This window comes from Quercus lobata, chromosome 7 (genome assembly GCF_001633185.2).
Source record: "Quercus lobata isolate SW786 chromosome 7, ValleyOak3.0 Primary Assembly, whole genome shotgun sequence".
NCBI lineage: Eukaryota > Viridiplantae > Streptophyta > Magnoliopsida > Fagales > Fagaceae > Quercus > Quercus lobata.
Genome location: NC_044910.1, coordinates 33,642,222 through 33,714,310, shown reverse-complemented (window position 1 = coordinate 33,714,310; position 72,089 = coordinate 33,642,222). Strand labels below are relative to the sequence as shown.

The following is a 72,089-nucleotide window of genomic DNA, read 5'->3' as shown; positions in this document are numbered from 1 at the left end:
TCAAAATCCAATTTTTTTGAACTTTTTATTAATGATAATAATAATGTTAAGTTGATTTCATTTCTTTATCTAATTTGATTTCAAGAGAGAGAAGCTAAATAGAAACACAATGATTTTCTCTTATTAATAAGAACAAAGTAAGAGAGAGAGAGTTTGTTTTATGAAAAAAAGAAGAGAGTTTGTTGTAGTGAAAAAACTAAGCTAAGGTGTATAGTGCCTCACGTGTCTGGCACACTACTTACTAACTAGAATAGATTATATAAGGCTACATGTCGTATAAATAATAAGACTACAAAACACTTGTCGTTTATGCTCTTCATTCCTGTTAAAGTCTTTGAGCTTGTACAAGTTTGATACTCTAAGACTTTGTTTGGTTTTCTCTTTTCGCTTCTCTCTTTGCAAAACCAAACTAAATTTTCAATACTCATTTTTACTTTAAACTATAAAAATGAATTGAATTTTCGTTTGATTGCTCCAAAGTACTCCATGCCATAGTTTTCAATATCGTCTATAACGTGTATAAAAAGTTCCGTATCGTAAAGATGTATTGTAAGTGCTCATAAAATATTCGATACATAGATGCATATAATATGAATTGTATCGTATCATACGATACATAAACATATGGTTTAAAATGAGTTTTTTTAGTTAAACTGTGTGGTTTTATTTTATTTAAACAATTTGTTTGACTTTTTTTAATACAAAATTATTAGAAAACTTAATTGAATCTAATAAAATAACATGATTATGAATTTTTTTTTTCCTCAATGTGTATTTGATAACTACCTTAAACATATTTCCCTATTTAAATTGCTATTTATTTATTTAAATATATATTATTTACACAAATTTTGTTCAATGTTTTTATATATTTAATAAAATAGAGAATTAGGAGCTCATGAGATGTAAAAGAATTATCAAATACTCATAATAAAATTACAAGTAGCTTATATACCTTAAATTTGATTATCTACAATTGATTTGTTTGGTTGATTGATTCCTGGTAGCTTATATACCTTAAATTTTGGTTTTTTTACAATTGATTTGTTTGGTTAATAAATTCATTTTCAAGAGAGATTTAGCCTTTTCACCATTTTCAGTTTCAAGAAAGGTTTTGTCAAGCAAAGTTCACATTTTGCATATTTTCAAGTTTTTCTTTCTCTCTCACAAACCGTCACGTACTATAATGTAGGATGTGATAATGTTACTTTTGATCGTACGAAGATTATGTTAGATTTTCAATTTTCAAAGGATTTCGACCTCTCTCAAACAAAGTTGGCTGTTGGATCATTTTTAAAGTTGATTTTTTTTTGGATTTTGCCTCGTAATTACCACTTTTGTTTCATAAAAGTATATAGATTTTTTTTTGAGTTTTTATTTTTATTTTTATTTGTGTTTTAACGGGATTTTTGGTTCCAAAATTTATTGTGCGCACGTGTCAAAATGCTTTGCTTAATATGAAATTTTGATTTTGAAGATTTTTTAAAAATAAATCCCAAGACCACATTAGGTCCACAAATGTGGGGATTTTACTCCCACGCTTACGCAAACCCAATTCTATTTTTGCATTTTTGACGAAAGTGTGATGACATAATGAATGTCATGTACGAGAATATTTTGATGCATATGAGAGTGTTTAACTACTATGAGAAATTTTTATTGGTATTATGGTACTTTTAAGTCGGTACTCAAGAATCAAGATACCACCTCACTATAGAATGTTTGTGTGTGTAAATATTAAAATTCCTATACTTCACTAAAAAAAATTATTTCTTTTGAATATCAACCCTTAAAATTGCTAACCAACCTAGTTACTTAGTAATATATAAATAATTATATGTGGCAGCAAACCAAAGGTCCAAAACCTTTTTTTTTTTTGGCTAACTTTTCGTAGTTAAGTTTTTTGTAAAGTTCATGTTTTAACTGGTTTTACTTAGTGATAAATTTCTATGTATTTTTTATTCACTTTTAATATATTTTTCTAGTCTTAATTATATTTGGGATAGAAAGTACTTGAGTCTCTTACTAATGTGAAAATTGCATTCTAGGACAACTCGCGACCTCAGCGACCTACACAACCCACAAGTAACATATGGCAGAAAAACTAGATTAGAGTGCGGATTAAGCAAGTCGCAACCATTTCACGACTAGCCAGGTCGCAACGAGGTCGCGAACTGCACGATCAGTGTACTATATTTTCTGATTTTTTTCTATCCCTCGTGATTTTGCCAACACACATTCTGTGTTAAAGATTATCGGATGGATATATATAACCCACTATTATATGGTCTTTCTATGTAGTACAAATTTCTTAAAAATAAAAAAATAAAAAAAGCTCAAGAATAAATAGTAAATCTTAGCCTTCTTTATTTTCCTTTTTTTTTTTTGAATTTATATATATAATGCTTTATTAAATAGTATTTTTAAATAAAGTTAAAATGTACACATATATCTAAAAAAGCGCACACAATCACGATTAATTCGTGTGTAAACCAATGAATTATTGATGTATGTATTTTATTTTTTGAAAAATATGCCTCCACCAAGTGAATTATGTCACATGGATTGTGACGAATCTCTTCATATAAAGACCTATTTTCACAAATAATATATTTGCAATTTGCTAGGTAATGGGACATTGGAAATTCTATTTCCATCATCTAACAAAAAATCTTCTTTCACCATAGGAATTGGCAAACACGTTTTGGGATTTGCTAGCTACTAAGCTAGTTCATATGGACTTAATTACAACATTCAATTTGGTGGTAAAGAATGGACTACTATTAGAACAAAAATATGGTCCATTCATGTGTCATAAGTTGCTTCTTTATTATTATTATTATTATTCAAAACAAAAATTGAAAAAAAAATGTTCATTTTGATAGTAAGTAATATCATTTCAAGGTCACTTTTTTTTCTTTTTCTTTTTTTTCTTTTTTTTTTTTGCGCTTTTTGACAAAGCACAAAACACATCTAGGCATACCTTTTTTTAGTATTTTTTTTTTTTTTTTTTATTGAATGAATAAAATTAGTTGTTTGATCTTAAAAGAAAAGATTTGAAGCATTATACACACATTGTACGTGATTCTCAACCAATTGGTTAGACACTCAAATGCCACCCCAAAATAGCATTATTCATAGGACCCAACAACCTTCTTCTAGTCTCACATTAGCATTTTAACCATGGCTACATTTATAGCCCAATTTCATATGGAATTTCAAATTCTAATGAAATTACATTTATCTTTGTTGTAATTATTTATTACTTCATATTTTTCATTATTGTTATTGGGTTACTTTAATGATATCTTTTTTACAATAGGTTATCACTAAAAACTTTTGTTGTAATATATTGGAAAATATAATTAATATCAATTTATTACTATAATTTTTTTTTTGTTTTAAATTATTGCAACAAAATTTTCTAATGCAGTAATGTATTAAGTCTTCTATTGCAATAAAAAATTATAATGCCCTCTTTCTCTATATATGTATATATAATTGTAAAATAAGGCCTAATTGCAATCTATTGCAATTAGTTTTGTTAATTATTATGCAATCTCATAACAATAGGTTATTGTTTCACAAATATTATTGCAATAGATTACAAATTACTAGTAAAAATAATCGAGTCAATTTGTTGCAATTATATTTTTGTTGTAATTATTTATTGCTTTTTGTTTGCTATTGTAATTGATTACAAAATAATTGTTATCGAGTTATTGCAATAATATTTTTGTTGCAATAAGCTATCACTTCAAAATTTTTGTTGTAATATATTTTATAATATATGAAAAAATTTGTGGATTGTTCTTTCTACTAACTCTAATATGGAAATTTTTTATACATCTAATTCAATCTTTTCAAATGCATTGTTGGTAACTGCTACTTGCTTCACAGTGATTCATCCTAATGAAGAAGAGTTCATGATGAGTAAGTTGAATGAGGGGATTTGTTTATGTGCAACAATATGAGTATCTAAAGAGTTCTTAAAATCAAGAATAAACTCTACAAAGGTCATTGTGGATTTAGGACGGATTCAGAAGATGACTTTGTTACACATATAGTAATGCTCACAAGAGATGGGACTACACATGACACTGGAGAAAAGTGTTGTCTTTTTAACAACTGCTGGGGAGTGACGGGGAGATGGTGGATTTAGAAAAATAATACAAGAATAGATGGCATACAATCCAAGAACCTATTGTAAAAAACTTAATCTACTAATTACTGTAGTTGAGTGTGGACCTATTAAGTTAACGACAGTCAAGAGATGGCAAATAGATATTTTTTGAAGTGTAAGTGCTGGTTATTATGCAAAAATTTTGCCTACTTTAATGATTTGGCTTGACCGAAATTTCATGTTTTTTGTATCTTCAACAATTTTGGACTTAAAACCTTGTGTTAGAATTCCATTCTATCTCCCTTGTGCGTGTCTGTCATTTAAAAAAATAAACATAATTACAACTATTACAGTTCTCTTTGACACGCAGTATTTTGCCAATTCTAGAACCTCATACACTAGTTTATTTTAAGTCAAAAATCATATACTATATAATAAAATTTGGGTATTAGACATCGTGGTTGTGCCAAGTGGCTTCACCATACTACATAATTTTTTTTAGATTTTTAGATTTTAAAAAGAAAACATTTATTAAAAAAAAAAGTCTATTGCATCTTAAATTGCATCAATGTAGTTGTAGTGTAGTCTAATTCTTCTTCTTTTTTTATTTTTTATTTTTTTATTTTTATTTTTTTTATTACTACACTAAAAAAAAAGGTCTAATGCATCTTAAATTCTATTTTTTAATTACTACATTAAAAGAAAAGGTCTAATGCAATAAGCTATCACTTCAAAAATTTTGTTGTAATATATTTTATAATATATGAAAAAATTTGTGGATTGTTCTTTGTACGAACTCTAATATGAAAATTTTGTATACATCTAATTTAATCTTTCAGGATGCATTGTTGGTAACTGTTACTAGCTTCACAATGATTCATCCTAATGAAGAAGCTTTCATGATGAGTAAGTTGAATGGAGGGATTTGTTTATGTGCAACAATATGAGTATCTAAAGAGTTCTTAAAATCAAGAATAAACTCTACAAAGGTCATTTTGGATTTAGGAGGGATTCAGAAGATGACTTTGTTACACATACAGTAATGCTCACAAGAGATGGGACTACACACGACACTGGAGAAAAGTGTTGGCTTTTTAACAACTGTTGGGGAGTGATGGGGAGATGGTGGATTTAGAAAAATAATACGAGAATAGATGGCATATAATCCTAGAACCTATCGTAAAGAACTTAATCTACTAATTACTGTAATTGAGTGTGGACCTATTAAGTTAACGACGGTCAAGAGATGGCAAATAAATATTTTTTGAAGTGTTAGTGTTGGTTATTGTGCAAAATTTTTGCATACTTATTTGATTTGGCTTGACCAAAATTTCATGTTTTATGTATCTTCAACAATTATGGACTTAAAACCTTGTGTTAGAATTCCATTCTATCTCCCTTGTGCATGTTTGTCATCTAAAAAAATAAACATAATTGCAATTATTACTGTTCTCTTTGACACGTAGTATTTTGCCAATTCTAGAACCTCACACACTAGTTTATTTTAAGTAAAAAATCATATACTATATAATAAAATTTGTGTATTAGACGTCGTGGTTGCGCCATGTGGCTTCACCATACTACAAATTTTTTTTTTTTTATAGATTTTTAGATTTTAAAATGAAAACATTTATTTAAAAAAAAAAAAAAGTCTATTGCATCTTAAATTGCATCAACGTAGTTGTAGTGTAGTCTAATTCTTCTTCTTCTTTTTTTATTTATTTTTTATTACTACACTAAGAAAAAGGTCTAATGCATCTTTAAAAAAAAAAAAAAAAAAAATCTCAATTGTTCTTATCAACTTTCCTTCAATTGGTTTATCACTTATTTTCTTCTATTGATTTATCACGTAGATAAAGTTATGTCGATAACAACTTCTTTGTGTGTGTGTGTGTTTTTTTTTTTTTTTTTTTTTAAATTTTTTAATTTTTAATTTCTATATTGATAATTAAGTTTTTTTAAAAAAAAAATTCTATCCTATTTCCTTACAACCATCAATCACGTTTGTTTTCTGTTTAATTGTTACGCTCATATGGGTTTAAATGGCAGAAATTGTAATTCTACTCAAATAACCCAAATTTGATGGACAACTCAAGCCAATAAATACATCCATTTGTAGATAAATTTCAAATTCTTAGTATATTAAATCTTCTCTCTCTCTCTCTCTGTTTTAAAAAAATAACGTTAATTGTTACAATTTTTTACTAATACATATCTTTTTCATAGCCTACATTGATTAAAAATCTAACTTCCACATAATTGAAAATTCTTTAGTGTGTTCTTATATATTTCTAAGCATTGTTTCTTTTTCTTCTTTTTATGGCTTCTTCTTTCTAGGTTTTTTTTTTTTTTTTTGGGGGGGGGGGGGGGGATAGAAACACTACTTATTGTTCTCATCAAATTTTTCTCTTCCACTTTATCAATAATTCTCATTCTCTTATAATTTATATATTGATAAGAAATCTAACTCTCTTTTTGTTTTGGTTTGTGTTTTTTTTTTTTATTAGTTAGGCAATTCAACATTTGTGAAATCTATAGTAGAATGTTTTATCAAACTTACCATCTATATTACAAGTATGTATTTCTCTTCTTTATTTTTTATTTTATTTTATTTTTTAATGTTTTGCTTGTAAGGACATGGTTTGGAGCCCAAGCCCATAGTGTAAATGGATATTGGTCCAACGAGCCCAGTACAATGAATTTGTAGAGAGTGGGTTAGAAAACTAGGCCCTAATGAGTTGGATAACAGTTAGAATGGATTTAGAAGACAATCAAGCAAGAGCAGGAAGGATTTTTCTAAGTAAATTCGCTCTCGACGCAATCCGAGAAGGTTAGTTCTTATATAAATCAATTGTTCAGGTTACAAATACAATTTTTGATTGCTACTGTGCTTTCTCACTCTATTTTTTGATCAATTTCTTTCAGGGTCCTCCCTCTAATTTATACTATCTTCGTTTTCTTATCTTCGCCTTACACGTGGACAACAGATTGCTCATGTTCATCCTTGTCCCATCAGCACCCTTCTGAAGTCTTCGGGGTAGCTATAGGGTTGAAAAACACTATTCAAATATCATTTCCTCATTAATGCGGCCAGAGGGTTAGTTACAGAGCATTCAATGCAGTGGAAAAACTTTCTCTTAGAAATTTCTGAGCTTCCATCACTCTTGTACATTCATAATTCAAGTCTCTATCAGTGGAATTTTTGGGAAGGTCACTTTGAATAATAGGATATAAATTTGGTATGTGCTTTGTCCACCAACCTTTCCATTTGCAACATACTCATGGGACTCTAAGCTTAACACCCTCACTACTGTTTATTCATCCTCGGACCAACCAACGTCCTCAGCCAAAGCCCAAGGCCCAATATATAATTTTGGACCCTTATCTCTACATTGCTTATGAACCATAAGTAATTTTAAATCCATGAAATCCATTATAAAATCCTCTATAAATTTATTTATTATTGATGAATTATCAAATTTTGTATTTTGTCCTACTACAAGGGGTTCATCTTTTTATTTCTAGATTGTATTTGTGTTGTGTTTATATGTGCGTTATTAAATTAAATTAATTTTTAGAATAGTAAAATACTAAATTTTTTATGTTACTATTTCTTATTTTTATTTTTGTTGTTAATAATATTATATGTGTATGGAAGAGATTATCTAACATTATGAGCATGCAATATTTTTATTTAAATTTCACTATAATTAATTTTCATTTTAGTTTTTACAAATATCAATATTCATGAAAAAAAAAATTCTAAAACATGGCTTGTTATGAATATCAACAATAACATATTACTTCACAAGATTGCTATAACCAAGAAATATTAAATCTACATCATGAAGAGGAATCCACACCTCAATATGATTATGCAACTTTGCTTGAACTAATAATTTTTTTAACAATTGTCTATATCCTTTTTATTCCTTAGGACTCACTATGGATAACAACAACAGTAACAACAAAATTTTAGTCTTAAATTTTTTTGGGTTGATTATGGATACTCATTGAAAAAAAAAAATATTACTCCCTCTATCCCGGTTTGTTTGCCCTCTATTCCATTTTGGGATGTCCCAAAATATTGTCCTATTTCTAAAAATAAAATTCATTAATTTACTAATGTTTCTATTATACCCTTACTTTATTTTCAAAACTATTTGAAAAGAAAACTAACAAATATTTAAAAAATAATCTAATTGGGGCACCTTTTTAGTTGCCTCATTAAAAATAATTAACTCTTTTAAAAATTAAAAAAAAAAAAAGTTGATCTATTTATTAAATGGTAGTTTTGTAAACTTATACATTTTTATAAGGCAGACAAGACAATAAATGATGTTCCCTTAAAAAGTTTGACTTTTCAAACAGGACAAATAAATTGGAATTGGAATGGAGGCAGTATAATAATAAAAATTAACAATAAATATTGCAAAGAGCAAAAATAATAATAATAATAATAATACAGCAATAAGGATTCATATAGTTTTATTTGAGAGCAAATATATCACCACAAATAATTAAACATTCTTCCAAAACATAAATTAAATCAAAACAAGACAAAACAAAAAATAACTTTATCACTTTTTAAGTCCATTATTTCTACCATGCTTTTACTTGAAACCAAAAAAAAATAGTAACTTGTTCCTTTTTGTCCGCCGTTGTCTTCTACTGAGAGCTTTGTGTTGCTGTCAATATTCTTTATGGCTTTTAAGCCTTTGTCTTCTACTAAGAATCCTATATTACTTATTTTATTGATGTGGGCCCAAATCTTTTAACTGAGAGTTAATGAGGGCATGCGTGAATATTTTGAAGGAGCACCCCTGTTAAAAATTTCCAAAAATTAACAGACGTTAACAAGAGCTGGCAATCCTGCTTAGGTAAGCAAGTTATTATGTGCTGGCATGCTCCTATTGGCTGGGAGTACAAGGTCAGCAGGCTGACCTTGTACCCCAGAACTACACAATAATTTCCCGAATGAAAGATATGTAAACATGCAAAACCACTTCTAAATAAGGCAAGAGCAAATGAGTTAATTCAATAAGTTTAATGAGGGAAGACATTCAAGATTTAATGAATCTTTAACTTTAATTAATATTTTCTTTTTTAAAAACTTAAACATTAACTCCAATTAAAGATCCAATTACTTGTTACTCATATGTTTAGATTCTTCCATGTTCACATGATTGTGTAGTCATAGGTCCACATGTATTGGATGTTTAGATGCTTAATCGCCTTTTACATGATCATTGTCTCAATCTTGGAACTTTCTAATTGACATTACTCATAGACGAACTTTAGGACTTAGAAGTGTGCATGTATTCACATAAAGCCTATTAGATAAACTCCATCTGATCATAATCCAACGACAAATAATGAAGGCCAACTATGGCTGGGGGGCTTGGGGTGTCTAACCTCTTCCCATCTTGCAGCCTAATTCGGGACTTAGTTTGATTTGTGGACCTTCATTAAGTAATTTGTGATCATTGTCTTTTACATGATCATTGTCTCGCTCTTGGAACTTTCTAATTCACATTACTCATAGACGAACATTAGGACTTAGAAGTGTGCACATATTCACATAAAGCCTATTAGATAAACTCCATTTGATCATAATCCAACAACAAATAATGAAGGCCAACTATGGCTGGGGGGCTTAGGGTGTCTAACCTCTTCCCATCTTGTAGCCTAATTCGGGCTTAGTTTGATTTGTGGACCTTCGTAAAGTAATTCGTGATTCTTGGACCTAGCTATTACTAGGTGGCGACTCCCTTGCCTCTTTCCAGGGTTGACTTAACAAATTTTGGGGGCTGAGGGCAAAAACCTTAACCAAAGCATTTTATTATATTTAATTATTAATTAAATAATACATTTAAGTGTAAACTACATTTTTAGTCCCTATCATATACACCATTTTTTAATTTGATTCCTAACCTTTCAATTGTGTCAATTTAGTCCCTGACCTTTCAGTATCGTCAATTTAGTTCCTGCTGCTATCTTTTGAATGAAAATTGATGACGTGTCGAATGCCAAAATAAAAAATTAACTTCAGTTGATGTAACAATAAACTAAAATTTTATTTTAGTCGTTTGCCATGTCAGCAATTTTCATCCAAAATATAAGGGCAATGACTAAATTGACACGACACTAAAAGGTTAGGGACCAAATTGAAATATAATGTATGAGATAGGGACTAAATATGTAATTTACCCAACATTTAATTTAAAAAATATATATATTTTTCTTGCCTTTAAGATGCAAACTTACTAAATCACTTAATATTTTTTTTGTGACATACTCGATTTTAAATATGATTATTAATTTTAATTTTTTTTAAAATAACTTATTTAAGCAAATACAACTATAGCAAGTATTTTTGCCTAAAATATACAAACTAAATAACCTACACAAAATAAAATGAACCGGTTTTATCTTATAATTAAAAAAGAAAAGAAAAGAATAGATTAGTAAGGATGGGAAAAGTTAAAACTAATTAAAAATTTTATTATTTATAAAAACTAATTAAATGTTGATGGATTACATTTACAATGTGTTTGGTAAAGGTGTTTTTTTATTGGAGTGTTTGAGTTATGTTACTCAGTTTAGAGTATTGCGTCAAATGAAAAGAGTACAAAGTTCAAGTAACAACACCCTAATAGCAAAACTAGAACACCAATGAACACCAAAACTAACTCATGCAAGGAAAACAATCAGTTAAGCCACAACAAGGGGAAGGAATTAAGAAGAAGAGGATTTAAGAACATCTAAAGAAAATCCCCATAAACAAAACAAAAATTTGTTTTGGACAGAATTAGCAAAATAGCCATTCCCTTCAATTCTCCTTCTAACTTCCCATTTGATCAAGTGAAGGATTTTTTTTTTTCAACATAAATTCTCCCTTGATGAAGCACACCATTTCTTTGCTGCCAAATGTGATATACAGCAGACCATAAGGCTAAGCGGAATACATTGAATCTAAGGCTCTTGCTTTTGGCATGTCTTTCACCCCAAGCCATGATCTCATCCCAACAAAAGCTAGGGTGCTTCACCAAACACCAACTCATGAGAGTCCTCCATAATCTCCTAGAAAAAAGCAATCAAAGAAGAGGTGCTCTATGTTTTAAATTTTACTTCTGCTATCTCCATTAAAGCCTCATTTAAGCATTCTTTCCTAGGTTAACAATCTATTCAACATGACCAGCCATCCAATGAAGGCATGCTTGAGTATGGCTCTTGAATACCATATCGATCTCCACCAACTAACCTTATCTTTTTTCTCTCTAATAGCCTCTAAAGTTTCTACAAAAGAGTAAGAACCAGATTTGGAAGGGTTCCAAATTGGTCTTATCTTCCACAGTAAAATTAATAAGGAACAATTTGATTCAAATCCAATTACCCTCTCGCAACACACTGGACAAAAGAGCATCAGAAGAGCTGGCTGCATCCTACTTCCTACATAAGATACCATCTAGATGCCACCAATCATGCCAAATATGAATATTCCTACCTGAACCCAACATCAAATCTCTAGCAATCTCCCTGAGCTTCAGGATTTTCCTCTACTTGCCTTAGTCCAACCTTATAGTTGCTATCGACTAGTACTACCTACCATATTATTTTGTTAGTAATGTGATAATGTGGCTTAGAATTTAATTTTAAGGGTTCGGTCTCGATATTTGAAGCTCTTGTCTCATAAAATAAGGTATAAACCCAGAAAATAGCACAAACATCAAAAACCTAGAAAGTATCCAAAAAACTAAAAAAACAACAATAGGGAAAAAAATGCCCCAAAAAAAAAAAGAAAAAAAGAAAAGAGTGGAACAAGCCATCAAACCCCACAAAATTTAACAATAAAACCCAAACAACTCAACACCAAATATAGTTGGAACTATGAGTATGAATCAAGAAGACTCACCTGAGATTGAGGCTAGAACAGGTGGGTTTGTTGCCCTGAGGGACCGAGAGGCTTGGAAAGAGAGATGATAGAACGATCGAAGAAGATGATGGAAATGAGATGTTTTGATGTTGGAGGGAAAGTAAGCACAACACAGTAGGCCATGGATTGGGTTTGGGTCGGGTATACCCAAACTCGAGACTAAACTTTTACCCATGAATCCCAATTCTCAATACCCATTAAGTACTCATTACCCATTCATATTCGGATTTTTACCCATGGATATCAAAATCCAATTTTTTTGGACTTTTTATTAATGATAATAATAATGTTAATTTGATTTCATTTCTTTATCTAATCAAAACACTTGTTGTTTATGCTCTTCATTCCTCTTAAAGTCTTTGAGCTTGTACAGGTTTAATACTCTAAGACTTTGTTTGGTTCTCTTTTTTCACTTCTCTCTTTGCAAAACCAAACCAAATCTTCAATACTCATTTTTAGATTTAACTATAAAAGTGAATTGAATTTTCGTTTGATTGCTCCAAAGTACTCCACGCCATAGTTGTCAATATTGTCTGTATTGTGTATAAAAAGTTCCGTATCATAAAGATGTATTGTAAGTGTTCATGAATTATTCGATACATAGATGCATATAATATGAATTGTATCGTATCCTACGATACATAGACATATGGTTTAAAATGAGTTTTTTTTAGTTAAAATGTGTGGTTTTATTCGATTTAAATAAGTTGTTTGACTTTTTTTAACACAAAATTATTAGAAAACTTAATTGAATCTAATAAAATAACATGATCATGAATTTGTTTTCCTCAATGTGTATTTGATAACTACCTTAATCCTATTTCCATATTTAAATTGCTAGCTATTTATTTATTTTTTTAAATATATATTATTTACAAAAATTTTGTTCAATGTTTTTATATATTTAAAAATAGAGAAGTAGGAGCTCATGAGATGTAAAAGAATTATCAAATACTCATAATAAAATTACAAGTAGCTTATATACCTTAAATTTGGTTATCTACAATCGATTTGTTTGGTTGATTGATTCCTTGTAGCTTATATACTTTAAATTTGGTTTTTTTACAATTGATTTGTTTGGTTAATAAATTCATTTTCAAGAGAGATTTAGCCTTTTCACCATTTTCAGTTTCAAGAAAGGTTTTGTCAAGCAAAGTTCACATTTTGCACATTTTCAAGTTTTTCTTTCTCTCTCACAAACTATCACATACTATAATGTAGGAAGTGATAATGTTACTTTTGATCATATGAAGATTATGTTAGATTTTCAAATTTCAAAGGATTTCAACCTCTCTCAAACAAAGTTGGATGTTGGATCACTTTTTTAATTGATTTTTTTTTTTTTTTTGGATTTTTGGCCTCGTAATTACCACTTTTGTTTCATAAAAAGATATAGATTTTCTTTTCTTTTCTTTTCTTTTTTCAGTTTTTTTTTATTATTTTTTTATTTGGGTTTCAACGGGATTTTCGGTTCCAAAATTTATTGTGAGCACGTGTCAAAATGCTTTGCTTAATATGAAATTTAGATTTTGAAGATTTTAAAATAAATCCCAAGACCACATTAGGTCCACAAATGTGGGGATTTTGCTACCACGCTCACCCAAACCCAATTCTATTTTTGCATTTTTGACGAAAGTGTGATGATGTAATGAATGATGTGTATGAGAATATTTTGATGCATATGAGAGTGTTTAACTATTATGAGAATTTTTTATTGGTATTATGGTACTTTTAATTTGGTACTCAAGAATCAAGATACCACCTCACTATTGAATGTTTGTGTGTGTAAACATTAAAATTCCTATACTTCACTAAAAAAAATTATTTCTTTTGAATATCAACCCTTAAAATTGCTAACCAACCTAGTTACTTAGTAATATATATACAATTATATGTGGCAGCACACCAAAGGTCCAAAACCTTTTTTTTTTTTTTTTTTTGGCAAACTTTTCGTAGTTAAGTTTTTTTTGTAAAGTTCATGTTTTAACTAGTTTTACTTAATGATAAATTTGTATGTATTTTTTTTTTCATTTTTAATATATTTTTCTAGTCTTAATTGTATTTGGGATAGAAAGTACTCGAGTCTCTTACTAATGTGAAAGCTGCATTCTAGGACAACTCGCGACCACAGCCCACAAGTAACATATGGCCGAAAAACCAGATTAGAGTGTAGATTAAGTAAGTCACAACCATTTCACAACTAGCCAGGTCGCGACGAGGTCGCGAATTGCACGACTATATTTTTTGATCTTTTTCTATCCCTCGTGATTTTACCAACACACATTCTGTGTTCAAGATTATCGGATGGATATATATAACTCACTATTATATGGTCTTTCTATGTAGTACAAATTTCTTTAAAAAAAATATAAAATAAAAAAAAGTTCAAGAATAAATAGTAAATCTTAGCCTTCTTTATTTTCCAAATTTTTTTTTTGAATTTATATATGTAATGCTTTATTAAATAGTATTTTTAAATAAAGTTAAATATACATATATATCTAAAAAAGCACACACAATCACGACTAATTTGTGGGTAAGCCAATGAATTATTGACCTATGTATTTTATTTTTTGAAAAATATGCCTCCACCAAGTGAATTATGTCGGACATGGATTGTGACAAATCTCTTCATATGAAAGACCTATTTTCACAAATAATATCCAAAGTTCAAAATTAAAGAAAATTTGCAATTTGCTAGGTAATGGGAATTGTCTCTCTCTTGGAGGTAACTTCTTGTCCCAAATTTATGGTGACTTTTAATATTTTCTTTCCACAATATTATTAGTATCAACACCTAATCATTTATCTCATTATGTGCAGCAATCACATGCCTTTTGTCTCATTGGGCAAAAAAAGTAGCCTTTCACAAGACAAACGAGATAACTTCTCTTTTTCTTTTTCTTTTTTAGCAAACTTTTCTTATACTATAAAACTATAAGTTTTCATTTTAATTAATTCCAAAAAAAAAGAAAAAAGAAAAAAAAAAAAAGAGTCATTTCTTACCCTGAAGAAACTCTCAGAAAGCTTTTGTTATTTAACTATATATACCCTAATCTTCGATTCATTCATCCAAAATAGTCTTTTACTCTTTTCTAAGTTCTGAGGCATTGAATTCAAAAAACAAAGAACATGTCAATGATCAACAACGACCATACGTGACCCAGGGGCGGAGCTACTTGTATGAGTGGGGGGCCATGCCCCCCCCCCCCCCCCAAAAAAAAATTAAAAAATACTTTAATACTATATATAAATATTTAACATTTTAATTATTAGCCTACAAAAATGGGACTCGACCCCCCAAATATTTGAGCTAGTCCAATGATGTTCTTAAAAAAGTTTTCCAATTGATCTAGTAGTTATAGAGATTTTTTTTTTTCCTCACAGTTATTTTTTATTGTAAAATGTGTTTTTGTGTCTATTAAAGTCTTGGATCTTTCATATCTTTGAATACTTCATTAGTTCAATTGAAATTTTTTTACTCACTTTGGTAGACAATTTGGTAACTTATATTAAAAATGAAAATTTTAAGGATTCACTATGAAAGATACTAAATTATATGTGTGTATAGATGTATATGTTTATGCGTGTTTATGAAAGTTTGTATAAACTAATAAATTAGTATCATAAGTTGCCCCCCAACAAAAATTTCTAGCTACGCCCCTGCATGTGTCGAACCAACATGTGGGATCGTTGCCAACCATCCCCACAGCTCCTCCTCCAGTTGACAACGTGGAGAACCAAAGCTCAGTTATGGGGGTCGAGAGCTCAACTATCGTACGTCGGTGCAAGAGGGAGGATTTGATAAAGAAATTCTTGTTGGTTTTAAGAGGATTGGCTTTGATCTTCTCTGTGATTGCTCTCATTATCATGGCCATAAACAAACACAGTGAGTTTCGCTTTCACTACGAATACGATAGTTGGGAAGATCATAAGAAATCTATTGAAGATGGTGGTTGGCAAGATTTCGATAAATATGGAGAATATAGGTAGAGTAATTCATGCGATTCTTAATTGGTTTTTGAGGTTTAGTGTCAGTTTGCGAGCACACTAATTTGAAACAGTACGTGTTTGTATATATATATATATAATCTTTTTAATATAGTCTTCTATAAAAATTTAAAATATAATATTTTTAATATTTTATTTTTTTACTACTTAAAATATTAAGAGTACTAATTGAGCTATAAATTTTTTGACAAATTTAATTGTTCTTGAAAAATATAGCATTGATTATACTGCGTTGTTCAATACAATTATATGCATAGTGACTCAGTTGAAAAAATCAAGATTTAACAAATAAAGTGTTGTACCTAAAGTTTTGATTTTCTAAAAATAAGTTTAGTTAAACTGGCACTAAGAATTTGATTCTTTTTAATAAATATTTTTGGTGAATGAGGTTGTGTTGAATTGGACTAGGTACGTATTGGCAATACCAATTTTGTCGACCGTGTACTTGTTTATGAACTTTGAGGACACGAGAATCAAAGGTGCCTTGACTAGCAATGTCATTGCCCACTTGTATGTGAGGGTGCCTTTAGAGTACTCCCAACTCCAAGGTCCCTTGCATAATTAAACATCATCCTTGGTCTAATAGGAAAGGCAACTGTGTTTGTGTGACTATACGTCCCCATTTTAAATGAATTTATTATTATTATTATCAAATTAAGAGTCGATTTAGTTAGGGGTTTTGGGAGATTAAAATAGCGTTTTTAAAATTCAAAACTCTATTTTACAACTACAATTTCTCGTAATTTTTTATAAACGCTCATTTTAAACTCAAAGATAGTTTTCCAATAGTTTATACAAACACACTCTAAGGATTTGTTTGGATACCGTTTATTATTGAAAACTAAAAACTGAAAATACTGTAGCAAAATAATTTTTAAATATACGAATAGTGTTGTGAGACTTAGTTTTAATGAAAATTTTGCTGAATTAGACAACTTGTGGGTCCTGTGAACAGTGCATGGGACCCACTAACAAAGACACAAACCAAACTAACACTAAATAGTTACATGATTTAAAAATTAGATTAAAAAATAAAAACTTAATTGTTCAATTGACTCTTTTCATTTTAAGTGAAATAAGAGAATTTTGTTCCCACTCTCCTTGGCACAAATCATCATATCCATAACATCTCCCTAAAATAAGATTATTTCTATTTCAAATGAAGCCATTTCATGGTTAATGCTAAATATCAAATATAATTTAATTAGCGTTTGTTTATGTTTATCAATATCTTGTTTAAGTTGATCAAAAATGGGGATGTACCCCTTCTCAAAAAAAAAAAAAAAAAAAAAAAAAAAATGGGGATGGACAAGTTGTAATCGGTTTTCAACTAACATATAATAATTATAATTAAGATGCTGACCTAGAGAAAGTCCTAAAAAAAATTAAATACTTGTATTCTAGTAATTAAGATGCTGACCTAGTGAAAGTCCTAAAAAATAAGTGCTTGTATTCTAGTGGTAATATACTATTCAGTAAACTTAAAGTCACAACAAATTCCACAATTGCTTAATTTGATATATAATTATGGGTAAATTACATAGTTGGTCCATATCCTTTACACCAAATGTCAATTTGGTCCCTAATCTTCTAATTGTGTTAATTTGGTCCTTAACTTTTCAGTGTCGTGTCAATTCAGTCCCTGCCATTATCTTTTAAATGAAAAAATCTGATGTGTCAAACTGATTAATAATAAATAAATAAAATTCCTACGCATTATTACCAATTGTGTAGCCACACCAGATTTTATTTGTTTTTTAATTCCTTAAAAAAAAAATATCAACAAATGATGGATTGCACACAAATTTATAATTTTTATTGACACATATTTACTATATAATTTTTTTTTTTTTTTTTGGAGAACTTATAATCTTTTAAACTTCAATAAGTATTAAAGTTGCCTTATTTGATAATAGACATGTTAAAAATATATATACAAAAGAAAGAGAGAATTTAGTATCTCCTATTAAAATTACGGTCAATGACAATCTTCATAGAACAAAATTCATTTTTTACCAACGTCATAGTAAAATTCTTAAAATTTTATTTTTCAAAAAAATTTATCAAATTCCTACCAAAGTTAATAAAAGTTTTTCAAAGAAGCAAATGAAAATTTGAAAGTCAAATTCTTTAAATTTTTATTATCAATATAAATTTTCAAATTGCCTACCAAAGTCAATAAAAAAGTTTCAATGGAATCAATGAAATTTTCAAAGAACCAAAACTTTAACAAATGCAAAAGCTTTTTTTTTTTTTTTTTTTTTTTTTTTTTTTTTTTGGAGAATCAAATACCAAAGTAAAATTTTCAATAATTTTTTTAAAAAAATTACCTTGTTTCTATATCTATTAGATCAATTGGCCAATTACTTTTCAAAGAACACCATGGGCTAACTCAAATATATATTAAAAGATCATTTTTAAAATCATGGAGGGCCACGTGTGTAGCTCCGCCCCTGCATATTTATATGTGTATGACTTCTGAGGGAAAATAAACAAAACTATTTTTATAAGTAATACGAACTCTATGGTAATTACAAAGTAACCCAAGTTACCTTTTGATTTACCACACCGTATATATGTTTTATAGGTCTAGTAAAAAGATAGAACCGACTTGCCAGTGTAATGCTGGTCAATATACAATCGTCAATCGGCATAATTGAAAAATAAGAAAGTTTGAATTTTTTTTTTTTTTTAAATCAAATGATTTAAATTGGGCAGTTTTTGGTAAACGTAATTAAATTCAATTAAACATGAGGTTGTTATCATATTTCGATGCACCATGTGCTAAGTACAGTTGTTGGCCTGTTTTGTCTAATACAAATTCTAATTACTAATTAGAGAAGTTGTCTCTTCAAGGAGTCATTATATATTGATTCTCAAAAGAAAAAGGAGTCATTATATATTATGAATGAACTTTGAAATTTCAAAAAAAAAAAAAAAAAAAAGGTTATGAGTGGAAATTTCGAAAGTGTTGGAAGTGAAATTATGAGCAGGGACGGAGCCAGAATTTGAAGTTAGGGGGGTAGTTTTACTGTTAGTTGCATGCGGTGGCTCTAGCTTCTGGGTCAGTTGCTTAATAGCTAATGAGTTTTTTTTTTTTTTTTTTGTGTTTTTTATGTGTGCATTCAGGAGTGGACAAAATTATTTTGTTTAAAATTTTTTAAAGGATCAAGTTGTTTGTTTTAGATAAAATTAGTTGATTGAGTTTAATTGTTTTTAGCTTTACTATTGGTAATTTTTGTTGTTGAATAATTTTTTTGGGCTTGTTTATTTTGTTTTAGATTTTAGATCTGGCCTTTAAAAGGAGGAAAATGCTAGAATTATAAATTTTTTTTTTTTACAAATTATTAATGTGGTGAGTGGTTATTAGTAAGTAAAAATGTGATGTAAGTGATGAGCCTAAATACAAACTAATAAAAGTTTACTACCACAACAGTTTGTAAAAATGTTATAGCAAACTTTGTGGCTAGAGTAGTACTCCTAAAAGAATCAATGATAATATTAAGAGGGGGCAAAGTGTGATTTTATATAACAAAATTGCTAAAATTGGTGACTATATAAATATTGATTAAAAAAAAAAAATTAGGGGGGCATTGCCCCCCTAGTCCAAGTCTCCCTCCGTCCCTGACTATGAGTGACCCTTGAGATTTTTAAAAAAGATAAGACTATAAAAAAGCACACAAAGCATTTGCTTGGCAATGTTCTTTTTTCTTTTTCTTTCTTTCTTTCTTCTTTTTTTTTTTTTTTTTTTTTTTTTGAGAATGATTTTCTTGGCAACGTTGATGGGCCACAAACAACCGAAAACATATCATTGTACGTACTTAATAACATTTTGTTTACAATTCGAATTAATAAATGAGTCATTTGATTAAGGGAATGGGTTGTATTGTTATTATAATATTAAGATGCTTACTTTCACGTAAAACAAGGAATGAAAGGTTCTCCATAGAAAACACTTCATGCTAATTATAAAGGGTAACTTTCATATGATAAAATAATTTTCCATTATTCCAGTGGTGGAACCAAAGATTTATCTTTGGGAGGCCATATATAAAATTAGAAAAAAAAAATTCTGAGTATATATTAATTACATTTTTTTAATAGTAAACTGAAATTTATTCAACTAAAAAAGAAGTACAAGATACGATCAAGAAACACAAAAAAACATTAGGCATTTTCAAATATTAGGCATGTACACAGTAATGTACATCCAATTTAATTTATATAAATGATAAATAGTAATATATTTTAATAGGTACAAATAATGGTATATGATATATGGATTATTTTAATAACAATTAAATATATGGTAAAGAAAAGTCAAATTATAAAAAGATGGAAGAAAAAGTACCTTGGAAAGTGGCATGGCTACAACCTACCCACTTGCTTTTGTAGAGATTCTAGAGAAGATTTTAACCACGCTGATACACGTGTTTACCTAGTGCTGTCTGCAACTATTATTTACACAGAAGCTTTGTTGCATTGTAAATGACGAAAACTAGAGCCTAGAGGAAAGAAAAAAAGAACAGAAAGAAAAAGAAGGCGGACGGAGCAGTTGAGAGAATGAGAGAGTTGAGACGCCATAGAGAGAGACATTCAAATAGAGAGAGCGAGAGAGTTACCTGTTTCCTATCCTGTGATGAGCAAAACGTTTGCAACTATGTGCTGGTGCAGCGAATCTCAAAAAGATCTTCAATCTTTCTGCTGTTGCTGTGCAAATAAGCCCTTAGGGTGAAAAATTAGATTTTTTTTTTCCTTTTATTTTGTGAGATATTTGTTAAAATAACTGTGTTCATCTTAAGATGCCGAAAAATGTCTAATTATTGCAATTTTTTGACATATATATTCATCACTAATTGGATTGTTTCTATTTCAATGAAAATAATATGTAATTTTGGACTTATCCGGATATTGGGGCCAAAATGTTAAGAGTACTTTAATATTTTCAAATGGGTTAGGATAACTCCAAAATATATAAATATTTATATTCTAAATTCTTTCAGAATTTGGGGGGGTGGGGGGTTGTCAGGGTCCCCTTCATTCCCAATTTGGCCCGACACTGCATTAGTCTCTAACCGATCTCTATTCCTCTTTTGTGTTTGGATTATAATGTTTTCATTTGTTTATTTTACTTATAGTAAAATCTAGATACAATTTTTTTAAATATTGTATTTAAGGTTTCTCAATTAAATTCAACTACATGGCTGTTATTGACTAATACAATCAATGCAAACATGACTTATTTTTCTAAGGATAATTAAATTCAACTATGTTATTGTTTTTTTAACACAAACACATTGTTGAATTTAATTAGAGAACTTAATTGAATGTTTGAAACATAACCTCTAAAGAGTTGTACCCATATTTTATCTTTTTTATTTATTAGGTAAAGATGCAATTATACCTGGAAAAATTTTGTCATGCATTTAGATAAGTAAATCACCAAATTATTTTTGTTTCTTGTGTAAAAATACAATTATATATTGAAAATATGTGATGCTTTAAAAAGTTGTAATACTATCCTTTAGGTTGAATATATCATGAAATCATTTTTTTTTTAGGTTGAATATATCATGAAATCATTCTTTAGGTTGAATATTCATGAATATGATGAAATCATTCTCAAATGAATAAGTTTATTGGCAATCAACCTAAAAATTAATAACAACTTGTGATCTTACATGTATCGTGTAGTCAAATACTATGTATAGCATTACAAACTTGACTTGGGTCCAATGACTCCTGTGGGGGTGACAAATCAGGGAGCTCATACCAATGTATATGTCGGGCCAGGGGCCTAGCTCAAAGAAGAACTCCTCCTCGGCCAAGCAAGGCCAATGACAAAGGGGACGGTCTATCATTGAGAGTGACACTCCGGACCATTCCATGGAAGAAGATAAGTATTAAGAAAGAAAAGGACAAAGGGAGGCCTGAAAATATCTAAGAGAAAGCTGCTACTATTACATTAAGTGCTCTGTAACTAAGTGAACCCTGTTTTTCAGCCTTTACAACCACTTCCAACTACTTTGGGAAGGGGCTGATAGGACAAGTATCATCACTATCAACCTAAATCTACACATGGACGGTGGAAATAGGAGGAAGATAGTATAAAATAGGGGGGAAGGACTGGTAAAAGGGGGGACGAGATATATAAAGAATGAGTCTCCTCGGATAAAATTCAAGGACGTCTCTTCCTGGTAAATTTATGTCATCTTTCTTTCTTTATCATCCATACATGTTGGTTGATCGTCTGATTCACTAAGGTCCAAGTTTCCAACTCATTTTCTACAAATTCATTGTATTGGGCTCATTAAACCAAGACTCCATACAATTTGGGCTTGGGCTCCAAAATTGTGACCCTACAATTGGCGCCGTCTGTGGGGACTTGGTTCTAAGTGAGTTGAACGCTCAACCTACCGAGGCAGTGCAACGATATATCGACCATTGGTGAAGGAGACCATTTTGGCCGTGGCACATGCCATGCAGAAGATTACTCCGTATGGAACTATATTGGGGGCTTTTAATATCAAATATATATCTTGTGCCCCCGTCATGAGGCAGGTTCTCACGGACCAAATGGCCGATACCGCTAAACCTTCGCCAGTTGAAATGATAGAGGCACAGCACGTAGAAGGAAAATTAGTTGGTACGGTCTCGCTGCATGGAATCCTTTGCCCAGAACGGCACATGTTGATAGCATTGCAAATCAAAAGATGATCCAAAGTGGGGCTAGCTATGACATCTCTATAAAGTGCTTAAACAAAACCTAACGCTTGCTTGAGTCCTCGGACCAGATGCTTGGGGGAAATTAACACTATGACATCTCTGTAAAGTGCTTAAATAGAACCTAACACATGCCTGAGTCCTCGGATCAGATGCTTGGGGGAAATTAACACTATGACATCTCTGTAAAGTGCTTAAACAGAACCTAACGTATGCCTGAGTCCTCAGACCAAATGCTTAGGGGAAATTAATACTATGACATCTCTATAAAGTGCTTAAATAGAACCTAACGCATGCCTGAGTCCTTGGACCAGATGCTTAGGGGAATTAACACTATAATATCATCATAAATGTTGAACAGAACCTAGTACACGATGGTCCCCTCGGATCACTTATTTTAAGTTCTACATTCTTTGATGGTTGCACTGTTCGTAGTATAGAGCACACGGTTATTTTCCTGATTAGTCCTACATAGTTAACTTATTTAAAGCTAGCAGTCGGGTGCCACTGTCAATTTTGATAAATTCAGGGTGACAACTTTTCATTACCATCAACAGCATCAATTCTAAGCCCTATTTGAAGAAAAAATACCAACACACCCATTCATGAAACGATTATTGCAAAAAGGGAAAGATTCATAAAGTAAAAATGCAGTTATCTTTTTATTAAATAAAGGGAAAATATATCATATACAAAATGGCTTAGGCAAGCCTGTTTCAAAAGCTAACTAAAAAAAAAAAAAAAGCTCATAGGAATGGTAGGTCCACAATCTTGTTCTAGCAGCAATCGAGCCAGTATGAATGGTACCGGCGATGAGAAAGAAGAAGTAGCGGAGACGCTAGATCCACAATCTTGTTCTAGCAGCAATCGAGCTAGTATGGATGGTACCGACGATGAGAAAGAAGAGGAAGCATGGATGGTATCGGTGATGAGAAAGAAGAAGAGGTGGGAACGCTTGATGGACCCTTCTTCTCCTAGCTACAAGATATTTTTCTATCAAGGCTAAGAAACAGGTAGGACTCAAACTTTGCCGCACCAAAAATCTGATGCGATCTACACTTGCTTCGGGTCTTGACTGAAGGAGGAGTGATTTCCTTCTTGCTCGGTTGAGAGGAAGGAACGTCTTTGGCCTCTGCTTCCCTTGCCTTAACTGCGTTATCCTGGATCTTGGCGGCATTCTTGATTTCCGAGGAGGGCTTGTTTTCCTTGCCCTCACCTTTATCCTTAGCCACCTCATTTCCTAGACTTTGATCACCATCATGGTAAGGTCCCTGGGAATGCCTAAAGGAATAAGAACTTGAGATTCCTGCAGAACTCAAGGATCTGTGAATGAGGAAGAATGATTCCCCCAAAGGTGTCTTATATAGAAGACGAAATCTGGTGGAAATTAATTCGCCCAAGTTTTAAAAAGAGAGTTACGAGTGAAATGAATCCCGCTTAATTTCCAAAGAAGTCTTAAACCGTTGGATCTGCGTCACTTTGTAAAGACCTTAATGAAGGCGCGCCTCGTGTATCGAAACGTCAGGAACATGACTTAGGTAAACTAAAAAATATCTTGCAGTCAGAAATTATGTAAAATGGGTGTGAAAGGGGCTCTTATCATATCGAGATCCTCCTTTCCTCCCAAGAAGAAGAAAAGAAAAATCCTGAGCGGCTGATGTGGGGGTGACAAACCAAGGAGCCCATACCAATGTATATGTCGGGCCAGGAGCCCAGTCCAAAGAAGGACTTCTCCTCGACCAGGCAAGGCCGAGGACAAAGAGGACGGTTTGTCATTGAGAATGACACTCCAGACCATTCCATGGAAGATGATTAAGAAAGAAAAGGACAAAGGGAGGCCTGAAAATATCTAATAGAAAGCTGTTACTATTACATTAAGTGCTCTTAAACTAACTAAACCCTGCTTTTCAGCCTTTACAACCACTTCCAACGACTTTGGAAAGGAGTTGATGGGACAAGTATCATCACTATCAACCTAAATCTATACGTGGACGGTGGAAATGGGAGGAAGATAGTATAAAATAGGGGGGAAGGACTGGTAAAAGGGGGGACGAGATATATGAAGAATGAGTCTCCTCAGATAAAATTCGAGGACGTTTTTTCCTGGTAAATCTATGTCATCTTTCTTTCTTTATCATTCATATCTGTTGGTTGATCATCTGATTCGCTAAGGTCCAAGTTTCCAACTCATTCTCTACAAATTCATTGTATTGGGCTCATTAAACCAAGACTCTATACAATTTAGGCTTGGCTCCAAAATAACTCCAATGCACTAGACCTAGGCATTAGACCCAGCTTTACTCTAAAAAAAGAAAAATGGCCTAAAATTGATGGAAAATGCTAGAACTATAAATTATTGTATAACTTTTGCCACAACTTGTCACATGACAAGTTGTGAATGGTAGATAAAAAAATAAAAAATAAAAAAAAATAAATTCAATAAGGATGTGGTGTAAAACTCATATTTTACTCTTCCAATCTCGACATGTCATATCATCTTATCACATATTTAAGAATAAGCAAGCTGCACACAATCAATTTTAATACCCATATATAATTCCAACCAAATGGAAGTTTATTGAGATATTATTAGCTGTAATAGGATATATTGAATTTTAGGATATGTTTGGTTGAGGTGAAAACAGGGAATATGAAAAATAGGGTGGAAAATGGCATTTTCCACTGTTTAGTTGAAGAGAGAAAACAAAAGAGACATAAAATAGGGGGAAAATTTTTCCCTTTGGGCTCACCTTTTTTTATCCTCCCAATTTGGGAGGAAAATGAAGAGGGAAAAGTGCTGAAAGATGCACTTTACACAAATACCCTCAATTTAAGTTGCATTTTTTTTCTTTCTTCTCTCTTCCCTGGTTTTTTTTTTTCCTAGGCAACCAGTAACGTTACCCCTTTTTTTTGCTTTATTTTTTTTTTTTGGGCAATCACATTGCCAGTTGTCACTTTTTTTTTTCTTTCAATTTTTTAGGGCTTGGATATGATAGTTTATTTTTATTTTTACTAGATGTGATTTTTTTTTTAACATGTTTTTTATTTTTATAAAAAATTTTGGGTGATTGCTCTTTTTTATGTGGTTATTTCTTATTTGTCACTTTTTTTTTTTTTTAATTTGGCATCATTCTTTAATAAGGGTATATGAGTAAATTTATTCAAACTCATTTTTTCCATCCCTCTACTTTTCCACTCCCAACCAAACAAAAATGAGAGAAAATAAAATCTTTTTTATCCTCTCACTTTTCCATCCTCCCACAATTTTCTATCTTCCCACTTTTTCACTCCTTCAACCAAACGGACATTTAAGTAAAATGTTGATGTGACAATATTTTATTGAATTTGTGTAAAACATGGATTTTACATCCTATTTTTACCAAATTTAGACTCGAAAAAAATAGTGGGTCTATATAGATCTAAATTTCTATCATTCAAAGCTCTCCACAAGACGAGTTGTGCAATAAATTGTGGTCTTAGCATGGCTCAAAATTGATCAATTAAGGTTTCTTACTTCCAAAGACAAAATGTCTGAAGATCCTAAAATTCGCCTTGTCCGAAGGTTCTCTTAACTTTTTTTTTTTTTTTTGCTAAAGACCGTATCAACCGAAGTTGGTTACAGGCTTACAGCTATTTCAGTTTCAGTTACCCAGCGGAATTATCCACCACTTTACCTCGTATTCCTCGTCACTACCTCATCCAATCACTCCTCGCCACGTCACAAAACACTTTTTTCCGTTATAATCACCCGCCTTTTTGTCCCAATCAGCATGAGCGAGCAAATTAACCTTATAAAATACAAACTCTGAGTTGTCATTTATATAAATAAGTAAATAAATAAACAATTTTCGTTCCTTTAAATGCTTTCGTTCCGTTAATGTTCTTTGCTGACTTCCAAGGGCATAGACTTCGAGAAACATGTCGAATTTGGATGATCCTAAGTCGAACCACCAACACGTGGAACCGACACGGACTGAGCCCACAGCTCCACCGGTTGCTGACGTGGAGAACCAAGCAAACTCAGCCACCGCACCACCCACTTCGGGGTTCGGGTTTGGTGGTGCCGCGGCGATTGTACAGCGATGGAGGAGAGAAGATTTGATAAAGAAAGCAGCTTTGGCTTTAAGAGTATTGGCTTTGATTTTCTCTTTGCTTGCTTTTCTTATCATGGCCAGTAATAAACACGGTGATTGGAAAAATTTTGATAGATACGACGAATACAGGTAAATTCAAGAGTCAACTATTTGGTTTTATGAAAGTGATTGCTAATTGGGTTTTTGTGGCTAAGAATTTTGGTTTTGGTTATGAAACTCTTTTTTTTTATATAGGTACTTGTTGGCAATAGCGATTTTGTCGACCTTGTACTCATTGGCACAAGCTTTGAGACATGTTCATGAACTTTCGACAGGGAGACATTTGATTCAAGTTCAACAGCGGACCTCTGGATTGTTCGACTTTTTTGGAGATCAGGTTGGTCTTGATTCTTTCTTTTGTTTAACTTTTCAGATCGATCTCGCTGTAAATCCGACTTATTTGGGGGTTTCTGTTTCTGGGTCCAGTTTCTTTTATTTTTCACTTAGCAAAAAACTTTTTTTTTTTTTTTTAATCAATAAAGACTTGGTGTTAGTCTCAAAATTTTGGGGTCGCTATAATTCCTCAATAGACTAAAACGATCGGCCACGTGTGTGACTGTTAGTGGTTCTATAAGAGAAAATTTTCTATTGCACTCCACCTTGATAGACGTGTTTGATTCTTCATTGTTGCGTTAAAGACACCTGCAACATCAACATGTTGCCAAACTTTAAAGTCACAATAGCAAAGGGGAAAAAACAATCGGGAACTAATCAAATACAAATATCTCAAATTTAATGAAATTTTGGATTGGACAAACACAAAGTAATAAGAAAAATGTTTTATCAAGTTTAAGGCTTTAAGCAGGAGATGGAAAATGATGATTTGTGTTCTTAGTTATTAGTTGTCTAATTTGTCTTTCTTGCTTTGGGGTATTTGAGCACATTTGTGTGAACCTCACAATTTTGTCTCAATGAAATCGATACAGTTTAGTCTTTTAATAACATGTGGCACACTTGATTTAAAATTCAAACTAAAAAAGAAGGTTTTGACCTTAATCCATAAGTTGAAGGGATACAAGTTTAATGTCCAGCTATGATTCGATGTTTATAATTAGAATTGAAGATGAGGTTGATTAAACTTTTTTTCACAGATTATGGCATACCTATTGATATCAGCATCATCTGCTGCAATTCCTTTGACCAATAACATGCGAGAGGGTGTAGACAACATATTTACAGACTCTTCTGCAGCAGCCATCAGCATGGGTTTCTTTGCATTCGTTTCACTGGCATTGTTGGCCATGATTTCAGGATACAAAATATCAACTCAGTCTTATATTTGAGATGGATTTTTTTTTTTTTTTTGTGTGTGTGTCCATTGATGATTCTTTATTGTATTTGTTGTTTGCATAATACCTTTGCGTGTAAATTTATGTTTTCAAAGGGAATACTTGGGCATCCATAGCCTTCATCTGTTTGTAAGTGTTTGAATTTGTTCATCATATGCGGTATGAGCTGATTCGTGCATAAAGAGATTTCATTGACTCTGTTTATAAATTATACTTGGTCAGGTTTATGATTTATGGCCTGACTCTAATTAGTTTGTTTATAATCTATAGCTGACCCTAAAATTTTAGAACTAAGGCTTGGTTATTGTTTTTGGCGGTGGTGATGTTTCCTGCCAAAAAAACTCATTTCACTTTTGGCTTGAGTCATGAAATATGCAAAATATTAAACACAAGAAGCCCCCAAAAAAGCCCCACTCCATGCTATATCTTGAAAGCAATTTTCAGACAGTGACTTTCCTGAACAAATCAAACCATGGGAGCTATAGCTTCCTTTGCGGGACAAGTAACTGCCGAAAAAGTTCTGGTTTAAGCACTTAAGAAATCTAAATCACATTTATCTATTGTATAGTCGGTGGGACAATGTGAAGAAAAGAACAATAATGTGGCCCTGGCCCCAAAGCAATATGTTTTCACTTCTATGTTACTCAAGCTGACAATTGGGGCTGGTTTGGCTAAATATTGAGACAATCTTATCTGAAAATGAAAAGATTTGCTAGATTCTTAAAAACAGCAGGGAAAACAAGAAATGTTTAAAAATAAAAGAATTCTTCAAGAGCATAGGATTGGCACTTGTTAGAACTTACATGGGCATTCATTTTGCACCTCATTTATCTGTTCTACTTTTACAAACTGAATCAAATGAGGTATACTTTCTAAGCTTTAAAGCAGCCTCAATCGTATTTAAAGAAAAAAGAAAAAAAGAAGGAAAAGTAACTCTACTTATTTCAATCCCTAATTTTAGACAGCAAAAGCTATAAACTATAAACTATATTCATAAAACAAATATAATTAGTGTGATCTTCTCTCTCTATTCCAAAATTAGCAATCCTAAGATAGGAATGAATCAAGGAATGAGTCAGTCTTCCATTCCTCCTTGGCCCTTGACAATACACCTTCTGAGAGCTGTGTTTGATCCATGTAGTCACGATTTTGATTTCTGTACCCTGAAAATGGTACACCCTCTTGGTTCTGCACCATTTGTAGAGTATATGGTGCTTGAATCCCTGATGTTGTTAGCCTTGTATTCTGAAAAGAATGTGGGTAACTTGTCTGGATAGGATGGGTGGCCATGACTGAGGGCCTTATTGGCATGGCTTCATTGCTGCTACTGTTATTGGTAGCAGCTCTATTCACAGCATAACTGCCATTACCGCGAGCTGCAGGAACATCGTGGTTGTGTTTCCCTTCGTAAGTAGTGATCACAGCCCTTATGTCATGGGATGCTCGCTCAACGTGTTTCCTCACAGGACAAGCAATAGAGGTACATTTGTAGTAGCTCCTAAATAGAAGAGAAAATTGCAGAGTTAGGAGACAAGTTCAAAAGTTCGTTTTAGAAAGACTAAGAAATCTATAAGGTTAAGTACTCTTTAAAATATTTTGTAATTGTCACAAGAGTGAAATACCTTGGATTTGGATTTCCCTTAACTACTTTCTGTCCATATTTTCTCCACCTATACCCATCATCAAGAATATCAATTTCACTTGTTGTTTGAACTACAACTCTAGGTTCCCTCACAGTCCTACTTGCAGAAGCTGAAAACCCCCCATCCTCATTTTCTCCTTTCCTGCAAAAGAGAAATTAAAAGAGTATTAATAAAACCCAATTTACAATTTTTTCTTCAAAAAACACAAGCAAAGCCATCATGCTAGTACTTTATGACTTACCATCTTTTGGCCTCACGCTCATTTTCATCATCATCTCCTCCTGAATTACTCACTGGTGATCTCTGATCAAAGTCATCCTCTCCAATTGAGACCGAAGAATCATCGTGCATTGTGACAGACTCCATATGTCTATTGCCTAGTGTAACAATCGACTGATCTGAAACGCCTGAATTCGTGCACGAAGAAGGTTGAATTGATTGAGAATTTGATCTTCTAATAGACTGAGGCTTAGGATGATTATGGCTTCCTTTGTATACTATTTCAGTAATCTGTCCATCCAAAGACCTCTCAACTTTTTTCTTCGTCGGGCAACTTGGATACGTGCACTTGTAATAACTACGAGGGTTTTCACTTCCCTTCACTTGTTTCTGTCCATATTTTCTCCAGTTGTACCCATCATCTGATTTTCTCTGCTCTCTTATATATTGTGATTGTTGAGTGCATTGATTGTGACCAGATAAGGCAGCAGCACCACTCTGCATTTTTGCTTGGCTTGTAACCATTTCTGAAGTGAAGTTCTTTATTGGTGCAAATTCTGATTTTACTACCGCCTTCTCCAACGAAAATTCATTTTGATTCATGGGTTTTTTAAGATTCCATGCTTCTTCTTGTCTTTTCAAGGATTCTTCCTGTTCAAGTAGAATCATATTTGGTTTTGTTTAGCAAAAAATCAAAAAAGAAAGAATCATATTTAGTTTCAAAGCAAAAGTAATGAAAAAAAAATTCCACCTACAAAAAATTCAAGTATTTGAATAATTTAGTGTTATAGTTGACACCTAGCATACTCACTGGATGTGAGTAGTCTTAATGGTTGCCATGCATAATGCCTCCAAGGAGTTTGTAGCAGGATAAATAACTTAACTCTTTATGTCTCTTCAGCAATATGGTATATATACATACACACACACACACACACAACTTTTGGAAACTATCTGTTACTATTTTTGGAAAGTATACAATTTTTGTTTTTTAAAAACATCTCAAACAAATAATCAGTGCAGTGGTATAGGTTTTAAATTTGTATTGAATTACTGAGGGAACCCAACAACTCGAGCTGTTACTTCTTAGCCAAAACTTCTTTGCCTTAAGGCCTAGAAGTTGCCTTCAAAAGCACCTTTGGTAATGTCTTATGTCTTTATCTTTTAAGGAATATTTTTTTTTTATCACAGCTGGCACGTTTGTTGACTATCACAGAAAAAACTTATCGCCTCAACAAACGAATTACTATACGCATTAAACATACTTTCTCTGCCGACGTCTACGGATTCTTCACAAAAAAATATCTATTAGGATATTGTAACAATCTAAAAAATTGTCTCAATAGCCCTATGAGGGCAAAGAAAGCCCTATCCACTTTTTTTTATTGCACATAGGCATATGATATGACATTCAACATGGCCTCCTACTTTGGCATGTGGCAAGACCACAAAAAGTCTACTCTCGTTGGCCCTATTATTAAATTTTTTTTTTTTAATTACAAAACTTAAAACATACTATCAAGAACTTGTAGTATTGTCTGCTCTTCTTTATAATAAGTTCTTTTTTAATTTAAAAATAAAATAAAATAAAATAAAAAACTTGAATTGCGACTTTAATTAGTTTGTTAAAGATCCATGATCGAATTTAAAATTTTAGAACAAAAAGCATGAGAGTTTTTGAAAACTAAAGAGAGAGAAAGCTCTAAAAAAAAAGAAAGTGTTCATAATTACTGAACATCAAGAATATATGTAATAATTGAATTATATGAAATGACACATACCACCGAGTTTGAGACCATGCTTGAAGAAGACTGAAAGGTGGATGATGATGTTGTAGTAGCAGGCTTTGTTTGGGGTTGGAAAGAGAAATCAGAGAAATTTTTCTCTTCCAACTTCATTCCAAGCTGCTGGTTATCACCAGAATTATTCATCCAGTTGAGTGCTTGACTAGCAAAAGCCCCAGTAGTTGGAGAAGGAAGATTCTGCATAAACATAACAAAATAACAAAGACCCATTTATCATTTTGTGTAACAGTATGCAAATAAGTAAAACTCAGCCAACAAACATCAAAGCGTATATATGGACTATGGAGCTCAAAACTTACATTGTAATTGGAGCCAAACAAAGGTGACATCAAGAATTCATTTGGGCTTAAACCAGTTGGAAAAGCCAAATAAGAAGAAGGAGAAAGTGGAGGAGGAGAGAGTGGCAATGAAGGAGGTGGAAGTGACTTGAATTTTGGTATTTCATTTCCATTTCTATCAGATTTAAGGTCAGAGAGTCCCCATCTGAGTTCACTTTCTTGGTCCATGTTTTTGTTATTGGAAAGGAGGTCAGTGAAGGAGGTCATGAATTGGTTTGAGAAGGAGAAGTTGGGATGAGAATTTATAGGATTATTTAAACTGCTAGCTGAGGAAGCCATGTGTAATATAAGATGGGCGATCGATAATTATAAGAGTAGAGAAGAGAGGCAGAGAGAGATAAATACTAAATACTTTGAAGGCTAAATGTTTATTGCTGAGGCTGTTTCTTATTAACATCTCCCAACTCTATGCTTCTTCGGAGAAGCTCAGAAAGTTTGACCGTGGAAACCTATATTTGGTCCAAGCTTGTGGCTTTGACTTGACTGGCCACAAGATAGGCGGCTAAGGCAGAGAGCTAGCCACGTGTTCCTTCAGCTACCATTTTGCTTTTTATGTTATTTTAATTTTTTTATTGTATTTTAATTAGTAAGTAGTATTTAAAAATTTATAATTGATCAGATAGGTAACTAAGTAAAACTTAGTTGGTTCTAAAATAAAAAAAAAGTTAAATAAAACTTAGTTACATATCCATGTTACTTAAATGTAACTTAAATTTTTTACATCTTAAATTTTTTGATTATTAAATTCAAATATATAATTGTATTGATCCATGTAATGTAAATAATATTATTTTTCAAAGTTAATTAAATTCAACCATATTACTTATTAGTCAATATATTCATATATGTCACCTATTTATATTTTATTTAAGTTTTGCCCAAAAACTAAAAGTAAAAGCCCACTATGCATTAGAATCTCTTATTTTAGTTTTGGTTTTTGGTGGGTACTCTATTTAAACTTTTCCCGTGGATTGAAAGACTTTTCAGCGTTGATTTAAATATTTCAAAATAAATTAGTCCCAGCCCAAATCTTACTCTTCTACTGTTGTTGTGAAGTGATAAGTCTTAAAATCTAGCAGTATCATTTTGCTCCAAAAAAAATTCTAGGAGTATCATAATGACTTGATGGGTACAAGACATTACCTTATAATTTTCGGGATATTAATTACTGATATATACGTATAGAGTCTTGTTCAAGAAAATAATTAATAAACCTCGTAGAGTCGTAATCATTTTTTAAGCACAAATGTCTTTTATTAACTAATTGAATTATTTAAGCAAATGCCAATAGGACAAAACTTAAATATAATTTCTTAAACGAAGTACCTTAGGTATCTTAGTTAAATTCAATAATGTGGTTGTATTGCCAATGAGCCACTTAATTGGATGAATATAACTTAAGGACGGTTCCCTAAATGTTTTACCTTAAGAATTTACGTTTTTTAATTAATATGTGGTTGTATTGACCAATGCAATACAAATTGCAGAATCTTCTTTCAAGAATAATTAAATTCAACTATGTGACTCATTGATTAATTAAAAAACTTAAAATACAATACTTAAGATATTATATCTAAGTTTTTGTCCTAATAATACATAACTTTTCTTTTTTCAAATCTTCTTGTACAAAAAGAAAAGTTATACTAGTTAAAACAAATAAATAAATAAATCAACTAGTTCACAGCCTATAATGAAAATAAATTAACTTTTGCAATAATTCGCTTCAACATAAGTTGTAACTTAACTCGAATTTGTTCAAACAAATTATGAGTTCCTAAACGTTCAAGGATTATTTACCAAAAAATTCTTAAAACTAGAAATGTTTTAGGGGTGATATTTAGGTAATTTACAACTTGAAAGAAATATTGGTTTTGGAAGGAAGAATTAAGAAATATGAATTATATAATTCTGAAATATTACCCCCTAGTAGAAGAATTAAAAAATGGGTTCATAATGCAGATGATAGGGTCAGTTAAACTAATGAATAATCGCAATTGGTAATTACATCCAAAATCACAATATTTATTAATTTGGAATTTTGGAGAAGCTCTCTTCAGATTTCTACAGTGAACTATTTAATGGTGAAACCTTCGCCCAGCAAGGTTCCATGGTGTAGTGGTTAGCACTCTGGACTTTGAATCCAGCGACCTGGGTTCGACTCCCGGTGGGACCTTCAAGCGATCATGAACTTTTTTATTTTTTAAATTCTTGCATGAACGGCAAATGGGTTGATCACTTTGATTGTTTCTCCATGGGCCACAAGTACATGATGGATCACGAGTTCATGACCGATTGAAGCTACAGCGGCACTTCAAAGATTGTTATAGACAAAAAGTGGTCCATCTCACAAATGATGGATTTTAGCCCATTGGGCTCCGTACTTTTGTGTGTGTGAGAGAAAAATACACTTTACACTCTCTAAGTTTAGAGTTACTTTTAAATCGGTTCATCAATTTTCAAAACTTGCAACTTAAGCTTTCAAGGTATTGTAAAGATGTTAATGTGCTCCTTCTACTAAGGTCTTGAGTGGATTAATGATAAGATTCTAAAAGTTTTTCTTTTTATATATCGATTCTAAAATATGTTAATAGAAGAGTTATACATTTGTCTTTCTGTCCTTTTTATAATGTTCAATAGTGCAAATCACAAGTTTTAATAAGTACGAGATCTATTTAGAAGTGATCCTAACTTAAAGGGTGTAAGTAGTATCTTAAATGTTTTATTTTTTTAATAGACATGAATTAGGAAGAAACTAAACAACAAGAAGTTGGCACAAAAGTTTCTTTTACAATGGGCTTGATCAATCTAAAATTCCTCTAGGTGCCCCAAGAGGACCATGCAGTCATTAACAATGGCACTTAAAAGGGCAAGGATCAAAGTCAAGGTTTGAAGGATTCTCAAAAAAAAAAAAAAAATTGTCAAGGTTTGAAGCCATTATGAGGAAAGCAATAACTCAGTGATCATTTACTTCTATGAGTAATTTGTGATTGTTGGTTCAATTGCCAAATGGGGACCATTACATAAGGCCTAAATTTCCACTATAATACTTGAAGAGATGTTTATGTATGTGAATTATGGAGGAGCTTTTAGCCCACCATCTTTTACTGTCTCTAATTAGACCTCTTACAAACCTAGTTCAGAGTTATTAAGAACTGATCTGTTCAGTAAATGAGATTTTCATCTTATATGACTTCTAGTTCAATTCTTTCGAAATTGCCGAATCTTTTTTTCTTATTCGAGAATCTCCTTCCTTTTTCACTTCACCTGAGAAATTAGAACCAATTCAGTCACACATCCAACCAGTTAATTTGTTTCTCGTTTTGTCTTTGTTTGCTTGGTAAAAGTGATCATAAGCTCACTTTTGTTTGAAAATTGTTGAGATGTTGAACTCCGTTTGTTTCTAGATGTACAAAGTACAAACTTGCCATGTTGATGATAGAGTACCTCCTTTCATTAAATGACGGGGTAGAGAGTAGATGGGTCTGTCTAATTTTGCCAATAGATGATAGAGAGTGCCTCCTTTAATTTCATTGAATGATGTGGTGGAGAGTAGATAGACGCTAGCATTGCTATTATGTCTATAAAAGAGGGAGCATAAAGAAAATGTACAGGATTCTGATTGTGAATGTTGCTTTTATCTATGCAGATTAGCTAAAATCCTGTCCAAGGAGAAATTGGCTTCGCAAAGCAAGATAACGACAGTAACAATTAACAGTGACGGCCTCAAAAGTATTAAGCTTTTGGCAAAAAAGAAACTCCAATGACTATTGAATCATTTCACATGAATTGCTATATATTTATCTTAACGTTGAAGTGTTCCCACATTGGATGCACATATAGGCTACAACTTTAACATATTTTTGTTTACCTGATGGCTTGGACTCGGTCCAAATAGAAAATTTTCAAGGTACACTACTTCCAAATTTGCTTTTAAAGTCTGCAACATTATACTTTTTTAAAGGAACAAGTGACTTTGCAATTTTTAATACCAAGAGAAAAGAAAAACATTCAAGAAAGGGGCCATATAATACCCAATTACAAAGAGCCAACTCCATTTATTATAGTAAGGTAGATACGCAAGCACATGATAATTGAAATCAATTAAAGTGAGTAGTTAAAACAAGTTCGCAAAGACCTATTCTCTAAACTTTTTGATGACTTTCATGAAACTTCCATGATGCACACCAAAAAAGACAGCCCTTACTTGAAAGAGCTGCCAAAGGCTAAATACTTCGCCAAATACAACAACAATAACCAAGCCTTAGTCCCAGAATTTTTGGGATTAGCTTTGAATACTCAATAAGTTAATTAAGGTCGACTACATGTATCTCCAAATAATAAACAAGCATACGGGAGAAGACCTTCGAATTCCAATATGCTATAGACGTCAACTTCTGCATAGTATTTACAGTTACCAGCTTGAGAGCTTGACACCCTGAACAAAAAGGAGCTTCAGAAGATCCTATTGCATCATATCTTCCAACTGTTGTTTCCAACACTTGGGATCTAATTCAGCCTGTCAATCACACCAAAATAACCTTAATATCTTAATCAAGTAATTTAACTAACTGCAAATGATTATTTTAATAGTGCTATATATTGGCTTTAGTTCATCTAACATTCATTTTGGTTGTCTACATGATTGTCAACCTCCAAGGCAGTCCACACCTAACAATCAAAAATTGAATGGTTGCTGTTGACTATAATCTGATTTCTCTCCAAGTTATATTATTGAAGCACACATATGTGCAAAGACATGCATGTATGCAATCAAATACTATTGCCTGTTGAGGAAACACAGCTGTTGCAGCAAGTTCCAAACATTTCTTTGTTGCATTTGATCAATAAAACCATATGGTTGAATTCAATTGGGGAACCGAAGGTGCAATACCTAACAAGCTGTACCTAAAATTTTACCTTATCTAAATATTAGAGCCCACAAAAGTGGGAAACTTATGCACTAGGTAAGGGTTTTTTTTTTAATATATATATATGATGGATCGAAGAAATTAGTTTTTTCATGGACCTAGTGACATACCTCAAACACTTTCTCTCTCCACTGGAACAAACAACCACGCGCTTCCAAATGTTCGAAAATTGCTTGGGGTAACAAGGATTTAAAGGATGCATGGAGCTTCACTTTTGTTAGTCCTCTGCATGCCAATAAGGTAGCTGCTAGTCCACTAGGAGTCAGACCTTTCAAGTGCAAGATAGTCAAAGTCTGGAGGCAGCTTATGCTGGCAAGGGACAAGAGCCCCACATCTGTGACCGAGCTATATGACAAGTTTATCTACAAGTAAAGGAATAAACCATTACTGCTTGATTTCAATGTTTCTCTTGATCCATTAAGTTCCAACAAAGAGAGAAAGGGGAGGAAGAGTACCTGCTTGAGGTTTTGAGAAAAGTAAGCTAGTGGAATCATCCCAGCATCATCAATTTTGTAACATTTCTTTATGTCTAACTTGGTGAGTTGCTTGCATCCTGCAGCAATTGCTGCTAGACCTAAAGATGTGATATGAGGACATCCTCGACATTCAATTGTGTTTAATTGTGCGCATTTTGAGAACAACAATAAGGAATTATCAGTAATTTCTTTACAGTAGGCTATGTTGATCATCTCAAGGCCGAGGCAACCACCGGCAATTGCTAAAATCCCTGAATCTGTTATTCCTGTGCACCTGAAAAAAGTAAATACTTTCAGTTGATTGCCAAAGATGACATGGACTAATTTATCCCAATGCGAGAGAAAAAAAAAAGTACAAAAAGTTATGGATTATAAGTCACGAACCTGTATAGATCCAGCTCTTTAAGCCCTACGCAGCTCATGCCAATGTGGGCAAGTCCCTCATCAGTTATGTTTAGGCAAAGCCCTAGTTTTAAGCTAGAGAGTTTGCTACATTTAGAGATGGATTTTAAACCTGTAAAAGGAAGGAACATGACTACATTAGCATATCACTCATAGAGTAGCCCTTGTTTACATTATAGTGGAGTAAAGTCAATACCTTCATCATCAATTTCATTATCTGTTAAGTCAAGCTCCTCAAGAGAATGGCACCGTTGTCCAATTAAGATAAATGCTTCTCTAGGAACCAGGGTACATGATTCCATTTTGAGAGAACTGAGATCAGTGCATGAACTTGTGATGTGGGAAATAGAAACATCAGTTATCTTGCGACAGCATGTGATGTCTAGTATCCTCAAATCTTTCTGTTTTGTAAAAAGGTAAGTCAAACCTTCGTCTGTCACCCCTGAACATTTACTTAAGCTCAGCTCTTTCAGTGATACACACCAATCTCCAATGGCCCCTAGTCCAGCACAGGTAACTGGGCAGCCATCTAATTTGATTGATTGCAACTTGGAAAGCTTGTTCAAACTATCAGCAAGGTCAAGATTAACCTACATCACCACCATTATGACATTGTCAATAATGTACTAAGATAAAAAGCTTCAGCTTTTAGAAATACACAAAGAAGTGTAGAGACTTACAGAACAACCATTTGCTAATGTAACTTGTTCTAGACATATGGTACAACTGAATACGGAAGACAAGCCAATGTGAGTAATCTTCTCGCAACTTGACATATCAAGTTTCTGTTCAAATGAAAAATAAGTGAATTGGTCAAACAGATACTTCAAAAAAAACATAACTGACCTTTTGACAAGTAGGATGTGGAATCCATGGCTAAACAGGATGTTTATTCTATGTATATCATATATTTCATGAAAATCATATGATATACACTTGAATACATTGATGAGTTATAACATCAACTAAATTATACTGCAAACTCAGCACCTTAGAACAGCATCTTAGATTATACGAGGCACATGGAAGTTTATGTTCTTCCAAATTTTGTGCCCAGGCAAATCTTTTAGCTCCACATTGTGATTATTCTATCTTTGTTAATTGTAATTAATACAATAAAAGGAATAAGACAAAAGGACAACAACAAACCCATGAAAAAGTACCTTTAGCGACTTGCACCCATTTTTGAGGACTGCAAGGCTGTTATCATCTATACTAAAGCATCCCACTAAAGCCAGATCTTCAAGATATTGCAAATTCAAGATGGATGGTAAACATTTGTCACTGATCTGCAGAACATGAAAAGGCATCAATAATACGTAACAAAATTTCCCAAAACATATTCCACAGGCAGAAATCCGCTAAACACTTAATTATCACTTTTCCCCCATTTTAGCTAGGACTACAAAGTATTCAACTCAAGATGAAGATCAGGTAACAACATCATTAAATAAGCTGACAAACCATAAAAAAATAAATTAATTAATTAAAAAAAAATCAAAAACCTCAAATTGACACAATTAATACTGATCACACAACAGATTTCATTAAGACTAAGACTAGAATCATTTCCATACACACACACATGTAAAGAACGTCCTTCAGTGAGCTAAAAAACCATGAGGAACAAAAATTCAAAAACAAATGACATTATTAATACGAATTAAACCCAAATTGGATTAAGACCATGACCACATCCACATTCATTCATTTCTCCCCAGGACAAAATCAACATCACTTTCGCACACAAACACACATATCCAACAAGCATAGTACCCAGAATCACTTCGACAGATACACACACATGTAAGAATATCCTTCACTAAGATGATATGCCATGATGATCACAAAATCAAAAAATCAAACAAAACAAAAATTGGATTTTGACCATGATCACACCTGCATTCATACATATTCTCCCCCAGAACAAAACAGCATCATCTTCACCTATAAGGATCCTCTCTATTTTAATTAGACCCATTTCATGATCCAAATTAAATGTTACAAATGTAAAGATGCATCAAGTACCATATCATTTAAAATTTTGAATTCCACCACACACTCTACATTGTTAGATCTAAAAAACAAAACCTGAACCATAAAATGGACTTTCACACACAAACAAATCCCAAAAACATATTTCCCAGAATGGCATGCAACAAAACAAGGATACATACTAAACAAGCTCAAAAAGACCCCAAAAAAACATAAAACACAAACAACAATAAGAACAAGAAGATGAAGAAGAAGAATTACCGGCAAGTAAGAAAGATCCAAACTACGAATATCTTTACACTTAACAGCAATCAAACCCACACCCAAATCACCAACACCCACACACCATTTCAAACTCAACAGCTTCAGCTTCCTACACCCAACAGCAATACACCCAACTCCCATATCCGTCACCATCTTACACCTTCTCATCCACAACCTCTCCAAATTCCTCGCCTCCGCCACCATCGCCGCCGCACTATCCTTCAACTCCGTCGCATTACTTAAGTCCAACTCCACCAAGTTCTCACACTTCACCGCCAAATTCAACAACCCAACACCCGTGAAGAACTTGGACATCGATAAATCAATGGAAACCAGGTTAGAGTTACACGCACTCGCTATGTTCGTGAGGGTAGCGTCGGTGACACGTGGACAAAGCGTGAGGTCCATATGGGTCACGTGGGGGTAACGTGTTAGAACCTTTGGGAGGTACTCGGAGCGAAGTGGCTTGAGAATTCGACGGTGTTTGGATTCGAGGAAGTAGAAGTTCTTGCACACGAGAGAAAACGATTTTTTGTCTAATGGGTTTTGTGTTAACAAGTCGAGGATTGTGAACACGATTTCTTCAGACAAAAGATCGAAGTAGCTGAAGCTCAAGCCGTTATTGTTGTTGTTGTTGTTGTTGTTGTTGTTGATAAGTGGTTGAACTTGAAACTGAAATTGTTTTGCTTTCTTCATGTTTTTTGGTTTTTTTGAGAAGCAAAAACACTTAAAAAGATTTTGGTTTTGTGTTTTGTGTTTGGTTTTTCTGGGTTTTGGGGGATTTGAGGTATGAGATTGGAGATGAGATTGTGTTTATAGCTGGGATTTGAGGTTAGAAGTAACCGTTAAACAGAAAAGTTTTGGTTATAGTGATGGGAACTTTGTGGGGAAGGGAGTAGTGAGGATTGAGGAAGAAGGAATGTGGAGAATTACTTTGTTAGCCTTGTGGACTTCCTATAAAGCTTGCATTGATTGTATTTGTTGTTTCCAGTACAAGACCGTTTTACCCCTCACTTTCTCCTAATGACTGAAGTACGATGTGAAGTACAAACATTTTCCTTTTTCATTTTTATCAACAAACAAAAAAAAAAAAACATTTTTCTTTCTGATTTTTTTTTTTGGGTAAAATATAAAAACCACCTAAAATGACAAGTGTGTGTTTAGGATGTACTTATTAATTAGTTTATTACTTATTTTTTCTACTATTTGTAAGTTTCACATGAATTACCTACTTATTTTATTTAACTTTTAGTATTTTCAACAACAAAATTTCAGAAAAAATTGTTCTCAAGTAAACACTTATTAGGGTTCGTTTGTAAATTTCTTATTTTCTTTAACTTATTTGCATGATATGAAACAAAAAGTTAAAAATTAACTTAATATATATATATATATATGTGTGTGTGTGTGTGTATATGAAATTTAGATTATTTTGAAATAAAATTGAGAAAAAAAAAATAGTATGAGACTTACAAATAGTACATAAAATAAGAAAAAAAAAAACTACTAGCTTATAATTATTTTCCAAACGCATACTAAATACCATTTAAAAGTTTCATGCTCTTACCACCAAGCACTTTTAGCATGATAGTCATCTCACAAGTGTTTGTGGGATGTGGGGGACAAAGATTAGAATTCAAGTCTTCATACTTCTTACAATGATTTTATTATAACAATTATATTCTTAGAAAAAAAATTTTAAATGGTATTAAATAATGTTTATGTTTAAAGAGTTTTTTACTCTTCCAAATCTTTTTCTCTTTTTAAATGTTTGCCTTAATTCACAAGGACTGCATCAAGACATTCGTATGCTTTAAAAAAAAAATTCAAACAAGGTTAAGTGACTTTTGTAATTAGGTAGTAAATGAGATATTTTTAAATTTTTGAATAGTATACTAGTACGTGACCAGCTACTTTTTGTATTTTTTAGTTATATATATATATATATATATATATAAATAAATAAAAATCATTCTTAGGAGTAAAAAAGTGATGATTCTAGAAAATGATGGAGGTGGCATTTATGTCATTGAATAGGCAAATAAATTTCCGTACGGAACAAGGACGAGAAGGACGACCAGTAAATAAGAGGGGTTGACTATGGGCAATTTAGTCACGAAGAAAAGTCGCTGTCTTATCGCAACACAAAGGACTGATTCATATGGTGGAGGACTATGTGAGGAAGGACAGATTCAAGTGCAGACGGTACGAAACGTATTGACAAATAGCAATAAATAATAAAAATAAAAAATAATTATAAATTCAAAATATATATATTATTATTTTTAAATTTTTAGAAGTATCTTTCTCATTTTGTGTGGAGGACAATCGCTACGTTTCAAAAAAATATAATTATTTTAAAAAAAAAAGATATGCGGTTAGATATAGCCGTACTTATAGGTGGCCTATACATAGTACCAACCTTACTCAGATAAGAACGGCTGGAGAGATAAAAGGTAGGAATAGGAATGAGGAATCCCATGTGAGAGAGAGAGAAAGAGAGACCAATTGATTTTTAGTCAAAAAAGAGAGTTTCAGATTCTAATTAGGGAAGGCTGTGACTCATGCAGTTTCAACTGGGAAAATTTCTTTTGGGGGTCCAAATTTAGGTAAGTACTCTTGTCATTGTACCTTATTAGGATATTTTGTTGGTAGTATTTTTATTTGATAAAAAAAAAATTATATTTAATTTATTTCTCAATTAGAAAAAAAGTTTCTTAATTAAATAAATTGCATGATTAAGTTTTAGTATTATAGGAGTATTTATGAAAAGAAGTGCTATTTTGACTAATAATACAATCATATGATTGTATTCAAGGTCTTTTTCTTTTCTTTTTTTTGCTAAACGTATTCAAGGTCTTGTTAATAAGCATAGTAAGAACACATGTTAAGAAGTAATAATATATACTCATTTAAAAGTTGTAATGCACAATTTTTCACAGTCGTAGTGCTAGGAATATTATTATTACTAGTCGTTAACCCGTGCGATGCACGGGATAGTTAAACAAAATTTATACATATTCACTTTTATTGGTATAATCATTTGAAAATAATTCTAACTAATACACTTAAAAGGGTTAGTAATTTATGGGTTAGTAATTTATAGTACTTACCCCCCACTATTAGTATACAGACACCAAGTGCGGTCGTCGTAACCCTTTGAAAGAACCTTTCCCAATTGGACCCTATCAAAAAAAAAAAAAAAAACACCTAATTAACAAAATTGATCCAAAAGGACACAAAATCAATTCAAAAAACAAAAATATGAGACAAAGTAATTACTTTCCGCTGCCAATGAAATCGTCTTTTGTATTGCTTTTCCAAACTGCAGCACTTATCTCTCTAAGGCCTTCAATTAATGAAAACACAAACTTCTCTTGAAATACCGAAGTATTATGACCATCTATACACACATACACAAAAAACAAAATCAGCATAACTCACTATAACTCTATAGAAGCCTAAAAAATATAAAGAGAAATTAAAGGGGTTAAATTTGATATTTTACGTTTGGAGAGAGAGAGTTTGCAGAAACTATGGTTTTATATTTCTTAACTTAAGAGAGGGGTAAGGTTGCTAGGGTTTTATTTCTTAACTTGAGAGAGGAGTAAGGTTGCTAGGGTTTTGAGGTATTATAATGTTTTTATTTTTATTTTTATTTTTTATTTTTTAAATATTGTGCCGACGTGGAAAATTGTGGTGCTAGCAGAGGCTTCGGTTTTATATATATATATATATATATATATATATAGATTATATAAATCTTACAATCTTATGTAACCTATCACCAAAAAAAAAAAAAAAAGTTTAAATACTTATTTATTATATTGTTTAAGTGGCACCAATAACATTTTTGTCACATGAATTTGCAATGTTTTTGTAATACTTTTAACATCAATAATTTATTGGTTTGCATGCATAAATTTGTTGGGATTGTGTGATACATAATATTTGCGTACAATTTAAAGGGTAAGGCTTAGGTCTCGTGTCTAGTAATACTGGATCCGTTGAGATGATAATATGTGTCTACTTTTAGACACGTATCACCATCTGACCGAGTCCAATGCACTAGATGCAACAAACCTAAACTAACCTAAACTAAGTCCCGATTTGAATTAATTTTAAAAAAAAAATGATAAAAATATTAATTTTTGTTAACCGGTGCATGCTAAAATGTATTTAATACTCTATTAAATAATATTTGTATACATTTAATGAGATATTAAATACACCTTAGCCTGCCCTTCTAGAACACTATTAACAAAATCCTTAACAAAAGGATTTTTTGCTTTCCAAAATGCTATGACTTTTTAATTGCTTTCCAAAAGTTCTCATATTTAATTGAGAACCCTTTTTTTTTTATCTCTTCATTTTTGGATAAAGAATTGAGAGCCTGGTTGGTAAGAGAATTTAAATTTAGTTTTTTGTTTTGCGAAACATAAAATGGTAGGTCCCACACTTGAATAAATTGTTTGGTTGATGTTCTCTAAATACAGTTTTTAGAAAATTGTATTCTATTTTTCTTGTTCAGACTTGGATTTTGAAAACAGCTGAAAGGGTGTTTTCAAGATACTGAAAAAGTTTTTAATGGTATAGTTGTAAATAAAATAAAAATAGTGGATCCCACAGAATTGTCTAAACTCTTATATCTCTTAAATTAAGGAGCTTATCTTTATCACAAAAAAAAAAAAAAAAAAAAAAAAAAAAATCACATGCTCCAAATTTGAAACTTATTATTATCCAAAAATAAAAGTAAAAAAATGCATGAGCTATATCCTTATTGTAGGGATGGCAGGCCTAGACGGGTATATTAGGCCATTGGCCCTGTCCGAATACATTAAATAGTCCAAGAAGATGCTAGTGTGGGAGCGCAAGCTAGTGAATGGGCAAAGGGGTCTAGTTTTAAGGTTCCAAGAAGTATGTCCGAGGACAGATTTCACCTCGGCTTAACAGGGCAAAGGTCAAAAGGATTGGCCTGACATCAGGGACAACGATGTGGGCGATTCTGCTAGCAAGAATAAGCATCAGGAAGGGATAAGGTAAAAAGAAAGTGAAAAACATTGTAACAATAGGAACTAGACTTGTAATCAAATCCAAAAGATAAATATATACAAGAACTAATCTTCTCAGATTGTGCCGAGGAAGGTTTTCTTTGGGTAAAACTAGTTTATCTTTGCTTTATTGTCATCTGGATTCACTATAATGTTATCCAACTCATTAGAGCCTAGTTTTCGAATCCACTCTCTACAAATTCATTGTAATGAGCTCTTTGGGCCTAAATCCCTTTACCTTTTGGGTTTAGGAACCAAATTGTGCTCCTACAATTGGCACCGTCTGTGGGGATTCCTTGTGTTGTAATGAGTTTAACGTTCAGTTATGGTAGGTTCAGGTCTGAATCAAGGAAAGTCTATTAGTTCCCAACAACAAGACTAGTTTCTCAACCTTAAACGCAGAAGGGACCGAGAGGTTAGTGTGCATACTACGCATACTAGTATGAGCTAATCTAGAGGTGGGAGTCACGTCTCTCATGAAGAGAACACTAGGAGCATGCAATTGGAGATTGACCATTTGCGAAGGAGGTTGCGCCGTGAACGACGGAGAAGGACTCCTTTAAATTCTAACTTTTCTTCTGATAATGATGGAGATGGTAGTTATAGGCTTAGGTCGAGGACCCCCCCCCCCCACCCCACGAGTCTTTCTCTTGTGATGAGGATCACTACCATAAGTGTGGACACAAGAGCCCACCTTGCAGGGGCCTAGGAAACGACACTATGAGTAGAGCATTAAACCAAATTTTCAAATCCCCTTTCACACACAAAATTGAAGGAGGAAAACTTCCTTGGCGATTTACTCAGCCAACATTCACCATGTACAATGGTCGAACAGACCCTGTAAAGCATGTAAGCCACTTCAACCAGAGAATGACTATTCACTACAAGAACGAGGCCTTGATATGCAAGGTGTTCCCATCCAATTTAAGGCCTCTGGCAATGAGATGATTTGATGGCCTGGGAGCAGGTTTTATTAGTTCCTTCAAGGAACTCACTCTGGCGATCGGATCTCATTTTGTTACTTCCAACAAAGTTCCTCGGCCTTTAAACTTTTTGTTGTCCATGACCATGCGAGAGGGGGAGACCCTGAAAACATACTCTGACAGATACTGAGAGATGTTCAATGAGATTGATGGGAACTTTGATGATGTGACTATAAGGATTTTCAAGGTCGGCCTACCTACCGAGCATGATTTGAGGAAGTCATTGACCAGGAAGCCTGCTAGAAGTGTAAGTTAGTTCATGCACCGTATTGACGAGTATAAGCGGGTCGAGCAAGACCAACAGTAAGGGAAGGGGAAGGCTAAGGTGGTCCCTCAGGATAGAAAGGATTTTAGGTTGGAAAGATACAACAGTAACCGGCCTCAGAGAGATTTTGCTAGAAAATGTGGATCTACTACTACCCAAGTGGTTAGCACGGTGCTCCGAGAACCAGTACATCAAGTCTTGGAAAAAATCAAGAATAAACCATACTTTAAACGGTGAAATAAGATGGGAGGAGAACCTATAAAGCACAACCAAAGCCTTTAGTAAGGACACACCACAGAAGATTGCAGAACTTTATGGAGTCATTTGGAGCAGTTGGTTAGGGATGGAAAGTTAAAGCAATTTCTATATCAACCCAATGGGCAAGGGGGCCAGATAGGATCGGGATCTTGGAGAGATAATTCTTTGAGGCCACCTTTGGGCACAATTAATGTTATCATTGCCACTTCGGGGAAGACCGACTCTCATCCCTCCAGGGTGATGTCTGGTTCGGCCTCATGCCAAGGACTCCAGCCCTGAGCCAAAGAAGGGTAGGATGGAGGTCCGACCAACATTAAGTTTTTCTGATGAAGACAAAGTTGGAACTTTATAGCCACATGACGATTCCCTGGTGGTCACCCTTAGGATAGAAGGGTATTATGTGAAAAGGGTATTAGTAGATCAAGGCAGTGGTGCGAAGAACATGTACCCTGATTTGTATGAAGGACTAAGATTGAGACCTAAAGACTTGGCATGTTATTATTCACCCTTGGTGGGCTTCGATGGGAAGGTTGTTATTCCAAAGGGCCAAATTAAACTACCCATGCAAGCAGGTTCAAAGGTGGTGGAGGTGAACTTCATTATGGTGGATGCTTATTCTCCATACACTACCATTGTAGCAGGACCCTAGCTTCATGCCCTGGGGGCCGTTTCCACCACCCTACAATTGAAGGTGAAGTATCTATCCAGGGGCTAGGTTAAGGAGTTAATGGGGAGCCAGTCTATGGCTAGGTAATGCTTGGTAGCTACGATCAGACATCAGGGTGAAGTTGAATCTTCGGCCTCAGTTGAGCAAGGTCTATAGCAATCAAGGATCACAGTGTCATCTGCAGAGGATGTGATGGAGGGGGCCAAATGTGTGGGATTAAGAAAAGTCATCATTGGTGGTGACGAGGAGAAGTTTTTCCAGGTCAGAGATTAGTTGCCTCCCCAGGAGAAGGAAGAGCTAATAAATTTTTTCACGAGGAATGTTGATGTATTTGCATAAAGCGCCTACGAAGCTCCAGGGTTGGATCCAAACTTCATTTGCCATCATTTGAACGTCAATTCGTCTGTCATCCCCAAAAAGCAACCACCTTAGCACTTATTTAAAGACCATTCTAATACCGTCAAGGAGGAGGTGGTCAAGTTTAGGCATGCTGAGGCTATTAAGGAGGTATTTTACCTTAAGTGGCTTGCCAATATTGTAATGGTGAATAAGAAAAGCGGAAAGTGGCGAGTATGTGTGGACTTCACAAATTTTAACAAGGCCTACCTAAAAGACCCATTTCCCATACCTCGGATAGATCAGTTAGTGGATGCAACGGTAAGCCATCCTCGAATGAGTTTCTTAGATGCCTTTCAAGGGTACCATCAAATACCATTGGCTTTGGGTGATCAGGAGAAGACAACTTTTGTTATTCCTATTGGAAATTAGCACTACAAGGCGATGCCCTTTTGCTTGAAGAATGCAGGGTCTACCTATCAGAGGATGATGATCAGGATGTTCAAGCCACAACTAAGCAAAAATATTAAGGTTTATATAGATGATATGGTGGTGAAAAGTAAAGTGGTGTCTAAGCATGTGGGAGACCTCAAGAATATTTTTGAAATACTAAGGAGGCACAAGTTGCGGCTCAATGCTTCCAAATGTTCTTTTGGCGTTGACTCAGGTAAATTTCTAGACTACATGGTCACTCATCATGGAATTGAAGTCAACCCTGATCAAATTAAGGCAATTAACGATTTACAACCTCCTCGAAATCCCATAGAGGTCTAGAAATTGACAGGGATGACTGCTACTCTAAACCGATTCATCTCTCGATCAACAGACAAGTGTAGGCCTTTCTTTCTGTTGTTGCATAAGTGGAAGGGGTTTGAATGGACCGAGGAATGTGCCCTGGCCTTCCAGCAGCTAAAGGAATACCTTTCTCGGCTATCTATTATGCCCCATCCCAAGAAAGAGGAAGTTATGTTTGCTTATGTTGTTGTAGCCTTCTATACAATGAGCTTAGTACTGATATGAGTTGATAACGGAATACAAAGACCAGTTTATTATATGAGCAAGTCACTGTATAAGGCCGAGGTTCATTACTTACTATTAGAAAAAGGCCATTTTGGCAGTGATGCATGCTATGCATAAGCTCTCACATTACTTCCAAGCTCACATAGTCATTGTGTTAAACCAAATTCCGCTTCAGTCACTACTTCAGTAAGTTGATTACACTGGAAGGATTGCCGAGTGGGGCACGATCCTAGGGGCTTTCGATATCAAGTACATGCCTCGTACCTCTATTAAGGGCCAAGTCCTCGCAGATCTAATAGCCAAGTTTTCTGAATCCCCATTAGAAGAGGAAGGAGAAAAGCAGAACATGGAAGAAAAATCAATTGGCGTGGTCTCCCTACAAGAGCTTTTGTCCTGGGGGGTATATGTTGATGGTGCAACAAATCAAAGAGGATTTGGAGTATGGCTAGTTGTAATTTCTCCTAAGAAGAGCGTTATTGAAAAATCCTTAAGATTGGGTTTCTTGGCCACAAATAATGAGGCTGAGTATAAGGCTCTATTGGTAGGGATGACTATGGTTTAGAAAATGGGAGAAAAAATAGTGGAGATATTTTCGTATTCAAGGTTGGTTGTAGGGCAAGTAAAGTGAGAGTTAGAGGCCAGGGATGTGAGAATGCAAGAGTATTTGAATCAGGTTAGGCGCTTGCAATCAAGGTTCAAGTCTTTCACCTTACTGCAAATCCCTAGGAGCAGGAATGCCCATGCTGATTCTCTTGCCACTCTCGCATCCTCTTCGACACCGAGCTTACCTTAGGTTATCCTTGTTGAAGACTTGTGCAAACCTACTTAAATGAAGAGAGAGATAGTCCAGATTCATTAAATTAGGATGAGACCTAGCTAGATGGATTCTATTGTACTATTCCTTAAGGAGAATATCTTACCCGAAGGGAAGGCCGAGCCTAAAAAAGTGCGAAGAAAGGCTCCTCAATTTTGGCTGTCCGAGAACCAAAAGTTGTATAAGCGCTCTTTTTCTGGGCCGTATTTGCTATGCATATACCCCGAGGTAGTAGAGCTACTCCTAGAAGAGTTACATAAAGAGATTTGTGGAAGCCACACAAGAGGCAAATCCTTTTCCCACAAAGCTCTCACTCAAGGATATTGGTGGCCAAATATACAGAAAGAAGCACAAGAGTACATAAATAAGTGTGACTAATGTCAAAGATTTTCCCCAAATATTCATCAGCTAGGAGGTGTCCTCAATCCTCTTTCTAGCCCTTGGCCTTTTGCTCAATAGGGCTTGGATATTGTAGGACCTTTTCCTATGGCAACAAGGAATAAGAGATGGCTGCTGGTTGGCATGGATTACTTCACCAAGTAGGTTGAAGTTGAACCACTAGCAAATATCAAGGACATGGATGCTAAGAGATTCGTGTGGAAAAATATTGTCACTCAGTTTGGGATTCCTCACACCCTCATCTCGAACAATGGTCTTTAATTTGAAAGTAAAGCTTTTCAATTTGAAAGCAAAGCTTTCAGGAGGTACTGTTGTGACCTGAGCATTAAGAATAGGTATTCCACCCCGACGTATTCACAGGAGAATGGACAAATCGTGGCTGTCAATAAGGTCATAGTGAGTGGACTCAAAAAAAGGTTGCACAATGCCAATGGTAAATGGGTAGAAGAGCTACCAAATGTTCTTTGAACATATCGCACTACCCCTCATAGGTCAACAGGAGAAACCTCTTTTTCAATGACTTATGGGGCCGAGGCAGTAATTCCTCTGGAGTCCGGATTCCTAACACTGAGAATGAGCTCTTTTACTTTGAACAACAGTGACGGGTCATTAAAGAAGATTTTAGATTTGATTGAAGAGCGAAGAGAAAATACCATGGTTTAATTGGCGTATTATCAACAAAAGCTCAAGAAGGGGTACGACTCAAATGTGAGGTTAAAGCCATTAGCGCCTAGAGAGTTAGTATAAGAAATGTTGTGGGTACTGCAAAGAACCTAGTATGAGGAAAGTTAGGGCCCAACTAGGAAGGGCCATATCGTATCACCTCGATAACAGGAATAGGTGCATATTACCTCGAAAATCTAGATGAAAATGTTATACCACACCCCTGGAATGTAAATAACCTGCGAATGTATTAGTATTAATGAAAGTCATGTCTACCATATTTTTGTTTATGACATTATGCGTTACACCTATTATTTGTTTAAGTATTAAACAAAATCTTAGTTGCTTGGCTCTTCGGACCACATACTTTAGGTAGATTAATACTTCATATCATTTTTCTAAGTGTTAAACAAAACCTTGGTTATGTTTGGTTCCTCGGACCACATATCTTCGGTAAATTAATACTTCCTATTATTTGTTGAAGTATTAAACGGAACTTTAGACATGCCTGGCTCCTCGGACCACATGCTCTGGATAAATTAATACTTCATATCATTTTTCTAAGTATTAAACAGAACCTTGGTCATACCTGGTTCCTCGGACCACATATCTTGGGTAAATTAATACTTTCTATTATTTGTTTTAAGTATTAAACAGAACCTTAGTCATGCCTATCTCCTCAAACCACATACTTTGGGTAAATTAATACTTCATATCATTTTTCTAAGTGTTAAATAAAATCTTGGTCATGTCTGGTTCCTCAGACCATATACCTTCGGTAAATTAACACTTTCTATTATTTTTTTAAGTGTTAAACAGAACATTGGTCATGCCTGATTTCTCAGATCACATACCTTGGGTAAATTAATACTCTCTATTATTTGTTTAAGTATTAAACAAAACCTTAGTCATGTCTGACTCCTTGAACCACATACTTTGGTAAATTAATACTTCATATCATTTTTCTAAATGTTAAACAAAACTTTGATCATGCCTGGTTCCTCGGACCACATACCTTGGGTAAATTAATACTTTCTATTATTTACTTAAGTATTAAACAGAATCTTAATTATGTCTGGCTCCTCGGACCACATAATTTGAGTAAATTAATACTTCATATCATTTTTCTAAGTGTTAAACAAAATTTTGGTCATGTCTGGTTCCTCGGATCACATATCTTGGGTAAATTAATACTTCTTATTGTTGGTTTAAGGGGTAAACAGAACCAGCCATGCTGAATGGCAAAGACCTTCATTGTAGTAACTTGATCAAATGGACACTCTTGAGCTTCACTTAAAGCATTTGCAAGTATATCTATGTTATCCAGTTCCTTAGACTTACTGAGAAGTGGAGGGTTAGGAGGAGCCCAACATGTATGGATGCTCTACTATTGTGTATGTTTTTGAAGTTAAGGGTATACTTTGTTGAGATTGTAGACTTAGTACGTTTAGCCTTTCCTGTTGCTGATTATGTGGGATGTAGTAACTATGTTATCACTTATGCAAATAACTAAATAGAGCTATATCTCATTGTCACATTGATTAAGTGTGCAATAAAGCAAAAACTATGTTAGGATTCATGAAAATACCATAAGTATGAAAGAAAAGCTTATAATTATCATTAAGCTGAGCCTCAGAAAAATGCAAATTGATTACAAAAAGGAGAATTGATTACAAATTTTGGAAACAAAAACAACAGTTCAAAAAAGTAAACATAGTTTAAAAAAAAAAAAAAAAATTATGGCTTCATTTTTATTACAAGCTTGTCTTTAGCTGGAGTCTTGGTAGGCTGGACAGTTACTGCTGCTGAGGATGTTAGGCCTTTACCCTTGGATTCTTCCTTGGCAGGAATGGGTAAAGTTGCCAAAACCATCTCATGGCTTTGGGAAACCACCCCTCCCTCGGAAGAATCCTTAGGTGCAGCTGAAGGCTTTGTAGTCTCAAGGGCGACCTCCTTGGGCTTTTCTTTTTCCTTCTCAACTATGCCAGCTTGCTCCGCCCCTTTTAGAGGACTATTGGGAGGAGGAAGGTCCTTGGCCAGAATCTCATCAATGGAGCTCGGATCTTTGGGGGCTGCATTATCCTGGGAGACTGAGGAGTCTGGTGCCCAGATTGCAGAGGGGGTAGTAAACATTCTTTGATCTCTTAAGTGTCGAGGAGGCCTCAACCCCAGCCAGGTTGAGGGCCTCATTCCACACCTAGAGGCAGTATGCACTACATACTCTCGAGACCTAAGCCCTGAAGGCCTCCTCGGTCTCAGCTACCCCTACGTCGTAGCCATCTTGTTTGGTCTGGTCCCTAGCCTTCTCAGCATCCTCTAGTTTTTTCTTCGGCACTTTTATTTGCTCCTTAGCTGCAACAAGCTCATCCTCGGCCTGGCGAAGTTGCTTGCACTGAGTCTCGGCCTGCCTTTTCGCCCCTTCCAGAGCAACCTCAGTGCTTTTCTTCTCCCTCGATAAGCTTGGTGTTCAGCTCCTTAACCCTTTTCTCGGCCACGTTAAAGGCCTCGATAGCAGCAATAAGACTGCCCTCCTCAGCCCTAAAAGTTGGTGAGTGATATTCACCAACTCCTTAGCCCTAAAAGTAACTTGAACAGCCTGCAAAGGAAATGTAGCAGTGAGTAAAAAAAAAAAAAAAAAATAGTAAAGAGAAAGGCGACTTAGCTTAAAAGACTTACCGTGGCGTGGTCTCTCTTCAGACCCAGAAACACCTCATGTCTCTTCATGGTCCTCAAATCGGCCATGTCTTTTCATGGTGCGCTACATACCCGGCCTTCCCTTATTGGAAGTCCCTTATCAAAGAGTTCGCAGGAAAAGGGGATCTGTCTAACACCAGGGGGGATTCCAATTTGGAACCTTGGTATGAAGGTCACGTCCCCTGTCCCTAGGTGCCCCATCACTCGAGGACCTCATTTGGGTAGTCTTGGCTACCTTGGCCCTTCTTTGAGGCTCAATCTCTTTAGGAGGGACACCTCGGCCCTCTTCCATCACTTCCTTCCCCTTTTGCTCCCGTTTTCTCTTTTTGCCTGCAAGTTCGAGCTGGGGCTTATGAAGAGTGAGAAGAGAGGGGTGTTTAGCTTGACCGGCCACCTCGGGTGCCTTGCCCCCTGCTTAAGACTCCATGATCTCTAGAAGGCTAGCTCTAGGCTTGCACTGTATCCCCATTGCTTCGGGAATGCTAGTGTCTTCTTGGATTCTGCTTACTTGGGCTAAAGGGAGGTGGCTAGAGTCGCCAACCTGAGGCTTTGGAGATTGGGGCTAGTTGAAAACTTCGAAGTCATCTTTAGAATCCGAGACTTCAACTATCTCTTCCTCTTCCTCTTCCTCTTCCTCTTCCTCTTCTTTGATAACAAGCTAGGAAGGGGTGGGTTCCAAGGCTGCAAGCTGAAAGGGTAGCTCCAATTGCAATACACCCTCTGGAATGGGACTGATGACGAGGAAGTCGGGGACTGCTACATTGACTTGATGCAAACGTGGATCCCTTGCCTTGATTACACACTTTGGTGCCTGAAAGCTGGACGAGATCAAGTTGTAGCCGAGGATGATGTGGGTTGCCCTTAACTGCCCGTCACCATGGACAAAGACCTCAACCTTGAGTACTTTGTTTAAATCTAGTTGGTTAACTAAGTTTATGTTCGAGGTAGCAGCATGCTTATTTGCAAAACCATCAACAGAAAAATGCTGTTAAGAAAAAGCGGCATAGATCAAAGGGAACTAAAATTATAAGTAACAAAAATAATAATAATAATAATAATAAAATAAAAAAGTGAGCACGGAAGATGTCGGTGAGAGAAGGGGGTATTATTATTAGAACAATAGACCTAGACCTAAAAACCCCACCTAGTGTCCCTTATCTAGTCGGATAATGAAGGTCGTCGTGCCATTCCCTTAAGACAATTAAGTAGTCCTTATTCATGCCCTTATTAGACTTAGGGAGGCATGATATGAGCCTAACTGTGAGTTCCCTAGTTTTTAGGTAGTAGCCTTGCCCTGTTAGTTTATGGCAGCTATAAACCTAGTTAACGTTGTGATGGGTGAGGTTCACACTCATCTTCTTGTTGGGGGCATCGACACTACCTAGGATACTAAACATATTTGGGGCATATTGGGTGGGAGCTAATCTATGGGCTATCAGGTAATCCCTAGTGACTCTGCTCATGGGGATTCTCATCCCTCCCTCTATGAAGGCGATCATCAAGATTACCACTTCTCCCTCCTGCCTCTGGGTGTACCAGTCCCCTTGTTTTCAGTACCTAATGGAAACCCCTTATGGGATTCCATATTGAACTTTAAAGCTCTCTATACTCTCTAGGGAGTCTACCAGGTAGGCAAATCTACCCATTTGTCAAAATAGTTGAAGGTGAAAGGAAGTTAGAGGGCTTTGTTTAAAGAAAAGTATAAGAGAAAGTAAAAGAGAATGTTTAAATGACTTACGCGAAGGAAGGAACTCTCCTCGGACTAGCTCTTGATATTTATGATTGTAGAAGTGAAGTGAATGTGGTCTTCAAATAGTTTTTGAATCAAAGGGAAAGGAGAGCAGGAAAATTCCCACTCAAGTTCCAATGAGATCCTCAGCCATTGGATCTTCATCATGTCATAGAATGTAGGGGACATGGAGCCACAAGAATTTAATACAGATGCATCTTGGATGCTGAAACGTCAAGAGCATGCGTTGGGCAATTGGAAAGGCATCTGCGCATACAGAGGTGACATATGACAAGAAGAGGATAATAACGGTAATATCGAAATCCTCTTTTTTTCTAAGGAGCCAAAAAATGAGAATTTCGATAGGCTATTGTAGGGATGACAGGCCCAGAAGGGTATATTGGGTCATAGGTCCTGTCTGAGGACATTAAATAGTCTAAGGACGGGAAGACGCTAGTGTGGGAGCGCAAGCTAGTGAATGGGCAAAGGGGTCTAGTTTAAAGGTTCCAAAAAGTATGTCCGAGGACAAATTTCACCTTGGCTTAACAAGACAGAGGTCAAAAGGGTTGGCCTGACATCAAGGACAACAATCTGGGCGATTTTGTTGGCAAAGATAAGCATCAGGAAGGGATAAGGTAAAAAGAAAGTGAGAAATATCTGAGGGAAAACTGCTATCACCGCATTAAATGCTTTGTAGCTAACTCTCTAATGGCATTAATGTGAAAGTGATGCCTGAACAGTGATGTTCTGCCTTACAACTACCACTAAAAAATTTAGGAAGGTGTTGATAGGACAAGGAAAAAAGGCAGCCATTTGATCTACACGTTAAGGGCTGAGATAGAAGGAAGGGGGGCAATATAAAGGAGGAGGATCCCATTACATGGGGGGATTGGAGAATTGAGGGAAAAACACTGTAACAATAGGAACTAGACTTGTAATCAAATCCAAAAGAAATATATACAAGAACTAATCTTCCCAGATTGTGCTGATGATGGTTTTCTTTGGATAAAACTAGTTTGTCTTTACTTTCTTGTCATCTGAATCCACTATAATTGTTATCCAACTTATTAGAGCCTAGTTTTCGAATCCACTCTCTACAAATTCATTGTATTGGGCCCTTTGGCCCTAAATCCCTTTATCTTTTGGGCTAGGAACCAAATTGTGCTCCTACTGATCTTTATCAAAAAAAAAAAAAAAGGTAATCTACAAATTCTACACAATACTTTTTGTAAATTAAAAAAAGAAAAAAGAAAAAAGAAATGGTCTTCCAAACATCATTTTTTCTTTTTAGTATTTTGAAAATTATTTTTAAAAGTGGGAGCAAAACACGTATAATGTAAAAATTATTATCTGAAAACTATTTTCAATTTCAATTTTTTGAAAATTGTTTTCATATTGTGTATTTTGAAAACAAAAATAAGAATTCTCCTACCAAACAGGTCTAAAATACTACAATTAAGGATTTTTTTGCATTACAAAATGCTGACTTTTCCTCGGATATTACCAATGAGGGACCATTCCTACAATGATAAGGATACCCTGCGTTTTGTTACTTTGATTTTTTTTTTTTTTTGGGGCAAACATTACTTTGATTTTAGATGCTATAGTTGGGTTGTTTCTAGATATAAAATTGTGGTTTGGGCATATATTTGGTTAGCTCTGCCATGTGATATGGCTAACCTGAGTGAGAGGAATGGCATCCATGGTGTGTCAAATAGGGAATGATGAAATAAAAGTGCAAAGATTCGGTGTATTTATTTCTAAGTATCAGATTTTTATTCTGCTTCTTCTGGTGGAGGTGCTATTGCTATTATATGATTCTGCACCATGTAATTATGTGTTTCATTGTTTTTCTCGTGTAGTTTTTTGTTCCTTACTCAAACAAGAATTTCTTCGGGAAAAAAAGAAAAAGAAAAAAAGAATATCCTAAGGACCATAGAGAAGGATATTATTCTTTAAAAATGCTTCTGGTTTTGCAATTAAAAACTCATAATAGGATTGGGAGATGATGCATCAGCAAAACACGGAAACACGGAAACACGGAAAAAGTATTCATTTCTTTTGTGTTTACTTTAAACCCTTCTCTGGGCGAAAAGACCTATCATTAAACAATGTTAAGAGTGTTTGGTTTTCTTTAGTAAGTTTAGAGATAATTTTTTTCACATAATTTTTTCAAATAACTATTTTTTTTTTTAATCTGAAATAAAATTCTATTTTAGCCTAATTTAAGTGTATATGTGTGTGGAACTCTCTTTTGAGAACTTGAATCTCAACTTTTGCTCTCCCACATCCCACAAGTACTTGTACTTATAAAATGATCATCGTGCCAAGAGTACATGGTGATTTCAAGTAAAAATGGTAACAATAATGAATTTATTTAAAACTGATATTATTCCAAATTTTCAATTACAACTTCTCATGTCAATAGTTGTTAAATTTTTTTAATTTCATTATTGTTCTTAAAGAGGAAGTGCTTAAAGGAAATACCAAAAAAGAATAGTAAAATGCATAAATGGAGTTTTAACATGGAAGTAAAAAAAAAATATTTACATGAAATGTTATTTGCTTATCTTTAGTAAGTGAGGTAGGACATGGCTTTCAATAAGTAAGCAAAGGTTTAAGCAAATAATTTTTGCTTAGCTACAAAAGATTAAACCTATCCAAACACTCATTTTATTAATATAATTTATGGTGCCTATTGTAAATATAATATGTGAAAAAGATTAAAAAAAACCTTTAAGATGAGTGGGCAACTGAGTCTGTACGTAGTTTGTACACGGAATCAAAGTCAGGTCAAACAAAACGCGCTCTCTACACGTTGAAATTTGTTTTTCTTTTTCTTTTCTCACTTTAGTACCGTCATTTTCGATTCCTTTTCCTTTTGCACCTCAAAAAAACATTATGAAATTCCCACTAGTAGCTACACTAGTATATTTGGCATTAGATGCCTTGTCGTGTCGATAATGCATAAAATTTTTAATTTTAAAAAATGATTTTTTTAATGTATGCTATAAAGATATACTTTAATTAACTATTTTAGAAATTTTTTTTATAGAAAAATAAATAAGTGATTAACTGTTTTGATAGTTTTTTCAATTTACTATAAAAACTTTCTTAAAATGAATGATAATTAATGTATGTCATAATATTAATCAAACCCTTTAAAAAAAAGAAAGCAAACTATTGGGTGGCTTTCCCTTGCTAACTTCTATAACGTTAGTCAATGAGACCTTGGTTCAAATAAGCTTAATTTATAATAGTGTGCCGTATGAAATTAAAATTGGAGGTATATTTGTTCAAATAACCCCTCTAATTTTGTATACAAAATCTTTGATTTGTTTCCCTAGATGAGACTAAGTCAGTTAATTGTAAATTGAAAGTTGAAATTCTATATCATCATATTACCTAATGGTAGGTTTAAACTAGTACGGCTTTACCTAATCCTAATAGTCTAGACCTAATCTTCTTTTTCTTTATCTCCAAATATTTGTACGGCAACGTGATGAATTTTGGTCATTATTCAATTGGCCAAAAAAAAAAAAAAAAACATGACGTCATACCCCAATTATCAGATTTATAATCAAGGGATCATCATATCTTGTTTCCTTGATCGTGACTTAGATGGTCTATGCTTAAACAAATTTGATGTGCATTCACTTGTGCTGGAACACAGCCTTTTGTTCTAAGTTAAGAAACGTAATTTGTGGGTTTTAACTAGTTTATTTAGTAAAGTCTTTGATGGTTTAATAAAAGATTTAGAGTTTAATTCTCTCTTGCACAAAAAATCGATTAATATGTCTTAGTCTGATGATAAAGAATTATTTTTAAAAATAAACGTTATAACTTGAAACTCTTCCTCTCAAGAAAAAAACATGTTTTGATATGTATTTAATAAAAAATTAAAAGAATAATTTATCTTGTACTTATAGTGATATTATCTTTTATAATGAATATATACGTAGGATCACTTGTTTAAGTTGTTACCTCAATATGCAAATGCAATGAGGTATCTCTCTTAGAATATTGCAAGTTGTCAAACTAGCATAAATGAAACTAAATCATATTTCTTCGTCATGATTGTTTGGATTGGGATCATACACACGATTGAGGGTTCGTGCATTAGATGGAACATGATAAGATTCTAATTTTGGTATAAAAATAAAATGAAAATGATTGTACGTTTTTAGACCCCTTAAAACACAAGTTGATTAACTTAGTTATTTAGCCAAGTGATTACTTAGATTAATTATTCAAATCTAGGTCAACACATTCCAATCATATCATGCAAAACAACAGAATATAAAGAATATAATGATATGATAACCTAGGAAAACCAAATTGGTAAAAAATTTGGAGAGGATTTAACCTAACTATCCTTAAGGTAAAAAGTAAATTCACTATGAAAGAATTGAAAGTTTTTACAATAGAATTTAGACCACTAACATTTTATTGCTACCTCGAGTAGAAAACTTACTAATACTACCCCATAATAGCTCAGAATCCACAGACTACTTCTTTTTTAGGTCTTTGCAACATAAGCACCCACACTTGTTATAAAAAACACAAACTCTCCTGTTTGTGACTCCAAGACCACTCTTGAATGTTTAGATCATCAGTAACTTTGATGATTAGAGAAGACAGCAACTTCTATAACACCAAATCTTGAGATTCTTCAAGAAAAAACACTAGTAGAAGGCATGAGAGAGCTTTTTATGTACAAAACCTTAGATACAAAAGAGGCATATTTTTCTCTCTCTGAAAAGCCTTGAAAACCCTACCTAGGATTAGCTTATGATGTCCTTTAAATATTGGAAGAAAAAAAAAAATTCGTGATTTGGGCTACAAACGGATAAGTTATGGCCTTTTTACATTTGCTAATTTTTGCTGATCTGCAACTTTTGATTGATCGAGTCTTGCAGAAATTGAATAGTAATTTCCTGCACTTACTCGATTCCAAACTTAATTTAAACTAAACTTTGAGCAAGTCTAAATCTAGACTAAATGTTTTAATCATGGTTTGCTAACATATTCAAATTGAAGTTCTAATACATTAGTTCTTGAAATCTTAGAGCCTAACAATGATAATTTATGTTAAAGAATCATTGAAATAAAATCGATCCAAACTACTTATAAAAGACAATAACTACTAATTAAGTACCAAATTACCAAGACATAAACAAAGGATTAACTTTAAAATTACGAGTTCTAATAATATGAACATACATAACATTCCAAATTAACAACACATGGCGTACAATAATGTTTCCAGCTATTATAACAACATAAACGTACATAATGATGAATACTCCAAACTAAGCATACACAGTTCCTCTCTTGAAACCAGAAGTGGCTGAAGCTTAAGCCATTTTGTGGTCTCAGATGACTGCCAAAGAGCAGAGAGGTTAAGAAGGAACTAATATTTGAGGACTCCTAAATCTACAAAAGTTAAACTTTAAAAGAGAATGGCCTTAGACTAGGTTGGGAGACAGTGATGTTTGACTGAAGATATTTTGTCCTTGATGAAAAAGACTTTTGTTTGTTGTAACTTGTAGCGTCCCGTGGGTCAATAGAGATGCTAATGGTGTCTATGTCTTTGTTCATTATTGTATCAGTCCTTGGGGTTAGTTACTCCCTCATTTGGTACTTTCTGCCTTGAGGTTGAGGGCTGACAGTGGCTTGTAATTTTGTTTGATTGATTCTTACGTACGAGGAACTCGAGAAATTATAACTAAAATTACTGAGTCAATTTATAATATTAAAAAAAAATTTAAACAAGTTTTTTAAACTAAATTAGTAATTTTAAATAAATAAAATTTTTTTAGTGGAATGATAAACAAATGACATGATTCATCGTTAGTACAATATTTTTTTTTTTTTATGTACACACACTTAATAAAAAGAAAAAAAAATCAATATATATGAGGTCTACATGTATTGAATTCACATAAATGCAATAAGAGAGTTGCCTACACCTGTTACCTAAGAGACTTTATGTTATTCCCCGGAGGATGTGTGCTAGTTGCTTTTGTTAAATTGAATTCCTAATTTTCTCCCCCAACTAATATTAGATGCTTTATTTTTGTCCCTTAACTATTAATTGTATCAATTTCTTCATTCAAATTTCAAAATCAAACCTATTTTATTATTGGATAATGCTCTTCATTAAAATCTTAATACAATTATCTTCTTCTCTTTTTTTTTTTTTTTTTTTGTGGGAATACAATTATCTAATTTAAAATTTACTTTTTTTAGAAGAAATTTAAAATTTACTTTATTGTGAAATTACGGGGAAAAATTCATACAACTAATGGTTGAAGAATTAGTAATTAATTATTATTGCTATTATTGTACTTTCATATTTTAGGGGAAAAAACATAATACCATATACTTACTACTTTTTTTTTTTTTGGAAAAAAATGCAATGTTAGCCAATTCTCTCACTCCAGTCATATGGTAAAGACTAAAGTGAGAAAGATAAAGTTTATTGAAAAATGACATAAATTAATTTGACATACTTTTAAGCAACAAACTTGAAATTCGAGAGATTCAAATAATAGCCCAGTAATAATGGTATCTTTTGTATTACCTCATATTTAGGGTTCAAATCTCATTTCCCCCTTCCTCCGCTATATGTTTAACCAAAAACAAAACAAAAGCCTTGAAATTCGAATGATTGTTTAGAGACTAAACATCCTTACCCAGATAAAACATCATTAGCCAGTAAATTAAAAACTACAAAGCCTTCGGTCAAATTACAGCCCAAATTGTTGCTAGACTGTCGGCAACTTTTTATAGGCTTCCCTGTAATATTATGTGCTCCATGTTCTTCTTGGCCTGATCTATTCAAAAGCAACCTGCAATATTCACATGCAAGCTTGAGAGTGGTTTTGTAAAAGCTTCACCAGTCATCATCATCAACCTTATCGCCTAGCAAGGGAGGTTATGCCCACTTATAACTCAACACGTCCTTAGATACTCACAATTTTGGCAAACTCGTATAGTCATTTGATGTAATAACATTTTGTAAGACAATATATACTATAAATTAAAGAAAAATATTTTATTAATATAATAAAATTTGAATAAAAAATGAACAAAAAAAAAAAGTAATTTAAGTTTACATGACGAATGCACATATAGTGTAACATCAAATTTTTTTTTTTATCAAAAACCAATGGTCATGTTAGATTATTGAAAAAAAATTACAACTTACTCCCAGTTCCTGATCCTATTACAATTAACTTCACTATTTTTCAATTGTTACATTTTACTCTCTAAATTTTGGTTTACAATGAAATCGTAAGGGTATTATTCAAATTAATATATTTTGCAATTTAGTTTCACAAACTTTTCAATCACTATATTTTCGTTCTTAAAGTTTTTATGAAAATGAAATTATAAACCTTATTTTGGGAAGGTTCATAATGATTTTATTGTAGTTCAAATTATGAAAATGAAATTATAAACCTTATTTTGGGAAGGTTCATAATGATTTTATTGTAGTTCAAACCCTGTGAGGTCAAATGTAACTATTGAAAGTTTGTGTACTAAACTATGATAGGTCAAAGCCTTAAGGAGATAAATTATAATATACCCCAAATTATAAAATAATTTAAAATAAATAATGACTTTTGAAAAAAAATTCTTGAGACTTTTGATAATTGAGTTTTAACTGAAACACTATTTTAATTTGTTTGAAAACTTTGGTAATAGAATTCTGTTACAGTAAAATATGTGAACAATTTTAATGTACTTAAAAGGAGTCACATGGAGAAATTATGTCATACAACTTGTAATGAGTCACATAAGACAAGCATGACGTGTAACTGTGTAAGACCTAATTTTATTATTAAAACAAAAAATTATGATAAATTAATAAATATTGGTAATTGAGTTTCCACTAATTTAAAAGAAATTTCAATATTTAGGTCAACCACAACTTGGAGGACAAAACTTGTATTATATGATATGGTACATGCTTTGGATGTGACCTTAATATGTTTTTTTTTATTTTTTTTATTTTTATGAATGTACATTTTGATGACAATAACTTAATTTTTTTTTTTTTTTGAGAATCTAAATAATTTAATTTCATTATTCTCATTTAGTGTACAAGAAGGTCTTATAATTCAAGTGGGAAGTTTCTTTGTGTTTAGATTGGTTTTAATCATAACTTATGTGATTAAAATGAGAATAAAAATATAGAAATGATAAATAATAAAAATAAAATAAAATAAAAAGGAGAGGATGCCCACTTTTTTTGGTGCAACATGTATGATAAAACTTTTCTTATATAATATATGAGATAATTTGGACATTAGTTTATTTAGTATTAATTTATTGTAAATATTTTGGTGAAAATCACTAAATAATTTATTGTTATATAAAATTTCACAATTCTCATATAGACACGTTAACGAAGAAAGAGGTGGAAGAAGTAGAGTGCCGATTTATTACAACCTATTGATAGATTTTATTTTATTGTATTTTTTTGTCGAAATTATGTCATACACCTAATTCTATTAAAAAAAATATTATAAACTAATAAATAAAATAAATACTGGTAAGATTGTATGAGAGTTTTCACAAAACTTTTATTATATATATATATAGTATAGAGAAATGTTATACCCACAACATTTTTTTTTTAGTTGTAACTAAAATAGATTATTTTAATAAAATTAAATAATAAAACTACATTTAAATGTACACATTTAATAATAAAATGGTAATGATAATAGTTTTATTTTTATATAATTCAATAATTACAACAACAAATGACACCAGAATAACACCAAGTTACAAAATTTTTGGTACAAAAGTAGTATTTTAAACTTTTATAGCCTTTATAAGAAAGTCTGACTTAGAGTAAACTAAGTTAATAATTTTAATATACTTAATGTGCCACATAATATGAGAAGGACCTCACTCCCTCTCCCTTTGTATTTGTGTCTTTTTGTTTTTTTTTTTTTAATTTATATATCCACTTTCGAGGGACAGGGAGCTTGGAAATGGTACCAGAATATGCCGAATTTTGACCAAAAGCTTCTATTAGAAATGTTAAAATATATCCTCTCAAAAAAAGAAAGAGTTAAATATATGTTGGTTAGCAATATATCCACCCACCAAAATCCGAAGAAATTGAAAATGGAGGCCGAATAGGTTTAACTGTCTAAGGTCAAAGACTCTTAGACTTTAGAAGTTAGAACTTGCATGGACAGGCCCCATATGGCCCAGCTCTTTGAATCAGTCATTCACCCCTCAAAAAACAATATTTTTTTCTCACTGACATAAACCCAAAGCCCAACAACTTACTATTAAATCATTTTTTAAAACAAATAATAATAAAATAAATTATTATCATTTTAAAACAATGCATAATAGATTTTACGATTTTGCAATTTATTAAGATGACTGATTGAATTTAATACAATATTACTTTCAGTGAGACCACTATCGACATTATTTTTATTATGCACTAATCACAATTTGTCACCTTATCAAATATAAAAAAATGTAAAATTTATTATTTATTCATACTTATTATTTTTCTTTTTTCATTCGTTTCAAATGCTTGTTTTGTAAGAATAAAGTGCAAACTACAAAGCATGAAAAAAAAAATCTTGTCAATAACCTCTAAATCAAATAGCATCTTGGAGTATTCAACAAAAAAGTTCAAGGCTTAAAATGTATTTCAAAAAATTCTTAAGACTATTTCTTTCATGTTCGTAAGGCTAAGTTTTAGTTATTTATTTAACCTTAATAAATACAACAATCAAGTTTTAATCTTAAAATTTGAAGTTTCGGCTATGGATTTTCAATCTTAATTAGGTGAATTTGTATAAGCGGCTAGAAAACGGTGTTTTGAGTTTAAAATGAGTGTTTGTAAAAATAAAAAAAAATAAAAAAAACTATGAAGAATTGTGGTTACAAAACAGAGTTTTAGATTTTTTTTTTAAAAAAAAATACTCTTTTAAGCTTTCAAAAAGCCTAACCAAACTGAGGTAATTGCAATAGATGTAAAATACATAAGATAAGGAAAGATGGTGAACTTTGAAACAACAGAGAACATTGTAAGAAGTGGGGGATTAGTCTCAAATTTATTGCCCCAGTTGTGTTGTACGCATAGAGTCTGTGGGTTTCACTTTTTTTTGGCAGTATTGTTTTATAGCTATGGTTGTGACTTGTGAGGCTGGTCTTCTGTGTGGATTTTTCTGTTAACACATATTCTTTTTCCCATTTTAATAACCTCATTTTTATTAATAAATAAATAAATTGACAAATTCAACTAAGTTAGAAGTTAGAACGATGTTTACAGGTATATGAAGTGGTCCAGAAGGACCTATGATAATACTTATATATCTACATCTTACTCTTTTTGTTCTTTTTCTTTTTTTTGAGGGGGAATCTACATCTTACTTTGGTTGTATTTAATAGAGATACAATTGGAATCTCATTTGACTCATAAACCATACTTTTGGATAATGTTTTCTGAGACCTTATGTTATCTATTAAGTATTAACCATATCAAATTATGGGTTTGGTTGTAAAGTACTTTACAAACATTTATTAAATGTGTAATCCACATTTATCCATATAATTTCTCAACACAATTAGTCTAATCATATAAAAATTTTTAATTTTTTTCACAATTTTTGAGACATAATGTTATGATTGATGTACAATAAAAATGGTTTCAATAGTTGGCTATGTGAGAATGATGTTACATCAATCTCAACTTGCCACATGAGCTAGTTGTATAAACAATTTTCATAAAATAAAATAAATAAAAAAATTGTATAAACAATTTATGAAAATATTTCTTCTTTCTTTTGGCATGATGATAAACTTCATTTTACTATCAGTTTCCATAAACTTTACTTCTAATTTATCACTATTCTTTGAAATCATTTTTATTTTGTAGAAAAGTGTCACTTTTTTTTTTTGGTTTCTTTTCAATAGAGATCCATTGAACTTGTAACTTTTAAGCTATAAATTGAGGGATTATAATAAAACCCCTTCTGGTATACATAAAATTTAATTCTAAGGCTTTTGTGTAGTTTGGTCATATTTTTTAAGAATTTGAGACGAATTGAATTAAATTTACTATTACCAGAAAAAGATTTAATACTAATAAAACTCTTACGGCAAGCAATAATTATCTCATATGTCTGCTTCATGAAACGACTCTCTCAGAATATGTGGGTCTTATAAAGGGATTCACACGCTATAAGAGGCCCCTCCATGGGCATATGACATTGAAGAATAGCCCAAACTGGTCGCACTCTGCCAACTCCATTGACAAATTGACAACCATACAACCAACCAACCAACATACAAAAAGTAATTTCATCATTGTCAGCTACTAAACTCTCTAACAAAGACTACAAACACTTAAATTATAAAGTGCTATGTTAGTCGTTTACTTCAGAGAATAAACTTTGAAGTCAAGAGTTAGAGGTCCTTTGTTAGTAATATAATAGTACTAAATTGTTTGGACTTGTATTCATCTAATAGCTTCACTAAAAGAGAAATTTTACAAGCTATCTATAGCAGTTTCAGCTCTAATGCTGATATTCCAGCTGATTACAACATGCCAAAACACATTATTAGATTTGCCTATCTTATTTCTCAAAACAAAACGTTTTAACTTCTAGCCATACTGATTGTAAGAATGTTATTTACATAGGAATGTGAAATCAATTTCTCAGGCCAGCAGATACAACATGTTGTCACCAACTGAGAAACATTTATATCATGACTCATAAGACGTAAGAACCTCTACCTTTTCAACTTAAGTAAGCATTTCAGCCTTTTCAGGTGATCTTATTGACCACTGAATCCATGAAAATAACTTCTCAAAGTGGAAGAGGTGCTTCCGGACATGGTAGATATGTACAGTATAGAGCAATGCAGCCAATGTGACCAGCATGAAGGATATCAAAGTCAACTGCCAGAAATCCTGAAATATTACACAATAACAATAATGGAGTTAATTTGGTTCAAAGCATCATATTTCTCAATTGACACGAGTCTGGTGAACACAATCCACATGTGACATGACACACTTCTCAAATGTGTGGCATGAAGAACTGATCATATTTCCACCACAACCATAAGTCAAATGAGGATGAATGGTACTAAGAAAAACACAATTTCTTAAGTTATCAAGTGTTAGAATACAGTAAGCCCTATAGGCCCAAAGGCCAAGGCCTGTTAGTATTACTAGTACAGTACTCCCATTTCTTATACATCACTCATTTTGTGCACCTATACATATAGCATACAGGCTTCTACTTGTACAGGTTACAAATACAGAAATATAGAATTTCCTTCTGCTCTTTTATCTGTTTCTTAAACTTAAAGAAACTGAGAACCAGAGAATCTGAAAATTTCATGATAGCCAAAAGATTCACCACAATAATAATGATACTCTTCCAATCTCGCTCTCTCTCACGACACACACAGATTGGAAGGATGTCTTAAGTTCTCTTACTGAACTAACAGCAAAGCATAAACTGAACATACATGCATCAATCCAATGATATTCCATTAAGCCAAAACCAAAAGCTAAATAAGGTCACCTGTGGATTGGAGATAATTATTCCCATGACATAAGTCATCAAATCCAAAATAGACTGCAGAGAGTTCTGAACTCCTCCCACAACACCTCGATCAGATTCAGGAACACGATCCTATTTACAAAGGAAAACGAGTGAGAATACAAGTTGAAATTATTTTTAATAATAGAAGAAAGAGAGATATTAAAATGTATGAGTACTAGTTTGCTATAAATTTGCTATAGGTGTATAGTCCTAGTTTTATTTCTGGGGTTTCTTTACCTGCATTTGTTGGATGACAGATAAGTCAAACATCCACAAACCAAGCCGAGATGTTGCTACTCCAGCCATCAGCATAGACGCTGATAAAAGGCCATTTTGCACAAATATTGAAGCAACGCATAGTATAAGGCAGAACCACTGCATGAAAACCACATAAACTCCATAAATTCAATGGTCAATTAGGAGTAACTTTGACAAAGAATGGCCTATAACACAAATAAAATTACTTAAAGAATCACTATTTATATCTTTGTTTTTAGAAAGGGAAAAAATGCAATTGCAGGTTATTACAATTTACAAATGGGCATGTGACTTCAAAATAAGTAATACTACTAAATCTATCTTCTGAATACCAAATGACCTGTTATGTGTCTACTGAAGTTTTCACCTGAAACCAGATAGACCAGAGTCCAGTTCTAAGTGTTGAAATGTGAGATTGTAATATTGGGTATACAACTGTTGCAGCTATTCCAATCACAGCACTTACTCCACGTGCTAACCCTATAACATAAGCAGGTACACCTTCCCATTCCAAAGTAGCCGTCATCAAAGTTCCAAAGCTGGATAAACAAAATCAGTAAGAACTTGTTCAACATTCAGCTAAGCCAAAAAAACAGCATGGAAAAAATATACACAGAGACTCAGAGAGAGAGAGGAAATTTTATGTACTTTGAGGTGTAGTTAGAAGCAATTTGAAGGAAAAATAATCAGATGTAAAATGCATAGCAATTAAGGGGAGATAAGACCTGTGAAAAATAGACAACCTAAAACATATTTATATATTCATTCACTCATGAAGAAGTTGTAATTGATAGATTACCACCTGTCCTGAAAGCTTAAACTAACACTTATCCCTGAAGTTTAAGATGTTAGGAAATGATGAATTTGATCATTTAACCATTATTCCAAGAGTAATTAGGTTCTCACCTAAGGACGGTGAAATAGAGCAAAGCCAGAGCTAATCCAGGTAGCACAACATCTTGTTGCCAATACACTTTCCATGCATCAAAGCAAGGGATCCATCCAAATATACTCATTACACAGCTTTCCTCTGCCAATGCTGAATTGCCTCCATCATCAGAAAGCAAGCTTTCTGTCTCTTCAACACTAGGTGAAAGTCTTGAGACCCTCCTTTGGCTACTTTCACCTAAAGCAGGTATCCCATTATATACAGAGATAAAAAGCCAATATTCCACCCAAATAGTAATAGCATTCCACAGTGCTAAAGACACAGCAGATGATGTTAGTGACACAAAGCTGATAACAAAGCCAGATAATACAGGGGCTCCTAGCTTGCTTATTAGATCAATTCGCCTGATAATTGAATTCAGCTTTGTCAGCGTTTCTGGAGGATGGCCTTCTGACATCACAACCACCCTGTAAATTAAAAATAGACAATATATTACATAAAAGTTATTATTATTATTATTTTTTAATATAACAAATTCCTTATTCTCCGTTTGGTAGCCAAGAAATCAAAGCAACTTAAACCAAAAATGAAAAAATGGTGTGATAGCAACAATACAATATAAAAAAAATTAAGCATTACTAAGGCACAAACTGAACAAGGATTACAAAAATATGAAATGTTTAATACTTTCTAACTAAGGAAAAATAAATTTTAGATGATATGTCTGGCAGGATCAAATTCTGACCACCAACAATACTGATGAACGCTTCAACTAGAATTACACAGTTTTTTTTTTTTTTTTTTTTTTTTTTTTTTTTTTTTTTTTTACGTAAGTGAAATTATGAAGTCATTTTTCACTTGAAAGCCTCTATGCAATTACCATTCCCTTTCAATCAAGATGGTACCAGCGAGGGTTGAAAGTGCTGCGATTGCTCCGGAGATGTTGGTTAATATCACAAGAAAGATGAATGCTGTAAAATTTGTGGACTTCAAGAATGAAAATTTCAGTAGTGCAATCACTGTGCCTCCAGCAATTATATAAGCGAGATTTTGTGCTACCAACCAAAGTCGGAGAACCTGCCAATAGAGTTTAAGATGCATATTTATCTATCAATGATTTAAATTTGTCTCAAACAGCAAGTTCAACCCGCATACTTTTATAAATAACTCAGTAAGTTTAAATTATCATATAATGGTTTGTTCATGTTCCATCCTGTAGATGAAGACAACAAGATTATCTAAGCAAATCAATTGGTGGACAGCTTAGGAGGATTAATTCTTGTCTCTTTCTTTCTTAGTTTATTCTTTTTGCTTTTACAAATGAATAACAGATTTGTCAAAGAAGGCAAAGAGGCTACAACCCCAGTACCCTCCAACACATTGTTGTGTTCTGCTATAACATAAAGAGTTGGGAGGGCCTGTCTGAAAGGCATTTAAGCAGAATAAATATGCCAAAAAGGAACTTGCCAGCCATCTCCAATAATCTTTTAGAAGATAGTCTTGGCTATAAATTGTTAAGAAGAACTATACATTGATTAGAATCCATAAACTTCTCGTCGTGCCTGTTCAAGAGCTAGTCATCAGGCAATAATTAGTTGGCAAAATATTTTGGGTGTTTCTAGGAGACTTTTGAAAAATTGTTTTATTTTGATGTTCACCAATCACAAATCTGTCTCTTTTTTTTGGTTGATTATATTACATACGCACCCAATATATCTTAAACTCATGCCCTCACCCTCCATCCTAAATCTGTAAACTTAATATAGTGTACAATGAATAGATTGGTAAGCAAACCTTTACATATGTCAACCTATCCACCCATTGTCCAACAATGGCACCGAAGAGCACAGTAGAAGAAGCTTCTGCCACACCATAGATAGCTGCAAAAAGTAAAGAGTTTGGCCAAATGTTGATCATGTATAAACCAACAGAGAATTCCCACATCCTGCAACAAGAAAAGAATTCAATAAGAACTTAATTCCAAACAGTATATCTAGAGGAAGTGTATTGGGTGTGAGGAGTCACCCAATTTGTCATTATTGGCAAAATATTGAAGGGCAAATGCATTGGTCAATATAACCATGTGTTTGGATTCAATCAGGGCACATTCAATCAATCTCTTTCATTAGACAATCAACAAAATCACATGGAACATGGTCCTCAGATAAGTTTACTTGAACAGACTTAGTCTATTCATGAAACTAGGTTGACCTCTAGGACAAAATGTTGCATAAACATGTAGGGAAAGATCAAAATAAAAAAAATAAAAAATAAAAAAATTGGAAAATAAATCTGGCTGGCTATTTGTTCTTCCTTCAAAGATGTTTCACTTAATATCTCCATAGTTCTAATTTCCTGGCACAAGATGGGCATAGCTGATAGCTGTAGTATTAACAGATTGTTCACCTGAAATCGATTTGTGTAGTTTATTTGTTGAATTCTCAAGCAGTAGCTTTTAATAAAATTTTAGCAACTAATAAAAAGCCTTTCAATGGATCAAAATCCATAGCAGTGTTCATACAATCTGAATTTGAACACCTCAATAATAAACTAATTCATAGAAAATGGGAAAAAAAAGAGAGAAAAAAACACACACACACAACAACAACAACAACAACAACAAAAACAAAAACAAATTCAATCCTTAAATAGACCAGAGTTGTAAAATTCACTCAACACTTGAAAACATCCAGGGAAATAAAAATGAAAATTATACTGTTTGAAATAGTTCTAAAACATTAAAGTTGAAAGATTTAATTTTTAAAATGTCACAATAGCAGTGAAATAGCTTCAAATTCAATAAGCCTAACAAAAAATGGTAAACAACAACAAGAACCAGCTTTAGTCTCAAAATTTTAGTAAAATAAAAAACTTTAGTCTCAAAAATTTTAAGCCTTAATCCCAAAATGTTGAAATTATTATGGATCTTCAATAGACTAGTCATTTCCGCGCATGTATTTTTTTCCCAAAAATATATATATATTTTTTATAAAAAAATAAAGAAGAAAAACCCAACAATGAGAATGTAATTGTAAACACAACACTGATAGAAAATGAGAAATAAACCTGGCACCCCATCTGGCGAAAAAGTGACCAACGTACAAGTACGTGAAAAGTGAAGAAGGGATAGAATTGTGTTGAGTATCTAATAAAGGTTTTTCTTGCTTCGCTAG

At 33.1% G+C, this 72,089-nt stretch overlaps 4 protein-coding genes and 1 non-coding gene across 5 annotated transcripts in view; 2 read left to right on the top strand and 3 right to left on the bottom strand.

Moving 5' to 3' along the window:
- Positions 1-26,639: 26,639 nt before the first annotated feature.
- LOC115953686 (CASP-like protein 4B1) lies at positions 26,640-28,423 on the top strand. The gene is made up of 3 exons (XM_031071444.1): positions 26,640-27,016; positions 27,122-27,263; positions 28,018-28,423. The coding sequence occupies exons 1-3, from the start codon at positions 26,712-26,714 to the stop codon at positions 28,207-28,209; spliced, it is 639 nt and encodes a 212-aa protein (XP_030927304.1). The 5' UTR covers positions 26,640-26,711; the 3' UTR covers positions 28,210-28,423.
- A 520-nt stretch (positions 28,424-28,943) lies between these two features.
- On the bottom strand, positions 28,944-32,575 carry LOC115953365 (probable WRKY transcription factor 33). Its single transcript, XM_031070994.1, has 5 exons — positions 32,182-32,575; positions 31,859-32,059; positions 30,100-30,728; positions 29,838-29,999; positions 28,944-29,713 (listed from the first exon to the last, which is right to left on the bottom strand). Exons 1-5 carry the CDS (start codon positions 32,497-32,499, stop codon positions 29,263-29,265), a joined length of 1,761 nt encoding a protein of 586 aa, XP_030926854.1. The 5' UTR covers positions 32,500-32,575; the 3' UTR covers positions 28,944-29,262.
- Positions 32,576-34,321: 1,746 nt separating this feature from the next.
- TRNAQ-UUG lies at positions 34,322-34,393 on the top strand. The gene has a single exon. It is a non-coding gene; the product is annotated as a tRNA-Gln (tRNA).
- Positions 34,394-36,255: 1,862 nt separating this feature from the next.
- LOC115953292 (F-box/LRR-repeat protein 3) lies at positions 36,256-41,209 on the bottom strand. Its single transcript, XM_031070894.1, has 8 exons — positions 40,283-41,209; positions 39,190-39,315; positions 38,707-38,811; positions 38,223-38,616; positions 38,009-38,138; positions 37,604-37,898; positions 37,259-37,510; positions 36,256-36,736 (listed from the first exon to the last, which is right to left on the bottom strand). The coding sequence occupies exons 1-8, from the start codon at positions 40,979-40,981 to the stop codon at positions 36,683-36,685; spliced, it is 2,055 nt and encodes a 684-aa protein (XP_030926754.1). The 5' UTR covers positions 40,982-41,209; the 3' UTR covers positions 36,256-36,682.
- Positions 41,210-66,770: 25,561 nt separating this feature from the next.
- The window catches only part of LOC115952360 (solute carrier family 40 member 2-like), a 5,423-nt gene continuing 104 nt past the window's right edge, over positions 66,771-72,089 (bottom strand). Inside the window, exons 1-8 of the mRNA XM_031069518.1 lie at positions 71,983-72,089; positions 70,711-70,861; positions 69,797-69,993; positions 68,934-69,383; positions 68,395-68,566; positions 68,007-68,144; positions 67,749-67,859; positions 66,771-67,126 (exon numbers count right to left, since the gene is read on the bottom strand). The exon at positions 71,983-72,089 is cut by the window's right edge and continues 104 nt beyond it. Of these exons, the coding sequence (XP_030925378.1) occupies positions 66,959-67,126; positions 67,749-67,859; positions 68,007-68,144; positions 68,395-68,566; positions 68,934-69,383; positions 69,797-69,993; positions 70,711-70,861; positions 71,983-72,089 (1,494 nt within the window). The 3' untranslated portion in view covers positions 66,771-66,958. The remainder of the gene's footprint in view (positions 67,127-67,748; positions 67,860-68,006; positions 68,145-68,394; positions 68,567-68,933; positions 69,384-69,796; positions 69,994-70,710; positions 70,862-71,982) is intronic.

Coding starts and splice junctions, on each gene's coding strand:
- LOC115953365 (XM_031070994.1), bottom strand. CDS start 32,499: ATGGCTTCCTCAGCTAGCAGTTTAAATAATCCTATAAATTCTCATCCC. Junction 30,729..31,858: donor GCATGGTCTCAAACTCGGTG/GTATGTGTCATT, acceptor CTACTTGAACAG/GAAGAATCCTTGAAAAGACA. Junction 30,000..30,099: donor GAGCGTGAGGCCAAAAGATG/GTAAGTCATAAA, acceptor TCTCTTTTGCAG/GAAAGGAGAAAATGAGGATG.
- LOC115953686 (XM_031071444.1), top strand. CDS start 26,712: ATGTCGAATTTGGATGATCCTAAGTCGAACCACCAACACGTGGAACCG. Junction 27,017..27,121: donor GATAGATACGACGAATACAG/GTAAATTCAAGA, acceptor TTTTTTATATAG/GTACTTGTTGGCAATAGCGA. Junction 27,264..28,017: donor TCGACTTTTTTGGAGATCAG/GTTGGTCTTGAT, acceptor TTTTTTTCACAG/ATTATGGCATACCTATTGAT.
- LOC115953292 (XM_031070894.1), bottom strand. CDS start 40,981: ATGAAGAAAGCAAAACAATTTCAGTTTCAAGTTCAACCACTTATCAAC. Junction 38,617..38,706: donor CATTAGCAAATGGTTGTTCT/GTAAGTCTCTAC, acceptor GTGGTGATGTAG/GTTAATCTTGACCTTGCTGA. Junction 38,139..38,222: donor TAATGAAATTGATGATGAAG/GTATTGACTTTA, acceptor TTCCTTTTACAG/GTTTAAAATCCATCTCTAAA.